The sequence below is a fragment of the Melopsittacus undulatus genome, chromosome 3 (genome assembly GCF_012275295.1).
Source record: "Melopsittacus undulatus isolate bMelUnd1 chromosome 3, bMelUnd1.mat.Z, whole genome shotgun sequence".
Taxonomy (NCBI): Eukaryota; Metazoa; Chordata; class Aves; order Psittaciformes; family Psittaculidae; genus Melopsittacus; species Melopsittacus undulatus.
In genome coordinates this window covers 88,612,768-88,683,929 of record NC_047529.1, presented here as the reverse complement: position 1 = coordinate 88,683,929, position 71,162 = coordinate 88,612,768, and the positions used below count along the sequence as shown (strand labels likewise).

Genomic DNA, 71,162 nt, shown 5'->3' with positions numbered 1-71,162 from the left:
TGATACGCAACTTCATTCCACAGTAGATATATTTTGGGGACAAGGAACTGGTCGCCAGCTGGTAAACCAGGATGTTTACAAGTAGTAACTAGGCAGAGCTATCAGAAACCTTCTAGCAGAACATGGACTAAGTGACTCCAACGAGTCATAAACCAATTTTCTACATGCAAGCACACTGCCAAGGGAGTGAAAGTTTCTAATTTTGCTGGTTCTTACCAGAGCATCCTCCTCACCCAGTGCAGTATGTGGAAGCACACAAAGCCAAAAAATACTTGCAAGCCTGTAGGAGAAAGGGCTTTTTAAACACAAATGCATAAGTATTTAATCTCAGTTATTATTTCCTGGAAGGAAGAGGCACTAATACATTTTACATTTATTGGTTAAGTAAACTCCATTTCCATTTGGTGAACCCTGTCCCACAAGGAATTTGTTTTGGATTAATATAAGGATGTTGAAGGACTGGTATCAACCCTGTAAAGTCAGTTCTGCAAATAGTTATTTCAAGACAGAATATTCTTTCAGAGTACTTTGTAAGCACTTAAGGGTGTTCTGTACAGTTCTAGGTTAGGTATGAGTGGTGTGGTTTCCTTTCTGTGTTAAAGTAAATCTTTACATGGTATTTGGACTGCACCTATTATTATGCAAGAAGAACCTTCGGGAATCCTCCTTACATTATTAAGAACTGTAACACTGTGCTCAGAGAAAAATATGGTTCGTGTCCAATAGCATGGCTGTATACCACACTCCTGGTGCATCTTGGAAAGCTGCTAGCTTGCTTTTAATGGGTGGAGTTGTCTTAACTTGCAGGTATTGTCAATATACTGAATCTTGCAAGTTACTATTTCCAGTGATGACCACAGTTTTAAGGAAATGTTTATAGGAATATTCTATAGACAGATTGATGTGGCTATTGAATTTGTAATGGGTTTTATTTTGTTTCATTGGATTTTTTTTAAGCACAAAAAGAGCAGTTCAGGTTTTCACATGGTAAAGACTGTTTTCTTTGGTACAACAACAATACAGTTACACACCTTACAGAAAATATCTTCAAGACAACTCATGGCATACTATGGGGTTATCTGACTGACCAGGATTAAACAACAGTTTGGAGAAATTAACAGTTGCAGAAACCTGCTTCAAGACAATAACCAAGACAGACAATACCTTTGAGATAATATCTCAAGAACAAGACCAGTGTCCAGGGGTTGGAGGGCACAGTGAGATACCACCACAGGAATGATCCCCAGAAAAACAGTTGGTGGCATCCCTTATGCTCAGAACCTTTATATGATGCAACTTATGGAAGAAGTCTATCACCTTGAAGAAAGGCTAGTCTTTGAGTTATAAGGTGTTCATGATTGACAGAAGTCACTCTTGGTAGCTCCTCAGTAAGGCTTCTATGATCAAACAGGACAGACCTGCCAGGATTCCTTCTGCTATGGAGCAACCAAAGTATCAAGGAGCCTTCCCAGAGTAGGCTATAGAAGGATTCTCAAAACAGGTTTCAGAAAGATATTAAACAACAGACACATCCTTCCAGGCAGAGCAGCACACAGTGACTAGAAGAAGTCCCCAAAAACACAAGAGCAAATAAGACTGCTGCTTTGCACAGGAGAGCTGGAGGAAGAAGCTGTTGGCACACAGCCTGATGGAAGCCCTACGCAGAGCTGTGCAAAACCTCTGCTTGAAAGCAGAGATGGAGGCTTGACTCTGACTGCCAGCAAGTATCTTTACCTTCTCTTCAGAAAGAATGTTTTCAACAGTTTCCCTGGACTACTGTTTCAGGACAATGCACCAGTCTGTAGTTCAGACACAGTAGAAGCATAGAACTCAGGAAAAGTAGGAAAACACTACTAATTCCTGTATTTTATCACACCATGTTAAAACAGCATAAATCATTAATTACACACTCACAGAGTTCAGCTGAAGACATTTAAAAACTAATCTGTTTCAAATACAATGTATTTAAAAAATTCAACTGCATTTTCTCATGGCATTGATTTTCCTCAGCCATAAAAAGCCATAAAACTAAGTTTCTAATCACCAAACTCTGGAAAGAACTAAAATAACCCTTGTTTTGCAGGAGTGAGTACAGCTTCTTTTTTATGTTTTTACCATGCCTTTACAATTAAAGCCTTTAACTTGTTTGTGTTCATCTGCGCAGAAGACAGTCTCTATGTCAGACAAATCTAGCTACAATTCCTCCTATCTTCGCAATTTACACAAATAGTGTAGCAAAAACATTCCGCAGACGAATTAAGTTGTAAGCACCTAGCTGATCACAGTGGTCAGCAGCTGCTGCTCCTGCAATGTCTTTTACATAACTAGCTCCATTAACACCACCAAATCCAAGTAAGGAACCACCACCAACTAGCCACAGAAAAGCTATGTTTTTGTGACAGAGCAACAAGGTTGCTTGGACCTTTTGTGAGTTTCATATCAAATATTGACAAAATCAAAAGGAAAACTATGGGGAGAGACAACAAAATAACCCAATGTAGCCTATCAGACTTCTAGAAAAGACATGCTGCACATGAGAAAACGGTTAGTAAAAAACCACACAGATTTTAAAACCACAAGAATTGCCTGCAGAAAATTCAAGTCCAGTGTGGTTGTTGAGTTGCTTTCAGATGACCAGAACCACTTTACAGTAACTACATACAGTAACATATCCCAGCAAACCATGTATATGTACTTGAGAGGTCAACCTAAATTTTGGCCAAGGATTTCCCAGCTCCTGGGTCACTGCACAGAAACAGCAAGATTTACAATAATGGGGTTCAAGCCAGGTTCCAAAGAGCTGGGTACTCCAGTGACAATATGGCCCACCTCTGCTCCCATTAACCTCCTTCCCATTGCACACACTATAGAACTAATCTTATTCACTGTCATGGCTGGAATGGTACAAATGGGTATGTGAAAACTGATTTGTCAGAGATTCAGTCATCTGCCTTTAAGTAATTTTTAAATGGAGGGGGTAAAACATATCCTTAACAGTGCATGGATTGCCTGCTGATGGTCAGACTTATGCTACAAAGCTTGGAAGAACAAGTTTCAAAATGAAACTGTGTGTTACTACAAACAAAATACATATTACCTGCCCAATTTAATTTCCTAAAATAACTGAAGTTACTACTCATGTGTTTCACCTAAGAAATGTCAGCTTGTACAAGTATAAATAATTGAAAGTATGACTTTCTAGTAGAAATACAGCTGATGTGTTCTACATCAGCAGATACAAAAAAAATCAAGTTGCTCACTACCCCAATCATCCCTAATTATCAAAATAGTTTCTGAACTACATTGCAAAGAACACACCTAAAAATCAGGTAGTCTGAGGAACAACTTATTGCCTTTAAGAGTTATTTTATAGGCATTTATTGCTTATTAGAAACTAAAAGATACACCTACAGCAATCCAGTGTTTCTCATTTGGGGATGAGAAAATGCATGATGTGTGCAACTTTAAAATACAGCAAAAGTGGATTATGAATAAGGCAGTGCTCTTCTAATTTCATGGCAAATTTCAACCTATAGGAAAACAACTACTACTAATTGTGCCCCAAATGATAAAACTTCTGAAATAACATTTCTTGCACATCTGTAGCGACGACCTGTGTACAAAACAGCCCTACCCAGTGTACAGGGAGTGCTGCACAGGGAAAGGGCATACTTTGCTACTGGATTAAAAATCTCAGAATTCTTTTTGCTTACTTTACAATTCAATAGAACTATTGTTTCCTTTGAGTGTGGTTTGGATAAAGTGCAAAAGACAGATTCTCACAAGGGAAAAAAGGAGGAGGCAGGAGGAAATAAAAGGGATCATTTTGAAAAGGCACTCTTTGTGGCCCCCCACACACAGCAGGATTTAATAACTTCAACAATAGTCCTGTCCTCTTCCCTGGGAATTGAATTTAATTGAAGACACAGGTTTACCTGACCTGACTATACAGGATCAGAGAACTCCTAAAATTACTTCTCTCCTTTGTTAAGCAGAATTCACAAACTCCTAATTTCACTATACAAAACTGTGGGTACTGAGAGAGCGAATTCCCGTCCTAGTACTTAGCCATCTTTTTACCACTTTAAATTGGAAAAACAAAATTTAACACACATGTCCCCTTAAATATGTATTTGCGGCTCTACGCAGCTCTAGGAGTAACTGAGCATGAAACATGGAAACATGGAACACATTACATGGATCCTCGGGTTTGGGAGGGTTTTGTTTTTTGGACAGTATGGTACCTGGTACATTTATTTTCATTCCCAAGAGCCTCCAGAGGGTGAGAACCTTCTTATACAAGAAGAGCACAGCAAGAGGTGCTGCATGCCAGCACACAAACTTGCAGCCAGAGCACACCACTTCATCCCGAGCCAGCAGATGGTGAAGAGACCCTGCCTAAAACAAGATATGACCCTCTCTTGGTGCCAGTCACAACTGGAGCAGGTCACCTTCACCTCTGTACCTGTACCTCCCCAGCTGACACCATTTCCCCACCAGACCAAGTGGGTGAACCTCATCTTATTCAACCTCCTTATAAAACACCCTCTGCTCCCCAGGCCACCATTGCAACTCACCTTATGTGACCGTGGATTTTAATGCACAATTTCAATGAGCAGGATATCATGACCTACAGCACGTGGGATCACAGAAAATGTTTCTATCACCTCACAGTGGTAATGCTATACACCTACGTTACCAACTACTGGGTATATAAAATGCGGAAGACCTGGAAAAGCTCAACATTCTTGCAGAACAAAACAGCACCTGTAAGACTCATAAGAGATCCCACAGCATTTGCTTACTGGTTATGTGGACTTGAAGAGGAAATTAAGTGTTTTACCCTTAGTTCATTGTTTCATACAGTGAAACCATTAACACTCCTCTTTCTCTGAATGAAGGGAAAACAGAGATACTTAGTTTTTAAAAGCTAGTTTCTCAGTATAAAGATGCAATAGGTATAAAATGGAACATATTTTAACATATTTTAGCTACAATGGCCAGATGTGATTTCCATACAACCACCCAGAAAGTATTTCACGCACACTTGTTATTCCTAGTATTCCATAATGACCCAAAGGATTTTTCTTCCTAGCTTTTCCAATCTGCCTCCTAACTAAACAACACAAGTTTTCCCTTAAGTAGGTTGTCAATAGTGAAGAAGAAATTTACATAAATTCACTCACTTCTCTCCTAGAACCAAGACCAGCAAAATGCTGAAAAGCAGTTACTACATTTGTGTATTTTTTTCTGCCCTCATAATTTGGTATCATCAAGCTGTTGTGTTGAGATTTTATTTTTTAACTTTATGTCAGGCCATTTTGTTATCTCAAAAGACAAAACTGCATGTAGCTGATTTTCAATAACTGTGATGGTCCATTTACTTAGATAAAACTATCAGCAGGCTGCACAGATTAAGGATATTTAGCCTTATTTTAAAACAAATATACAGTACCCTGCCTTTGATAAGCAAATCGACAGCAAGTGATTAAAGGGAACTAAATTAAGTTCTCGGTTACATAGGAGCCTTTGGTACCTAAAAATCAGGCTTAAAAGAACCAATTTGTTTCAATTTCAGTGGGGAAAAAAATAAAGAACACCATAGTAAAATCAGCAAGTAACCTACTTGATCAGATACTCACTTCTTCACCAAAATATGAACAGACTGAACATCAGTTACTAGCAAAGGGCTTCTGACTTTTTAGTCCATAAGCCAATGAAGAAAAATAATCCTGAGCAAGACTGATGCCTTACCTTAAGACTAACCTTTTCCCCTGTCCATCTAGCCCCATCCACTGTCCTATTGGTTTTCCCCTGCTTTTATTCTGCACACCCAGGACAGTGGCATTAGCTGCATAAAACAGGTAGTCATGACATAGAAATAATAATTCTTATAAAAAATAATTAGGATCCAAAATATTTCTGCTACATCATGCCAACGTGTCACAAAGCTCTGCAACCATCCACTGTGAAGAAAACCTTGTACAAGGTGTTTAGTATTTCTCAAACCACCTCTTTATGTAAGTCTACCTACCTCACCTCATTTCTTTCAAACACTATTTATCCACTGAATGGGAACTACCCAGGGTTCTGCAAAGGTCTCACACTGCTGGGACAGCATACGTGCTGCTCATCAATAAAGGTGGTTTTAAGAAAAACAAAACCATATTAATAATGGTTTCTTAGTAACAACTATTATTCTGTTATCCCCATGAGAACCAATATTCAGAAAATTTCGTTTCTACTCTTTGTAGATAATACCACTCTTAAGGGCACAATTTATACAACCACGGTGTTGCCTTCGCCATACAGACGCTAAAATTAAATAAACAGTATTTAAAGCATCCTACAAAAGTCTTAGGTTAAGAAATTTTTGGGAGACAGAACTCCAAATTCTTTTTTTTTTTTCTTTTTTTTTTATAAGCTCAGGATTCCCATATTTACTTCATTCCGTATAGTCTCAGCCCGAAGTTTATTGCATGCTGCCTGTGAAGCCAGAACTGAACACGCAGAGAGGCATTAACCAACAGTACTGCCAGAAGGGAGAACTTCCCAAACTTTTGCCTTCCTTTCAAAACAACCACAAATTACTATATGGTAAGGGGGCCAGGGAATGCATGTTTTTAGCTTTCTACACGTATCGAACGTTCGCTCAAAGATTCCACGCTGTGTTCAGATGCTGTCCTATGTGTCGGTCCGGGAGGGAAACACGACCTTCACTGCGACCACGGCCGCTCCGGGCAGTACCCCGTGCAGGCGGGTGGCGGGGAATGACCCCCACCCCCAGCAGCGCTCGGGCCCGCCGCCCGCGTCGGCTCCTGGAACATCCTGCAGGGACCAGGGCAGCTCTGCGATTCCCCCCCGCCCCATTCGCGCTCGGATAAAGCCCCAGGCCGGCTCTCGGCGCGGCAGCCCCGGGCCGAGGCCGGTACCTGTCAGTCTCCAGCGCTCGGGGTGCGCCAGGGCCAGCAGCCTCCGAGCCTCAAAGCGCGTCGAGGTGCCCGCGGCTCCCCGTGGCGGCGGCGCCGGAGGCTCCGCTCCCGCGGCGGCGCTAAGGGAGCGCGGGCCGCTGCCGGCCGTCCCGGGAGGGAGAAGGAGGTGGCGACATGACGGCGCCACCGGCACCAGAAGCGGCGGCGGCAACGGGGAGGCCGTCCCGCACCTGCTGGCCGGGCGCGGCGGGGCGCGAAGGCCGGCGGCACCACCGGCGGCCCGGGCCCAGGGGGGCGGCGCCGCCCGCCGCAGCAGCGGCAGCAGCCAGGGCAGGCGCGGCGCGTAGCCCGCCATGCGGCCGGCGCGGCGGAGCCGAGGCGGCGCTGCTGCTGCTACTGCAGCCGGTCCCCGCCGCGCGGGTCTGCGGCAGGAGGAGGCGCCTCCGAGTCGTCGTCGCCACCGCCCATGGGCCAACGGCCCAGGCCTTTGCCGGCCTGCGGCGAGCTGATAAGGCCGCGGTTGTCGGCCTCCTCCCGACCACCGGGCCGCGTCTCAGCATCCAGCCAGCGCCCTCTTGCCACCGCCCGGCCTCCGGAGAGGTCGGCGACAGGGCCCGGCCCTGCTGAAGTGGCGCCAGCGTTTGCTCTGCTCTACCCGGTAGCAGCAGAACTCCACTTGATTCGGGGCCCGGAGTTGAGGCACCCAACCCCGAGAGAAGGAATCAGGGACCGTGCCCCCTTCCCCTGCGCCTTCCTCCCTGGCCTCCGCGGGTCACACCAGGGGAGGCCAGATTAGGCTGGCCCTCAGGCCTTGCTGGCCTCTGTCCTTGGGTTTGCTTTGGTCTGGACAAGAGAAAGCCCCCAGCCAGAGGAGAGCTGCCTGTAGAGACACCATGCACCTACCCCATAGGCTAGTGGCTACAGGATCCATAGGAACAAGGCTTACATGCCCACACTCAGACCAGAGCCTACCAGGTCTATATGAACAGCCTTTCACTGTTCCTGCCCTCTTCACATATTACTGCTCAGGGCACAAGCCGTCTTCCAAAGAATCTGCTGCCCCTAACCATGATTTAAGGAAACTGGGTCACTGGAATACAGCTGTCCTGAGGCTGTGCAGTGCTGGAAGCCACAGCAGGGACCTGATGCCACTGGGAGTCCTGTTCACTCCCCTGTGGAGTCTGCTGTAATGATACCTACAACTGTACTAAGAAACCTTCAGACAAGCTTCTTCGTTTGCATCAGCTTGTGAGATGCGTTTTGCAAGAATACTGCTTGAACCACACTTCAAAGTCTGTGAATGAATAAAATCATATTAAAAGAAGAAAACACGAACACAAACGGCATAGCCAAATTCCCAGCGTTTAGGGAACTGGAGGGGTTAGCACACCCAGCGAACGTGCTGAGGGATGGAGCCTCGCCCTGGGAAAACCACCACCTTGCTGGAGCAGTTTCCCTTGATACCTGAGCATAAATCAGCATAAACCTTCTTCACAGCCCTCGGGGGATGGTTGAAACGTTTTGCGACCCACGCTGCGAGGGCAGGAGCCCCACCCGAGACGTTCGGGTTTCCGCCCCTCTCACACCCAGCCTCCCCGCCAGCGGGCGCTGAGGCCGCCGCTCACCGCGGGGCCCCTGGGAGCAGTGGCTGTGCGGGCGCTCCCGGTCCACGGGTGCCGGGAATGAGGCTTCCCTGGCTTTCCATTAACGCTTCCTTCACTCAACGTTCCCGTTAGGGCCGGGCAGCGGCACCTTCCCCTCAGCAGCCCGAGCCAGGCAGAGCATGTGGCAGTTTTTCGCGCCCCCTCCCCGCGCAGAACATCCCGGGGACCTTTCTGGCGCTCCCGGCTTCCCCGAGCTGCCATCGGAGCAGAGGCGCGACCAATCGATCCCTGGGGCGAGCGGCGAGGCTGGGGGGACGGGGCGGCCCAGCCCGGCCTTAGTGGAAGAGACCCCGGCATCTGCCCTGCGAGGGGTAGAAATCTTGACCCGAGCAAACTCCCCTTCTTTTTTCCTCTCAGGTTTAGGGCGGTTTCGGTGTTTCTGGTTAATTCGTTCCTCGCTGTGGGGTGCCTTGTCAGGACCCTTTGGTGGCCTCGGGCCGACCAAACCTGCATTTCTTTAACAAAGGGACTTTTTGTGGCAGAACTCTGGGAGATAACTCTATAAAGTGGGGAAAGCCCAAATACAATGATTTTTTTTTGAAGAAGAGGGACGGGTAGTTGAGCCTTTTGTGGCCTGTGGGGAGCTGCCCGCCATTGCAGGTTGTGTGCCATGGTGCCCCCCGGGAGCCAGTGCTGTTCTCTCTGCCCGCAGGTGCACACGGCATCCACCACACCAGCCCCGGCCATGTCCAGGGGATGGGGATCTACTGCGGCCTGGGGCACACTACAGAGACAAACCTCTGGCTGGAGTGCAATACGGAGGGATGAGGCTCTTGCCAAGCCTGTGACAGTGCTGGAAGGTAAAGAGAGGAAACCCAGTGAATGCAGGGGAGGACACAGGTGGAAGAGTGGCAAGGCAGTTCCCACTGACAGGGACACAGTGCAAGCCAGTCAGAGGAGCACACACCACCCGACCAGTGAGGGGTGCAAGCTATGGCTGTGACATCCTTGCATGTAAGTGTCACCGAGACGGAAAAGGTGATCTCTTGATAAAATCTTGCAGGTAAGAAACACCACATTCTTGCAATAAAACAATCCATACAGACACAAACAGGGCTGATCTGACCAGCAAAGGTGACAGGAAGTTCAGATACAGCAGAGCTTTGTGTTCCAGTTTGGTTTAGGCTTTGCTTCTGGGGAAAGTAGTGTAAAACACCACAACCACCCCCAAACTCACAGATGGCTATACAGTCATCCTAAGTGGTCAGGAAATATTTGCACTGATGGAGTGGAGTTGCCAGGAGGGGGAGAGAGCACCTAAAATTCTGGCTGTTCTCTTCCAGTTTGTTTACCACATTGTTTTGCTACTGCCCTAAGCAAAAATGGCAAAACAGCAGCAGTCAGTCTAGCACATAAAGTCTCCAGCTAAACTGCTCACCAATATAAAAAAATTAGCAAAACTGTGCAAACATGTTTCAGCTCCAGCAATGGGTTGAAGTTGTGATGTGTTATGCTAAAATACTACAAAGTCGCATCTGTGCTCACAACTCCAGACCTCAGGATCCCTAAAGCTAATGGTTTGGGCTTGGCTGATTCCTGGTGTTGACTACATGCAGCTTTGGAAGGTTCTGTGCTAGATCTAAAGGGCAAGTTGTCATTACACAAGTTCTGCTATGCTTTTCTGGATGCCAGACAAATGGCCTTTCTCCAGATGCAGCTGGCACTTGTTTATCTGGAGTTGTCTTACAGCATGACCCCAGTTTACCACTGCAGTAAGCATGTGGCAGCTTCTGCCCTTATTTGCACTGTCCTTTCACTCTCCATGAACTACATATGAAGCATTATTAGCTATTGCAAAGCCAGGTCCAGGGCTGGCCTAAGACAGACATCAGAGTGGACAGGTACTATCACTACTGTCCAGAGACCAAGAAACTCCTTCTAGCAAGAGTGGTTCTTATCTAACAGCCTGATCTTTCTAGTGTTCACCTACCTCTACTTTATCCATTGCTTTTAGGAACTTTCCTGACACTCGTGCAGCCTTTGGCCTTTGGATGCTTCAGCGGGAGCATTGCTGTGCCACTGCATAGAGCTATGGCGTTCACTGCTGTCTAGGTAGCCTGCATATCTAAATGTAAAAGAGAAAGTAGAGTCTGATCTGGCACCTTCCAAATTAGGGAGGGGGGCAGGCTATCCCCCAGATATCCCAAAGAGTATCACAAGATCAAAGGCTTCTCTCAGATGGAAACAGGTAGTTCAGTATGCTACAGCCTACCTCACAATCTTAAGCACAGGAAAAAAAACCTTAAACAAATAAACCAAAACCACCACCCCTAAACAAAGGAACAACCAAAACCCAGGCTTGATTAAGGAAATATTTACAGGCAATATACAAGCAAGGAAGGCAGCTTGATTATTTCAGAAAGCCACCCAACCAGCCCCACTACCCTACCAAAGCTGCTGGAGTTGGTGGTGTCATATGATGTGTAGCGGTGTGAACAGAAAGTCACTCACTACTGGGTAAGGGGAAGAAGTGAGAGCAAAGAAATAGAAATGTAAACCATCATGATCCTAGTCGTATGCCCTTACACTCATAGGTCCTGCTCTGCCTCCCACTCAGTTCTCCAGAGCTGGGATAGCAATGCAGGTAGGCTTCCCACCTTTGACAGCAGAGTGACTCAAGTGGAGTTTCTTCCTCCTGTTTTCAGGCAAAGTGTCAGAGGATATGCTTGTACAGCACCAAATACCTTGTAGTCCTGGTTCTTAGCTGATCCCCTGGCTGTGTATATTAAAATGGTTTTTTTATCAGGCTTGTCACAAACAGAGGAACATGACTTCACTGAAGAACACAAACTTATGCAAAAAGACCTGTTTATATCCTAAGTGGAGCTGCAAAGATCTGGACTAGGTAGGAAAGCAGGGCTAGTGATAAAGCAGGCTTCTGAAGAAGTCTTCCTCATCTAACCCTCAGCTTAATGCAGCTAATCCTTCTTCCTGTTTGCAAACATGGTTCAGTTATAGAGTAACACCTATGATACCAAGTTACAGACACAGCTTCCACAGCTGCCTTGTTCAGTAATTTCACCATCCCAAGAGAATATTTCTGCAGAATAACAGATGCAGTAGATAATACCTTGTCTTAAACCGGGCACCTGGAATATATCACCTTCTCTGTACAGCCGCTGCTTGGTGCTGTTGTACAGCAGTCTCCCGCAGACAGAAAGTCAGATGCATGTTTAAAATTGCTAAAAAAGATTCCCAGTCCAAACTTTACCAGTATTTTGTACTTGAAATACACTGAGTGTGATGAGCATTGTTCTTTCAGTCAGCTTGGGCTCCTAGCCAGTGCTTTTATAAAACCCATGCAGCATGATGGGATAGTCTTTGGCGAGGGATGTCCAGGCAGTTAATTTAACCGTCACATTGGTGTCTTGTAATGATACAGTTTTAGAGCTTGGCTCACTGCAAGCAACTAGACACCACTCAGAAGGAAGGCCATTTCAGGACTTTGTTGAAGAACCCACTAAGCCTGGAGGACTAACAAAGTCAACAACAGTTGAAACAAGGTTAGCAAAGTAGCCTGAAGCACTTTTTATTTTTCTTGTCGAACCTGAAGGATCTCTAATGGAAGTACCGCATCTGTAAAATGTTTTTAGATTTAAAAGACACTTGCAAGAGACAGCTTTTCACAAAGGAGCCAGCATCCAAAGGAACAGGATGAATTTCACTGTTTGGGACATTAAGATGTTTAGATTGAAGTGTGGCAGCAGCTGCTCAGGAAATGCCAGTGTTAAAAGTGGGAAGTGCAACTTTAACATAGACCTGTGAATGGGAGTAGCAGTCTGTTGGAATATACTTTTCCTTTCTTCAACATTCAGTGACTAAGCAAGGACTTGTACCTCAGTTTTATCTATATTTACTGTGGCCTAGACTACCTGACACCTTTTGAAAGTGTATTTTGTATTCACTTATCAATTCACAAGGTTAGGGAATAGAACAAAATTATCAGATAAGGGATGTCAAAACCAAGCCCTCATAAAATCAAGATGTAGAATATCCTGCTGCAACCAACTGTGGTAGCAACAGGTATATGGGATGAAACAAAATTAACAGGTACTAAATCCATCAGTGGCTATTGCAGAGGTTTACTAGAAAAAAAAATAAAGAAACCAACACCTCTCCAAATGAACAAAACACTAATTGTGAGAAGACAAGTATATAAACCATGTAAGGATCACTACCTATATGCCCTCTTTCCCAGAGTACCTCCTGTTAGCCACTGGCTGATACCATGCAGAGCTCGCTGCACTGTGCATCAGCCAGGAGGCATAAGAAGCAAGCAGACGTTTGCAGGGGAAGGAACATCCAGTTACGTGACTGAGAACTGTAATGCACAGATTCATAAGCAGCAAGTCCCTGCTATGACACTTACTAAGTGCTTAACTATGTCAATTTAAATGCTCTTGTGTTTTTTATGATATATGTTTAAAATAGAGTAAGGAAGGGATCTGTGCAAATGCAGACTTATTTCTGAACTACACAGTTGTTGAGAGATTATGGTCCAAATTTTACTAGACTTAATAGTATTCCTTCCTCCCACTCATATTCCACACCCCTCCTTCCCCTCCCCCCCCCATTTTGCCTTGAAATTCAGGCTGTCAATAAATTGCAGACATTTCTTATAGTCTAGATTATTTCCTGGCTTCCTGCCTTCCAACATTCACATTCCATGTGCACCAAAAACTGTCCACACAGTACAAAAAAGTTCATAGGTTTGAAGTGCATCGTTAGTGATATTTTCCCAAGACTTCAGAAATCACTTTTACATCTTTTAGCCTACATACACACAATAGGATTTGCTTCCAAAGTCTCTTGTCACTTTGGTATGCAAAACACTTCAGAATAACGAAACTGACAACAACCCCAATTCCACTACAGAAGTAAGATGTCAAAGGGAAACTTTGTTCCCTGCTCATCTCAGCTTTATTTCCTCCCTTTTGGTTACTGTTTGCTCTACTTCAGCACTAAAATTCTGGCTGCTCTAAATCTAAACAGTGCACAGGACACATGGCCACAAATATATAAATGAGTTCCAGTGAACATTGATGAGCCATATCCTTCGTAGGTATTCACACAGGCATTCAGCCAAGCACTTTGATACTCTGCTATGATATGAGCAGTCATTTCACAATGAAATCTTTGGGCTAGAATGTACAGAATCAAGCAAAAGCCTCAAAACCACCACAGAAATTACTGTAGGCTGAAGAATATAATGTGCTTAGTCTGGTGAGCAGTATCAGCTCACTAGATCTGAAGGAAAATGTCTCTCTAGAGACCTGTACAGCACAAAGCATTAGCAAGACAACCATCTGCCAGAGTGGGTTTTACTTCAAAATACCTGATCCTAATCTGGGATTGTTGAACTGCTTCACACTTTTGATATACAGCCATCAAAAGTTTAGCAGTGCCATTCAACTCCAAGCATACAGAGGGGTTTCTGGCTCTCCCAGAGCTCAGCTGCAGCACATGCTATTGCTAATCTCAGAAAGGTCAGACACGATTCTGATAAAAGGTTTTGGTCATTTATCAACATCTAAATAGACAAAAGACAATTGTGAGCTGTCACCTAAACTCTTAGATTGTTTGGATGTTCTCAAGAGAATTCTATCATGAAGATCCAGAGGTCCTGAGGGAAGCTGAAGGGAAATATTATTTAATACCAACAGCCTGCCTAGAAAACATGAGGGTTGTGCCTTTGCTCAAAAGAGGCATTTCAGAACATCAAACCACAAAATAAAGGTCACACAACGCTACAGAATGAGGCCTTCTGGTGCACAGTCAGTCTCGGGGGATACCTAGATCTTCCACATGCATTTCAGCTGACCTACAAAACTGTGTCAATACCCTAACTCCATAATTCCATGACCTGCCAAGTCAGCTCTGCAGAAAGCAAGCAGAGGGATATCAAACCAGCAGGCACCAAGTCAACAAGACCACTAGACCCAGCCTCTAAGTGCCAAGCAAGCTCCTGCCCTCTCCTTCCCATGCAAGTCAGAGCAAGTTTCCCAGAAAGGGGCCAAACTTTTATTTTTATTATTTTTTAAACTAAATGCTTTTAATAGAAAACAAAATACAAAATAACTTTTTCCAGAAAGCAGAAATATTTAATCTCTCAAAATGACAAACTAGAACGTGCTTTTTTCCTCAGATCCTTGTTGTAAATGCTGATGATTTATCTCACAAAGTGTTCATGAAACTGATATTGCCACATTTTGAGAAAAATCCAACACTGGCAGAGCTGCCTCTGTGTATACACAATAATTTAGTAATACTATTTTTTCCCATGTCACTTTGTGTGTGTGTCTCTCTCCCTGTTCCCCTCTCCCTGTACTGCCAACTTCCATTTACGGAAATATTTCTGTGAGGTGCAGTGGTGGATTGACATGCCCTGTTTCCATTAGGAGTCCAAGCTCAGTCGCTTCTGTTGTGCCCTTCCTCCAGACAAGGCAACTCTTAAAGCCACCAGTGTACCTCCACTGTCCTCTAATCCTCAAAACATAGTGCAACCAGATTTAGAAAGATTCCTAATTAATAGAACATAAACACAAACATCACAGCTAGTACCAGGAACCAGACCCAAATTACAATGCAGAGATGGGCCCCAACTGAGGTCAGATTTCCATCCACTTACTAAAAAGAAAGATGATATTTTCTACTTTGCTAGTCCAAAATATTCCAGAAGTGCTATAGGGAGCTGTAATATTTAGGACCACTACCACTGTAGAAAATACATAACATTCTTTTAATAGAAGGGTCTTAAAATGCTGGTCCTCTGCAATACCAGGAAAAGAAAAGCAAAAGAAAAAATACTGGGCCAGTAGTTCTCCACACACTCAAGCCTCAGTTAACAGTAGGTAAAATGTGCCCATCAATCAATGCAGGATGTTTAAGTGCAGGTCAGCAGCTTATCCGGTTGGCAGTTTTGCTTGTCTGGACTAGGCTTTTTGTTTCCCCAAGCTACTGGATTTACTGCCCTTTTCCCCATCCCTACCAGTATAAGATTAGAATGTATACATTGTTTTCATCCCTCCTCCTTTTGCCTTGTATCATTCACCAGCACATGCCTTTTTGTAGGCAAGGCATTTTAAAGCATTTGCATGAACGTGCCTTTCAAGGGGGCAGAGGAAGAAAAGTGTTTCACAGTCAGTAATCTTAGCTTCCAATGGACTCTGGCATTCAATACACCCACCCGCTTCCCTAAGAAAGAAAAGAAAAATTAATGTTCCTGATTTTCTTGTGCAATTCCAGTCACTAGAAGAAGATTACAGGCCATAAACTGTACGCTCAGTACATTATTCATCTGTCCGGTATATACACCAACCAGTTCACTGGAAGACCCATCTGCAGGGGCATTGCAGTAAGTGTTCCGAATGTCCCAGACCCGGACTGAATTGTCCATCGATGCTGAAGCAATTAAACTACTGTCGGGGCTAAAAGTAAGGCTGGTTATGTTGTCCGTGTGCCCCCTCAGTTCTTTGTAAAGAGTTCCTGATGCCAGGTCCCACAGCTTGAGCCGCTGGTCTTCACCTGCTGATGCCAGGTACTTACCATTAGGAGAAAAGGCAAGTGCTAGCACAGGACCGCGGTGCCCAGTGAAAAGACGCACTGAGTTACCTTGCTGAGTGCTCCACAAGCGCACAGTTTTATCCGTGGAGCCTGTTGCTAAGTAGTTGGAATTGGGGTGGAACTTGACGCAGTCTACATCTGCCAAGTGGCCTGCGTATATCCGCAGCGGGTACGTCCGATCAAACGACCAGAGCCTTGCAGTGCGATCGTGGGAACCACTGGCAAAATACAGACTGCAGGGGCTGATATCCAAGTCCCAGACAGGATAGGCATGTCCTTGGTACAGCACAGTGTTTGTAAAGCTTCCCAGGTCCCAGTATCTGATGGACATGTCCTCAGAGCAAGATAAGAGTCCTGAACTGTCGGAAAGAAACCTCGTGCTATACACAGGTCCACAGTGTCCTCTCAGGATCTTCATTTCTGTGCCCGCACTGTCGTCTTCTTCCTCCTGGTCGAGTAGGAGAAAAAGAAACAAGAAAGGAAAGCATGTTTATCTGCTCAACAAATACAGGAACCACCATGAGGAAAACAGGGGGGTTTTAAAACAGAAGTTATTTTAGACAGGGCACATTCTGAGACACACGCATTTGTTACATCTAAGCTAATGCTGAAGAGATAGCAAGATAAAATTTAGATAAAGCTTTTACCCTTATTTTGGGTAGCCTTATGCTCACTGCAGAAGGCACCTTAACCTGGGATTGTACGCAAATAGGGAAAAAAGTATTTTATGTTATTTCACCATTTGCTCAAAGCATATGCTTATTCCCTGTCCGCTCTCTACTAATTTGGCTAAGATGTTGAAACAGATCTTGCACATGCTCTTTTGGTGTGGTCGTTATTGGAAGTGAATCTCACAGCAGAGAAAAAGAAACACAGATGTCTTAAACAAAAGGTAGGAGATGGAAAGACCGAGCATGCTTGACAAGCTGTCTGCTGGATGTTTTTCTTGGCTCCACATGTGAACAGAAACCCAGTAAGGCTTAGTATCTATTTCTGTGTGCACGCTCTGCCAGGATGCTTTCACATCCTCACCCTTCCACAACCTTCAAGAACAGCAAATATAAGCAGCTTATTTAGGTCAAAGGATCTATTTTGGGTTAGGAGAATATGAATAACCACAAAAAGGATGGCACTGGAAACCTTTTTATCCTGTAATTCTCCAATCCAAGTACCAGAGCAGATAGTCAGCAAGTAAAAGCTTTCACATTTAATGACTGTTCAGTGAGCTGTGCTAAAGAAATCTCCTGATGGAGCATAAGAGCCTCTGAAATTCTACTCAAGTAGCACCTCTTGATTCTCAAAGGATACAAACTGCACAAATTTCAACAAACGTCAGAGTGCCCTTGCCTGACAAGCTGGGGTCTCACTGACAGAGTGCAAGATAACCATGGCTTGGAATGCATCTGTGCTTGAGATCACCCTTTCTCAGGGCTGTCAGGCAGACACTTTTCCTCAGCACTGAATCAGTAACACTCCTCCACGGACAACCTCTGCCCATCAAACTCAATGCAACACCCTTTTGTTTGTGAGCAGCCCCTTTAACTTTTATCATCACAAACTGGCCTGTTTCCTGCAGAAGGAGCACTTCCTGCTCCGAGAGGAAACCCAGTTCCCTAGGGCTGCTGGACTGCTGGCGACCAGCAGAAGCCCATGTGTCCTGAGCAGCTGTCTTGGCTGACATGACATCTCTCATTCCTCTGACATCAGGACCCACAGACAGTTTTGCTTCAGACTTAGCAACAATGCTGGAAGTCCTTCTCCTCCAGTGGTTTCAAATCTCTTCAGAGGTGAGCTTAGCTAGCTCACTGCCTTTTTCCATCTCAACTGCATGTTCAGTAGTATGCAGTAAGCCATGTTTAGCAATGTTAATTCTCTTCAGAGCAGTCAGTGCCCATGGGAGTTTTATGGTATGGCTGGGAGCCAACTTCATCTGTGCTATGGAGGTGAGGCAGAGAAATTGCAGGCCTTAGCATGCAAAGCCCCATTCTCATTCAAATAGCTTTTTCTACCTCAGATAGAGCATTGCTTGCTGGAATCCACAGCATCTCTAGGCTATGATACCACATTAAAGGGAGAGGCTGATACCTGAAGCATTTTATACTATTTAATTATGGCTATAAGACTCCACACAGGTTACCAGTGGAAGCCCATTCAAGTTACCTATAACGTACTATAGCTTCTGTAATTCTGCAAGTCCAGGTACTTATTTTTTTGCCTTCAAATTCATACAGGGCTACTTGGGCTGTGTGCAAGCACATATTCTTTCTCTTTTACAAGTACCTGCTCTTATTTTCTTGCATTACAGCAGCAGCTTATTTCGCAATGCCTCTGCAGCATTCAAAACCACACTCTTATACGGTCATAGGTAATAAATCTTGTCTTTGACTTCTGTTTGACACACACTTAACATATCAACTGCACACTGCTGTTACAGCTCACTGAAAACAGTATACCGACAATGCTTCTGAGTCACTGCATTTTTCCATTTCCTCCCTACAGCAGTGGGCTGACCAGATTAACAAAGCAGCTGGAAGTGCAGGCACTGAATTACTGCCGAACAGAACCAAGCCTCATTTCTTTGTCAGATCAAGCACACTATTCCTTTCATCCCACAGCTACAACTGTGTAGATTTGTATCTGCAGCAGCTACAGAAAAGTTAAAACCTGTGTTATAAATCAGGGAGGCAGAGGATCCCTCTTCCTAATATTATTTCATGATTTCCATTTTACACACTGTGTATGCTTCCAGGCTATAACATACCACTGGGCACTACCCAGATATCCCTTAGCTCCTTTAGAAGTCACTGCAGCTGCAGGTTAGCATAAATGATTTGTATTTCCTTGGAATGGACAAGAAATTTAAGTTATATAAGCCTCTTTTAATCAATAACCTACACACACACTAAAAGCTACCTTTTATTATTTGAACTATCCATTTTGAAAATAAGAACTATTAAAACAGATTTTAAGTAATAGAACTGGAAAACCTACCGACACTACTGAAATGAGCTAAAAAAGAATTTAACAGTGAACAAGAAGTCTTCCTGAGCAAGCACAAGACTTGCAAAAATGACATTATTAAGAAACTGAAAAGAATAAAAATGCTGGCATGTTTAGTTACACAGGATACCTCCCAAATTATACACCTATGGAGAAACTGCCTCAGCTATTACTTAAATCAGTAATTGATTTTGCATGACAGTCATTTGGACCCAGAAAAATCTACTGCCGGTACATTTAACCTTGTGAGCAGCAAACGCTATCTTGCTGACAAAAGTTACCTTGCTCTTTCACCCAGAGCATGCCTCAAGGGAATGTGTAAGCCTCAAAAAGCAACAATAACCTAAAAAAAAACCCCTGAAACACACCAAGAAATCTCACCCTGTCCCCTCCCTTTTTCTAACTAGTAACAGGTTTCACGCTTGTCATTATCTCATCCTGCAGTGCCAAGAGGAAGACTCCTTAACTGCCTATAGCAGGGAGCTTTCTAGCAGGGAAAGATGAGGGAGTAGACAGGGCTCTCTTTACAGGACATTTCTTACTGCTCCTTCCAGAATTCCATCTGACCTCCACCAATGTGGCAGCATAATCCCTGCCCATTACCACCTGAAGGACCACTGTCACTTAAAAGCAGAATCTTAGAAGCAGAGCTGAATGCAGTCAAGTCTTTCATCTTCACAAAACTTAGACTGCCACTCTTGCAGCTTGAAATAAGCAGTATTATTTTCTGATGTTGATCTACATAGTACCAGCAATGAGCATGGCAAAACTGCAGGGACAAACAATACATTCACTTGCATAGCTGTAAAACTGCAGTTTTATACTGGACCTTACGTAAGAGAGACTATGAAGTGGCATTTATGAGATGTTACTATAAAGAAAATTGATTTACTTTATCCCTAAATAGTAAGCCTCTCCTACCCCCAGAAAGCAAGACAACACTGGTGAAGTACACTGGAGCATCACACCGAGCAAAATTCATCTATCTAGACTGAGTAAATGACTTTAACCTTAGGGACACTGACGCTACATGGACTAGCAAAAAAAAGTAATTTTCTAACACTTTTGCCAAGTCTCAAGCTCATTTTTATGTATATATACACATATATATGTACACACAAAGAGATATTAAACCCAATAGTGCAGCTTTACTGCCACTCTGAACAAGATCTACAAACTAGCAGTTTTAGGCTTCTGTATCTTCATAGAAAGGACCTATTTGCTTGCAGCAAATCAGAAATCAAGCTGAAGATTATTTCAGACACTACTGTTTAAACACAGTATCCAAAGCTATTTACACAATACAGAAATCAACCAAAAGAAACCTTACAAAACCCAGCCAAGTTTAATCTCCTCACAAGTTATTTGATAGAATACACTGAAGTAGTATCAAAGCACATTCAGAATTTCTGTTCTTTGTCAGAGTTTCCATCAGGTTTATTGCTGTGAATTGTTGCTGATCAGACTGCAGTGACACTCTGAAACACAGGCCCTGTTTGACTGAGCTGCATGAATGATGACTGCAGCCCAGTAAGGATGGTCTTGTTTGGTCTGTCTTGGTACCTGCAGCTTCCACTTCATGGGGAACCCAAGCAGGTGCTAGTCTGTTCCCACCTGTGAGTCCCTGTGTATTTTCACTTAGGACTCCCAGATACTGGAATTTATTTCCTTTGTGGTTAACATGCTTTCATTTGCATTTGGGAGATGTAATCAGCATTGTGTTCAGACTGGTATCCTCCCTTAACTCTGAACTCTCGATCAGGTCACTATTTGTTTGGTCAGTAGTGGAAGTTATTCAGGGCAATGATGACTTTGATCTGTGCTGGTCTTTGACCAGTTTTTGGGTTTAGATCTGTGACAAATACTGCAGGATACACAAAATATTGAAACAGCCAACAAAGGAGCCATTTGTGCTCAAGCTTCCATGGCTGTTTCATAATACACATGTAATACGCAAGTATCTGTCTATGAACCAAAAAAAGCTAATAGGCACTCCTGATAACCTGGCAGTATCTTGCTTTTCTGTAGTCTGGAGCCAGAAGAGGTGACCTGCTGATTTACCAGAGAAGTTCTCCTCTGTTTCAGTTATTGACATTTGGTTTCCATGGGAGGCAATATACAGTCACGTGTCCTGTGCACTCTTGCAGCTTATAATGAAAACAAGTCCATAGTTCTGTCTTGGGCTAGTCTGACTCATCTACCTGCTCACTCTGCAGAAAGGGTTAACCTGGGGAGAAGTCACCTATCTCACCTGGATGCCTGCCTTTCCTTCTCAAGCTGACTAACAAAGGAATCCCTAACCATGTAAGTCTCCATCCTGCAAGCTCTCCACATTCTTCCAAAATAAACAGAACCCTGCCACCAGGTATTTTTTGTGAGAAGAAAAACAGTGGAAAAAAAGGATGTTACACCCCCCCCCACCCCTTCAAAAGGGTGTGATTAAACAAAGGAAGAGTCACAAATTCTGATCTCTAACCAGATATAAGATGCTATGTGGGCAGCTATGGCAAGAGGGGAGGAAGGGTGTGACTAGAAGGGGAAGAAAACATCACAGTAAACTAGAAGATGCCATCTAGCCTGGCATGTGAAGGCACACAAAGCCCTGCCTTTGTCTCCAGCACTCCAGAGTGGGAAGCCTCTGCAGTTTCTCTGACAAAGACATTTTGCATAATTTTTCCATGCTAACTTTTCACCTCTTGATAAGGTCATAACTGAAATTCAGTTTTGCACTTAAGCACCCCTTCTTCCTTAGGCCTCAGACCAGCCCCCTTTGGCTCTTTCCTTACTTTGTCTTTATTTTCCACTTCCTGCATCTCTCCCCTTCTCTCCATCCTTCTGACCGGTTGTTCTGAGCTGCTTGCTTTCTAGTTTTCATTCACCATGGTATGTTTTTACTGCCCTCATGTCCTTGTTTCATCTTCCCACCCACAAGAAAGCTCTTTGCTTCTCAGGGAAGGAAGCCTTCTTACAGTGCTGCCTGTGTACTGCCATCTGTTTAAGGACAGATGGGTGATTGGCACCTACGACTAGCAAACTATGACCTGAGCACAAACTCACTGCATCATTTACAAACACCACAGGAAAGAACAAGGACAAGAGTAGGCTATAAAATTTCTCTGTCAAGGCAGAAAGGTTGTGGAACAGCCTCAGAGTCTCTGGAGACAATAAGAGATATTCTGCAATGCATGCCTAAAGCAGAAAGGGGTGGGGGGAGGGGAAACAGGGAAAGGTATCTAGACCTCCTCATCCAGGATGTCACAAGCCAGACGGATGCGGGATACATCAACGAGGTGGGGCTCAGATTTTAGCTTCCTGGAACGCAGGCTCCACAGCTTCACACACGAATTATCAAACCCAGCAGCCAGCAGCTTGCTATTTGGTGAAATCTCTGCAGTGTTCAGCAACTGCTCTGTGTTATAGAAGGCATAGAAACAGATGGTCGTTAGGGAAGGGGGCCCATCCTTGACACGTTTGATGCTGTCCTGCAGTAAATCCAGCGCTGCCTCATTCTGCAGAATGGAAGCTGGCACATCGCTGGGTTCCAGGCCGTTGCTCTCATTGCGTGAGGAGCTCCCGCCTGCATAGAGCTGGTAGTCAGTCCTCTTGGCAGGCTGCACATCCAGGTGAATGTGCAAGGTCAGGACTTTGCACAGGGCATTGTTGTTGTCACTTTGGAGGTAGCGAAGAAGGTAGTTGTAGCTGTCCTCTTGAAGGCGGATGACGTACTTGTTGTCCAGAAAAGCTCGGAGCTTCAAGTTGGACAGGATATCTTGAATAGTCATGGTAGTCTGCAACTGCTCAATGATATCCTTCTGGCTGGCATTCTGCAAGAACATGCCATGGAAGCGGCTGTAAAAACTGTCCACTGTGCTTTTTAGGCCATTCTGGACCATGTTCAGATGGAGGTAGACGAAGAGGGGATACAGAAGAGGCATCACTTCATGGCTGTGCTGAGAGTCTGAATCTACATAAAAAACAGCAACAAATTGTGAATGACTTCTCAATCATTTTCTACTGGGAATAAAACAGACCAAGGACAACTACTGCAAGAAACCTTGACAGTGACATCAGAGAGCAAATGAGGAGACATTTGTTGGTGCATCTAAGTGAAGCTCTTTTGCAACCTGAATGTGATATACAATACCTACTACAGATCTGATCAGAGATTCGCAAGTCAGTGAGGGACCTTTTCAGAACAAAATGCAGAGATTTCAAAACCCTTTTTAGGCATGGGGCAGCTATTAAAATACCACCTTATAAAATACATGAGAACTGAAATTTCCCCGTTTATTTAAGAAGGAAAACTGTGCTCTGTTTATTGCAATAAGTGGACTTTAAAATTTACTCATTATATTTAAAATAGTATTTAACAAAATTATTTACATAGCTTGTGTAGGCCTGAGCTTTGGTGGCTTTTTTCCCCCCTCTCAACTTTGGTAAAACTTCCATGTGGTGCTTTGGATGGAACTGATTTGTCCCAAGGATTAAGGAAGCTAGTTTGCAAAATGCACTGCAGTAAGCTGTGTGCTCTTGTTTTATAAAAATAATGTGCTTGCTCATGTGCAAACCCCAGCAGTAATTCCTAGTACACAGTGTAACAAACTCCCAGTGAGGCTGTGCTGTACCTTCCAGAGACTAATCTGTCATCAGCTTCTTGGGGCTGTTTCCCTCCCACTTTCAGCTGGCTGCTGCTATAAGGAGTAGAGCACTGGCACAGAACACCATGGCAACATACAGGGCCACAACAACGAATTACCAGAGGACCACATGGTTCAGATTACTGGAACAAAACAGGCACTGCTGATCCTCAAACAGCACTGCTGTTCTTCAAATAGTATTGCTGCTTTTCAACTTGTACTTCCCTCCTGCCACTACCAAGGCATATTCTTTTCTTCCCCCTTCCATTAGGTTATTTTTCCTCTCCTGTTGAGCACTCCTCCAGACTTTCTCTGGTCGATACTGCGCTTCTCTCCCATTTCTAGATGAGTAACTACAGAGTGTGTGTGGTGTATTTACGTATCTGCATACTTAGGCATCATTTTCCTTTCTGTCCCACTGAAACTGAGCCAAAGCCACCGAAAACAGTGGTCTGTGTGTAGTAAAAGCTGTGAGCAGCCAGCAGGTGCTTTTTCCTAGAAATATAAGATGGGGAAGGACCTTCCTCTGCAGTGCGGAGAAAAAAGAGTACAGATGGATAGTGAGCAGAAACAGGAATGAAGAAAACATTCACCCAGGAAAACAGAAGTGAGTTTACAGGCACTGGGTCTGTCTAGCCTGGAGAAGAATAAGTGGGTATCCAGCTGCTGCCTACAGTACCCAGTGGGACATTATGGAGGAAAGGGAGCCAGCCTCTTTTCAGAGGTGCTCAGTGAAAGGATGACAGGCAAGCTGCTGCAAGGGAAATCCTTACCAAATCACTCAGCCCTGCAGCTGGGGCCCAGAGGTGCAGAACAAACTTTGCACTTTCTGATTTTCAAAATGTGGCTGGACGAGGCCTTGAGCAATCTGATCAAACTGTGATTTTGCCCTGCTTTGAGTTAGACTAGAGACTTCTAGAAGAATTCCTAGTTTATTCAGTGGTCCTAATCCCCTTCTCACTCCTCAGGCATCACAGAGATGGGAAGTGTCTCACTGTGCCTTGCAGCTGGCTGGGAAGTTACTCCCTTGCAGAAACAGAAGCAGTTCATGTGTGTAAGAAATCTGAGCAACACAGGCAAAAACCACGAAAACACTTGATGTGAACACCAAAACCATGCCTAGCACCTCCTCATAAGGATTTACCTCCAGTACTAAAGTGCAATGGTGTTGAACTGCTCTAGGAGGCAAGGCTAAGACTTCAGTATTTTCTGCCTCTGTCTTCTCTCCTTTCCTTTCGCTTCAACAACTATCAGGAACATCAATCACAGCATTATGCACACTGGGATCAAATCCCTACACTGGACAAATGTATAAGTGCCCAAAGGCAGGTAAAGTGGCACCCTCACTTTCCTTGGAGCTATTATCTAAAAACTTTATGTACTTTCTTCTTCACACATTTGTGACTATTAGAAGAAATAAGGACATTCCCAAGAGTACCTTTGGTTTTATTATTATTAAAAATTGTATATATAAAAAGAAAAATAACGATTGTCTTCTGCATCACACTACAGAATGAGAATTTTTTTACTTTCTATCATATACCTCCAGATTTAAGGGAACATTCTCCCTTTAAAATCTAGACCATCATAAAAATAGGTCAATTATGAATAAAATTAAAAGCCTACACTATGAGACAGCAGAGAACTACACTCATTTCTAAGTTACCTGCCTTTCACATAAAGCACTCTAATCTTCCTACTTGTCTTGTATGTGTAGAAGATCTACGATGACAAATATTTGAATAAGAAAGGGCAAAGTCAGCTACCTACAAAAGCCAAAGGTACTCAAGCACTCAGACAACAACAAAAATAAACATTTCTAATTGTATTAATTGAAATCTCTAACCTAGAACTCAAGATTGTTACAGACACGATTTTAAATTTTATTATATAGTCCTTTACTCATTTAAATGACAAAAAACCCCCCAAACATCTATTTTCCTTTGCTTCCTGGTATTTACCTGTGAGAAAGTTGCGTAATCGTCCAAATTGTACTTCATATTGCTGTGGCTCCGCCAGGCAGGGAGCTGCAGACACCACATTGGCACAACCAGATTCAGATTGGACTGTGAAATAAAATGAGTAACAATTAAGTAGGGATTTAAGGAGTTTTGCATGTGTGTCTGGAAACAAAGCTGCTCATGAAATCCAAGGTAACGCAGCCATGGGATGACATTTCACCTCTCAAACCGTCCAGGGATGGTATGGTCTGAAGCATCTAAACATGGCATTAAGCACCTAGACAGATTGTGAATGAGAAAGTGTATCAAAAACTTAAAAAAAGTCAAAGAAACCTAAAACTCTCAGCTACTCATCTGCTTCCCCGAGAATATACTTTTAAGTTTTCAAATACAACCTTAACTTCCGAAGAAATTCAGAGTAACATCATCACAGATCACTTAACAGTTCCACAATGTACTCGGTGGCTTTACTGCTCTCGACTCAGAAAAGATGAGGAAAGCAATCTCCAACTTCCTCCAAAACAAAGTTTCTTTTACAGCAGGACCCACCAGTAAGCATGGACAGGAGGTCTGCAGTGTCACTGCCTCAGAGTCTCAAATTCCTTGTATCAGTCATTGTTAATTACAACAAATGACAATCATTATCATTTACTAGTCTCCAGAGGTGGTGGTGAAAACACACAGAATCTCTAAGCAAACACTCTGCAATTTTTAACCAGACTATTTCCTCCTCCTTGAGGATTTTTGGTTAAAAGGCAACTGGTTAAGGTCACCAGTTGCTAAGGTCCCCTGCAATGGTGTTAAAATGATTTTCAAAATCAGTATCAGTGGTGGTAAAAGCAGTTTTGAACTATTTAGAAAGGGAACTGGCTTCTCCTTCTCTGGCACCAAACCTTTGCTCTCCTGCTAACCTCTCAGAATTCAAGAGGACTTTGTGCAAGTTTACAGACACCCACCAACATAACCTCAGCATATACAAATACTAGTGATTAGAAACACAAGTTACAAAATGATAACCCATACATTTATTTGTCTGCTGTTCTAAGAGCATGAAAAGGCAAAGAGTTTCACTGGTTTCCTTTCCTACATTTTTAAAAATCTGTAACTATTCTCCCCTCCACAAAACCTGTTTTCATTACTCTCACTTTAACCTCTTTCAGTCTCCCCTGCCTCCCCCCCGCTTTACATCCTCTCTCTTTGCCTTCCTACTCCCGATTGATCCCTTTTTGTTCCAGCACTTGGCTCATGCACAGAGGTACAACTCTGACAGCCCTGGAAGTCTATAAACACCATCATCAAATGTTTGCATGCTAAAGAGAGATAGGCCAGCCTCCAGCTCTTCTCAATGCTGCTAATTAGAAAGAGATCAGCACATGGTGTACAGGCAGCCTGTTGCTATTCTCCCCTTTCTCTTTCACTCTCTTTGGTAAGACACTTTGTCTTCCTGGAGCTTATGGAAATACAGGAGGAACGTTTACCCAACTCTCCAGGGCAAACTGAATTCACCTTTGGAAGCACAGGACTGTGCTCATCATCCACTCATGAGAAAGAACAAATACAGATTCCAGCACCTATCTTCTCTCTAATCAGTTTAGAAATAAACAAATACAACCTGCTAAAACATAGAGATACAGTGCACTTTCTTTCTACAGCCTGGCTGCTTCAGAAACTCAAAGCTGGTAAGAACTTGAGGCTTACATACTGGTATTACTTAATGGCTAAAGTTAAAACCTCTGCTATTTGGAATCAAAATTTAGTGTAATCAATATTCAGCATGAGAAAAGTAGATTGCATGCATACACATATAATAACAATGTTTAGTGACAGTTTTCAATGTCATCTACTGTAAAAGCAAAAAGAAACAAAAATATGATGGCCTGTCTTTTATTTCAAAAGGAGAGCTGGTCCATGTATGCAGACAAATTCACAGTTACCAATGTACATACTCACACTTGTCACAGCTCTGCAAAGAAGCATGTGTGGAAAATATGACAGTCTTACCTGTGAGATTAGCTGCCATCTCTTCAGCAGTCTGACACAGCCTCAGCCCTTGTTTTAGGGGACCTTCTGAGTCCACATACTGACGGCGCTTGAGGTAGCAGGACACTGCCATCTGAATCTGTTCTGTGCGTACGCGTTTCATGACCTCAAGAGAGAAGAAAGAGATGATGAGGCTCTTGCTGGTTAGGTGTATGCTAAGATAAACATGCTCCATATGCTAGGATAAACTGGTAGAAAACAAACAGCTCAGCTTCATTACTGAAATAATAGAAAAACCTTTTACACATTTGCCTCTCAGTACTGAGGTGTAACTGAACACTTCGAATCAGATCCCTGAAGATATTTTGCTGCCTAATTCCACTACTGTCACCATGGAATCAAAAACATTTTTGAGGATTCTGGACTAAAAGTGCAGTGGTGAGCTGCAGCATTTGTTTTTGTTAAAAACAGCTCATGAAAAAGGAGTGTTTCTCCTCCTTGCGTTTTTACAGTGGCTGTTTTGGTGTACTTCAGTCATTTTCTGACTCCTCTGCTTGAGCAACCGAAAAACCAATTGCACTTCAGTCAGGTAAATCCCCAGGAAAAAAAAAAAAAGTAAATGGAAATTAAAACAAAAGCAGAGCCTTTTGCCTTTTTCACCTGCCCCCATCTATCTAGAATTCCCTCCTATAAAAGTCCTCACAGACACCACTTAGTAGTAGTATCTCAAAACTGAAAGCCCAATGCTTTTAGCCTGTGGCTTGTAATAAAGAACCTCACCAAGATGAAGGCAATCACTCCCTCACAATTTGAGTACTCCCTGACCGCCACCAATACTTTGCAATAGCCATTGATTTTACACATAGGTTTAGACAACCTAAAAGGCTTTACATAAAGCATAACTAAGGAATGTTTTTATTCTACTAGAGAAACATGTAAAGCCTGAATCTACACATTACGGCTCCACTACCACTGACTTGCATGTGTTTCACAAGTGCACACGCTTTCTGGTTTGAGTAGCTAAATCTGATGAAACACAGCTTCTCAGAGACACAGAGAAGGATGCCCTTTCCCCATTACACGAACTGTATTTTCCACAAAATCACAGCATTAAAAATGATCGTAAATGAAGCCTTTTCGAATACCCATGCACACTTTAGTGCTTATCCCAGTTGATAGAACAATAAGACCTCTGTGAAGTTCCAAGCAGACAGGGATGCAGAGTTTCAGCAAAAGTTAATTTAAACAGATACATGACATTGCAAACCCTCATGCTTTGGCAAAAACCTTAAGATTTCAATTTTTTCTCACAGGTGAAACAACTCTGGTGAAGGGGCATCAGCAAAGTGGAGTTTTCAAAGCATTTCCAAAGAGACCTATTAAAATGAGTTTCAACCACAACTTTTTCCACTCCAAAACCAAACCTCTTTTTCATTTTCCTTGCAATTAAACAAATTGCATCCGACTCTTACACTGTGTCAAATACAACACTTCTGCTGCACAAAACTGTAGGGAAGATAGAATTCTAATGAAGATCACGAAGAAAGGTGAACACAGGGATGGACCAGCATCTTAGTACCCACCTAGAAAACACCCTTAACTAAGCCTCGCAATGTATTACGTTCCATTCTGCATTGCAGCCAGCAGCATGGACTCACGTGCAAGTGACTTTCCCAGGTCCACCTTTGCATGCACTCTGCTGTACAGTTTAGGTTTGGGTAGCATCATAATTATATTTGAGATGCTTTCATAGATGCACAGGTAGTATCTCATAAATTTCAAGTCCAGAAACTATTTTGGAGAATTTGCATCTAGACTGTTTCATATGGTTTATAATCCAAAAGAACTTCACTCCCCAAATGGCACAGAACAGATTCATCTAAATGTTTCTGAAGTGGTTTACTCAGTCAGAACCGTGCACATCCATCTCAAGTCTGCGGTTTAATTGCGAAGAGAGAGCATCAAGAAACATCCTTGCCCATTCTTTTGTTCTGCTTCAGTTATGGGATCAGTTTGCACCAGGTTAGATTTGGTGAGTACAGATAATTCTTCATAAACTCATAATGGATCAGAGAAACTGAAAACTGGCATGTGAAAGATGCAGAACTCCAGAGGGCCCTTTGAAATGACAGTGACAAACAAGAGCAGAATTGAGATCAGCCTTTTTAAGCTGCTGAATGAACAGATGATGAACAGAGAAAATGGTAAATTTTAAATGGTAGGCAAAAAAAGCAGTAACCCCAAATTTTAACAGCAGGATCTGACATTTTAGCAGCAAGAGAGAATGGCCTGTGAAAGGAGCAGTTGCTGGCAGCTGATTCAAACCTGAGCTTTTTCAGAGCTTTAGGGATAACAGGGAAGCTCCAGTTTCTTCAGCCAAGTCCAGCAAGGTGGTGTCTGCAGCTGCTTTATGCAATCTGTAGTTTCTTGCTCCCTTCACATACCTTGTGCACTTCTGGCAGTCACAGCAGTGGGTGTTACAAGCAGTATCTCCTTCCCTACTCCCAGGTGACAGAACAGGAACTACCTTACAGGAAATTCATCTTCACCAAGAAACGCCCGTTAGCATCAAACAAACCATCACCCCTACTTTCATTTCAGGTACTTGTTTCTTCATTCACTTTGCCTATGTATTTCACTGTCAGCTTCACAAAAAGCCATGTCACAGAGCCAGGGAAAACATTCATGAAAGGTGCAAGAGGAGCAAAAGTAGCATTCCTACAAATATTCTTTATCAAACCCTCAAAATTAGAATACATCATAAAAAAGCATAAGGACAGCCTGTCAAAATACCTTTAGCTGGGTTCAAGCTGAGCCAGTTCACAACAGGTCAAAGATGGAGAATTTAAATGCTAAAAAGGACAAGCCTCCAATCAATATAAAACTCTAGCTCTCATCACTGAAGATGATCTCTAAAATATGAAACAAACTGAAGCCAGCATTCCGTGTCCATGCCTGCAGAAAGCTTGAAACAACTGGTCAGAAGTCCTAGCTCCCTCATTCTTCTCAAACAGCCAGAGAGGACAATAAATACTACTGCCATTAACTATTTTTACTGATAAGCAAAATACTTAAGAGAGAAGAAAGATCATATCAGGGGTCTGCACAGCTACAATGCAGCATCTTCTGCAGTGTCACAAACTGAAGCACAATGAAAAAGGATATTAGGTTTTTTTTTTTTTTTTGAGGAACCAAAACCACTGAAGAAACCCTGAGCAGCGCCTGATCATACACAACACATCACAAGTTCCTCTTTCCTGAAGACACGGGAAATTAGCTGTGGAAATTAACTTCCTGCCTATGCTACACCTTGGGTATAGGTTTAGGCAGATTCCACAGACTTGAAACACTACGACTAAAGACATACAGAAAAGAACTTGAAAACTAGTCTTGGAAATGCTGTTTTTAAGGACTCTGCATTCCTGCCCTGACACTGGGACACCAGTGCCTTCCTTCCAATAGAGTGAGGAAAGACCAGACAGCATCAAAGAATCAAGGACAAGCAATCTTGAAACAATGAACCAATAGAACACCACACAGAAGCACATTTTGAGTATTCTCTACTGAGAACTGTATCTCAGGCCTCAGCTGCAGGCAGATGGTACTTCATCCTCACCACTACAGGTGAAACTTGGGGTATACTGACAACACTAAATCACACTGTGACATTAGATTAATCTAAAATATACAAGACTTCAAAATAAATAAAATAAGGGTCAACTGACAGGAAGACAGCCACAAACCTAGAGCCAAGGGACATCATGCAGTGGCCGCAGTTCAGAACCACAGGCCACCAAACACGAGAAGCCGACATGGAGACACGCTATGGTGGTGGAAAATAGGAAAAGTGCTACAGATAGCAGGGACCAGAGAGAAGGCTTCTTCCAAAGCAGTGGCATTCACACGCAGAGGCAGAGAAGAAACAGCTGTGATTTTACAAGAGCCTGCATCCATTTGTGTTTGGCCCAGGTCGGGGTTAAGCTTTTCCAATGCCACAACGTATTTTCTAACTCCCCCCTGCAGACAGAGCCAAGCAGCGCGCTTCACCCACGGGTAAAGCCTTCATCCCCTGCGCTACCCTGTCGGGACGCGCTCCTCCTGCCCTCAGCAGCCTGACCCTGCCTCCTCGGATGCAGCTGCCGGACCAGAAGCTCGGGCCCGGGGACCACCGGTGGGCAGGGGCCAAAGCCATGGGCCCTGCGGAGCCTCTCGCCGATTGCAGGGGCGGCCGCTGCTGCCGCCCCCCGGTCAGCGCTGCGGATGGGGAGCGGCGGAGGGCTCGCTGAGGGGCCGCGACAGCGAAAACTCTTCCCCTATCGGGATGAAAACATGAATACGGAGGAACAGGGAAAAGGAGGCGCGATGCGATAAGCAGCTGCCAAACAACCCCGTGCACTGCCCAAGGAAAGACGAGGGTATGAAGAGAAAAGCGCACCTAGCGACCCCCGGGGCGCACGGCAGCCGTCTAACCTTGTCCCCACCCGGGGCTGCCCCCAGAGCCGCGCCCCTGCCCAAGGCCTCCCTCCAGGGCCCGCCGGCCTCCCGGGAGCCGCCGGCCGAGCCGGGCCGGGCCTGCGGGCCTCCGCCACGAGGCGGTCCGGCGAGACGCCCGGGGCTCGCTCCCGCCGCCAGCCGGCCGGCATTTCCCCCCGCCCCGGTCTCCCTCACCCTGATCCCGCACTGTCCGCTTCCCCGAGCCGGTCCCCGCTGCCCGCCCGCTGCCACTCACTGAGCATCGCAGGCGGCTGCGGCGGCGGGAGGCAGGGTCCGGCGAGACCTGGGGGGCGCTGTCACTGCGCCCAGCGGCGCCAGGCGCTGCCGGCGGGCGCGCCGCCGCCTCCCCTGTGTGCCGGTGGTGGTGGTGGCGCTGGCGCGGCCGGCGGTACCTGGGGGCCGGCAGCGGCTGGCGGCGGCCGCTCCATGGCTGGCTGACACACGCCGCCGCTGGCGGGCGCGGGGAGGGGGGAGCGGGACTGAGGCTGCCCCGCGCGCAGGCGCCCTCCGGCCGCCAATGGGTGCGGGCGCCCCACACACCGCCTTCCGCGATCGGCGATCGGCTGTGGCTGTCTGGCGGGGACAGAGGTCAGCGGGGTGGAGGGGAGGCGGGGAGAGTATGTGGCGTGCGCCTGGCAGCACGGTGAGGGCCGCGCCGTGCCGGGATCCCGGCGAGGGGGCCGGGGTCTGGGGTGAGGGTGGGAAATGTGCTCCGGGGAGCGGGGTGTGCGGAGCCTGCTCTGCCCCGCCGAGGGGGAGGCGGTCGGGGTGGTCAGGCCATGAGCAAGGAGCTGCGGTTGCAGGGCGGCCTTTCCGATGTGCTGCCTTCTTCTCATGTGAAGTTTGTTTCAGCCGTGACTTGTAGCCTTTGCCGTGCCGGTCCCCATGGCAGCCATCTACTCCGGGATTTACCAGAAGCTGAAAAGTGCCAAGACTTCTTGGGAGGATAAACTCAAGCTAGCGCGGTTTGCGTGGGTTTCCCACCAGTGTGTTCTACCTAATAAAGAACAGGTTAGTGCTCTTAGTGGTAAGCGGCGGAAGGGAAAACCCAAAAAATCCCAGTAGTTAATTGCTGTTGAGCATGAATTAATTCATAGAATCCAGGTCTAGCTCTGGACTCTCCCTCGGTAGTTGTGCCAATATAGCTGTGATGTGGTGTCTCTTCATTTGTGTGGTGGTACAAAATGTTTACATAACATCATCTTTCAAGTAGTTTCAGCAGGAAGGTCTGCGTTAGGGCAGGAAGAAAATCTTTCTTATAGAGAGTAGTGCACGAATTGTGTCTCTGAGCTGAAAAACCACTGTCTTCACAGCTGTCATTAACACTGGTTATTATATCCCATACAGGATGCTTCTGTTCATGGTTAAGAGCAAAACCTTCGGGGAGGGAGAACTGACTGCCACTAGACATGTGTTTTCTGGTGTTCTGAACCTGTTGTGTGTGTGCAAGGAGTGTGCTGTGGATTCATGGGCTGCATATTGGAAGGTGGTTTGGTGTCCTCTGCTTGGAACCCACCCTGTTCCCTCAAATTGTTTGTTTTGAGCCTGTATCCTGAGGATCTGTTAAGTGTTTCCCCTAGGGAGGGGTGTCTTGCACTGCAAGTTTTGTGGGGTCTTGTTCACCATCAGAGACCCGTGTTTCATTATTTCAGTTACTTGGAATATTAAACCTACACCATAATTGTATTTTTAAATCAGTAATTTAATTTAGCATGTTTCAGCCTTTTCCAGTTTGCACACAGCTGAATTCCTAGGCCTGAATTTCTAGGTAGTGAATTTAAACATACGAAGAGGGGGAATGTGAAAATAATAATAATTGTCAGAAAGTGAAAATCATCTCATTTTTTATGTTTTTATTTAAAAGACTGTATTGGCAAATCAGTATTGGTTATCAGAATTATGCCCTGATGAAAGGGCCTTAGGATGTTGTCTCTTGAGAGCTATTTTGAGTTGGTACAAGGCCAACACTGGATTTAGAATGAAGGCTTTTAAGAATTGCAGTCTACAAGGGTGAACTTCTCTGCTTGTTCAGAACCTGTCCTGCTTGGATGCTGAGCAGTTCTCAAGACACAGGTGTCTAATTGTGAAGAGGTGTTACTTTTGCCTTGTTTTCACATGGGGGTTATTAAAAGTTATTTCTTTTCCCTTTTATTAACAGGTATTACTCGATTGGGTAAGCCATGTGTTGGTTTCATACTACAATAAGAAACTTGAACTGGAGGATGAAGTTGTTGAGAAACTCTGGGCATATCTAGACAACGTTATCCACAGTAAAAGGCTACAGAATCTCTTAAAGAGTGGCAAGACAATTGGTCTCAGTTTTTCAGTAGCACAGGTAACTAAAACTGGGGATGTTTGTTACGTGCTAGATAGACGTTTGTATTTTCTACAGTGTAGGACTCTTCCTCACAGTGTCAGGCATTACATGAATCATATAATAATTAATCTGATGGTTTTTAGGATCTCTACTAAAAACTTCTCTTTTTCTGTTCTGCAATACAGTTTGTATTTGTGCAGGACTAAGGCAAAAAATGTCAAAGTCGTATAAGAATAATTTTCCTCTCTGTCTTTTACTTCTTCAAACTCTGAGAGTGAAGTGGTCTAAGTATTGCAATAGGCTTAGTTCCATATGTTGCTCTTCTATATTATTTACTGCTTATATTGCTGTTTTGGCTGTAAATCTTATGGAGAGAGACTGTTTTCCCTCACAGTAGGGCTCATCAGTGTGTTTGGCTTGAATACTTGTGTACTGTGACGTGCTATCCAGCAGACCCTGCAGCTTCTTATGATAACTTATGATAAGTGATGACACTGAATCATTATTGATCTTAATCATAGCATTATTTTAGCCTCAGGTGAAAGTGCGTAGGGGAGACTTCAGTTACAGTTTAGAACTGAACCAGAAAGTGTAGCTTCTTATTCAGCTTCCTGGTTACAGAAATAGCCTGTAAAGACAGTGAAAATGACTGGGAAAATGAGGCTTTTAGTTGTGATGATATGGAAGAAAGAGAGAGAAGACTGCCTTTATCTGCAGAAATTGAGTTGTGAGGTACAGGGAATTGGTTGGATGAAATCTGTGCTTCAGAGATGTTACACAGAAAGTGTGCCAAATTTAAACCTGGTCTGAGGGTGAACACCTGTCTGGCTGAAGTTTAGGTGACAGACCAGAGTACATTAAAGACCAAGGACAGAGATAGTAAAGCATCCAGTGCAAAGAATTTAAGGATGTTTTTTAATCCAGGGGGGCTTGCATTGTGGAGATAAAACATCCACTGCAAGGTGTAAGGAGACAAGTGAGGTTTTTAACTCTGGAATAGAGGTAGATTTGTAAATTGCTACTGAATTTGTTTGCTGACAAGATTACCTGGAGGTGAGAAAAGGGAGCAAATGCAAAGGGGATCAAAGATAAATCAACACAAAGATTGAGAAAAGGAAGGGAAATGTAAGCTTAAGTAAACATTAATTCTTTATATCTGTTTTTTACCCTCAAAGAGGAGAAAGAACAGTCATTCACATTCCACACATCAGCATAGGAAGCTCTCTCTTTTTAAAATACAGAAATGATTATTTAGTCATGGGCATTCTTATTGAATAAGCTTCCTGGATCAAAGGTGGGATGTGTGTTGTGTGGAGGTTTGTTGTTCAGAGCAGAAGTTTGGGGGCCTTGCAAAAATGGAGGAAATTTCTAGTTTTTCTTCCTACTCCCTTTCCATAGGATCAATTATTAGGATCTAGTACAGATAATCTTAGGCTGCTGCCAGTAGTACTGATACTGAATGAGGGCTTTCTCATTCATCCTGTGGTACAAACAAATGCAGGGACACAGTTCTGACCAGAGGAGCTTCTAGTCTGAGACCTCTGATGTGAGAAACCCAGCACCAGTTATTGGCAGCTCACAGAAGGTGGTGTTGGTTCATTATTATGAACTTTATCTTTGTGTGCAAAAGTGACTGTTTTTTTTTTCCTTCCTACCCCACAGGTCATAAATAAGAGGTTATCAGAGGCCTGTTCTCAAAAAACACAGGAAAACATTGGCACGGTGCTGAGTTGCTCCAGTGGCATCCTTTCTACTCCTTCGCTCTCCATCATTTACACAGCAAAGTGCGAGCTCTTGGTTGATCTCCTCAGCAACCTGTCCAAGCTGACATGTCAGCAGCTGGCTTCTGACAATGCTGTGGACTCCCAGTTGTTCAGCATACTCCATCTTACCTTTGCTCAGTACCTCCTGATCCAGAGGCAGCAAACTAACCCAAATCGTGTGTTTGGGCATGTGACAAGTCACATGCTGCAGCCATGTCTGCTTCTGAGGCACTTGATGACTGCAAGGAGCTGGACACAAGCAGATGACAACCATGTGCGTCAACACCTGAACAGAGAAATCCGAAATCAGGTAGAAACTTTGCTGCAGGCTGGGTTATTCCAGCCTGAGCTTTTCTCATCCTACAAAGAGGAGCTGCTGCCAGAACAGGAACTCCAGGAGAAGAAGAAAGGAGCTTTGAAAAATCTTTTGCTACCAGTCGACACAGTGCAGACCAAGCTGGGCAGTGACTTTTGTGAACCTGCCCTCCATGGAGCTGTTGTGGCTGGGTCAGTGTCGTTGCTATATAAGCTCTTTCTGGACTCATACTGTAAGGCAGAAAACCACCTTGTATGTTTCCACATGTTCAGCAGGCTTTTTGGCTGTCTCAGGCTCTCTGGCTTGCAACAGGGCATGAGGGAGGATATGCTCTCACCTGTGGACTGGAGCACGGAGCTGCTTGCTTTGGAACAGCTTCTGAGCTTGGTGCTTAGCAATGATATCTATAATATTGCCAGTGACCGTATCCGGCACAAGGAGGTACAATTTGGGTTTTACCGTAAGCTAGCACAGATGTTGATGAGGCACTCCCAAGCTTCCATCCCTGCTTGGTTCAGGTGTCTCAAACTCTTGATATCATTAAACCACCTTATATTAGAGCCAGACCTGGATGACTTAGTGGCCTCGGCTTGGATTGATGCAAAGGTCTCCGAGCTACGTACAAAGAAGCCCCAGGAGACTCTCATCAGCGCTGTGTTTCAGACTTATTCCAAGCTGCGACAGTTCCCACGGCTCTTTGAGGAGGTGCTGACAGTCATCTGCCAGCCAGCAGTTGATGAGCTGAGGCTGCCTGTCTTCTCTGCTGGCCTGACAATAAAGCTTCGTGAGTGCCTCCTTGAACTGCCACCCAACCAGATTCTGGACATTTTGTGTCTCTTCGTGGAGAAATGCCAGACCCTTATCATTCCTGCTGTTGAAGGATCAGTTGACATGTCATTGAAGCTGCTGTCAGTGTGCTCAGTGCTGCATGCTTTTCTGTTCAACATGAGAAGCCTAGATGATATCACTCCTTCCCCTGTGGTCCTTCGCACTCAGAGTCTGTTGGCGAAGATGCAGAAGGGAATCATTCAGCCACTGATGAAGCTGCTGCAGGCTCCTAGGAGAGAGGAAGAGAAGTCAGACCTTTGGCTAAGAAAGGCTAGTGATTCTGCTCTCCTCCTTGTTTACACTTGGGTTGAAGTAGACACTTTGTTTGGTATCAGCTGCAGTAAGTATGTGTCTCCAGGAGCTGAAAGTGCTGGTGCTGTTACTGAATCTGCTGCAAGGCACTGGGGCATTTCTGCGCTCCTCCCTGGTGTGGAGGAGCAGTACTGGGACAGAGTAATGGAACTTGCAAATAGTTTTACCTCCACTAGTAAATACTGTTTAGAACTGCTGACACTTCAGAAAATGAAGATGATCTTAGTGCAGAACAAAGCTGACCTACAGGCCTTGCAGCATGCTGCAGCTTTCATCTTGGAGTCTGGAAGATCCAGCATGAGCAGGGGAGAATCTGAACCATGGGATGGAGATATAATTGCAATAAGTGATCTCACCTACCCCACAGCACACTGGCACCTTATCATATCCAACCTGACTATCCTGTTGCCATATATATCCTTGAAAGATGTAGAGTACATGGCAGATCTGCTTCTAGAGACATTAGTATTGGTCAAGGCTCAGGAAGCTGCCACAGATGAGGAGCTTTCCATCAGCATTGGAAAGGTATCTCTTGGTTTGATGCATAGCTCCTTTCTCCCAGAAATGAAGGTCCTGCATTGTGCTTTTATGACTAGGCTTATTCATCAGTTCACTAGGGTGTTGTCCACTGCTGCCAGGGATTCAGTAGATCTGCCACTTCAACAGCTGTCTGCAGGTAACATCCCTTGGCATGAAGAAATCCTGGCTGGCTGCAGACCTGCTGACCTATTGGAAGCACCATTAGAAAACAAACTGCTGAAGGATGAGTTCAGCTTGTCTTGGAAGACACTAGAGAATGTTGCCCAGTGTATAGTATTGTTAGCAAAAAATGGCCACCCTGTCATCCTGAAAGAAAGCCATCTAGAGAGCTTCTTGGGTTTGCTAGAAGTTGCTTCTCTTCTGAAACTAGACAATCTTCTTCCCTCTGACTGTACCCGGTGTTTTCTGGTGCTGCTGTCCCTGCTGGCCAATACCAGGGTTAGAGTCTCTTGCAGCAAACTGTTACTGCTGAAGTTTTTAACCACCTGCTTCCACCTCCTGAGATGCCTGCAAGATGGCAGGAACATCAACTCTGTTCTTAAGGTGTTTCACGCCAGCGATGTTCTTGAGGTGGTCATGACCTCCCAGCTTACAGCTAGCAAATTCTTCACTGATGTCTTGACTGCTCCTATTTGGGCACAGTATCTCCAGGAAGTCCAGGCCTTTTTGGAAAACTTCCTTCAGATGATTATTGAAAGAAGGCAAAGCGTGAGGCTCAACTTGGAAAAGTTCATGTATTTCCTGGAGAGCTGCAAGCTGGACATTGGTGCAGCCCAAAGCAAGGGCTGCAGAAATGGGAATCCTGCGGCTGGGCAGTTACTGCTCATGGCATTCACCACACTCTGTCATGTTGTCACGCGCTACCTTCAGCAGCTGCCAGAAAAAAAGCCACACTCTCTGGATGTGCTGTCTGCTCTGTTGGAGCCAGTAGTTCTGCAGATGGTCAGAACTGTTGAACAAGGGGTTCAGAGGAGCACCCCAAACCAGCCTTTGCCTGTAGCATTCATACCATCTGTCACTACCCTTCTTAAAGCAGATCTGAGCCATGCTGTCCAGGGCTGGCAGAAGGAGCCCAGTGGGTTTTTGGAGCAACCACGTATTAAACTGTACCAAGAGTTTTACTCGCAGATTCTGAAAGAGCTGCCGTGTGCAGGGGATAATCTGCAGTTCCTTCGGTTTTCGTTGCAGTTCCTGACAGTCTTCTGCTCAGTTCCAGAGCTGTATCCCGGGAAAGAAACTGCTGTCACTGTTGTTTTTGCTATGAAAAAGCTTCTCACTGGTATGAAAATTCCTTTTCTCCACCTCCTTTGATAATGTTGCAGCACAGAGGCGAGTTAATAGCCATTTAGGAAACCATAGAGCTTTCTGAAAAGTCTGTATTGGTTTACTTGTGTTAAAACAGTAGGCTATCCTTTTATAAAGGCAAAACAGGAAAATTTTCAAGGAGGCAATGTTGTGGTACCTGGACCACAGCCACCATCTAATTCAGTAATGATCCTTTGGAAGATGTGAACCTCTTAATAAATTGAGATCCTGCGTTGCTCATCGTTGTAGAGCATTTTGACAGTAATGGGAACATGGTAATGCTTCTGCATGTAGGGCTGAAGGTGCAGTGTCCTACTCATATAGTCACTATAGTTGGCACCACTGAAGCAGCCAATGTGGACCAGGGCAAATCTGGTATGGCTTATCTGGGGATCTTGGAGGACCTCATTAAAATAACTCATCTATTTTTGTATCCAATAAGGCAAGGTTGTAGGACAATGGAAGTCACCTAACTTAAGGATGCTGAACACCCATAATTCTGATAAAGGCTGTAGGAGATTGGTTGATCAATTGCTTTATCCCCCTCAGATAAAGAGCCAGGGATAGAAATTACATGTAAAACCTCTCTTGCCAGCTGTGTGACTTAATGGCTCCTTTACATTTGTTGTTCAGAACAAGAGGTGAACTGAGCACAGCACAGGCATAATTGTTCTCTTTGACTTCTTCAGACAGTTGGAATTTCTCAGGCTTCCTGCTAACATGCTCTAGTGCAATGCTCTCCAAAAATAACATGGGCATACAGCCTCAATGTATGTTTATTTGTAAATTATATGCATGGGCAACACTACTAGTATGCTAGATACATTACAAAGCATACACATGAGATAAAAATGAAATAAATACAATTTTTACATTTTATTTATGAAGGATATTTCATTTATAATTCATGCATTTCAATGGATTCTCTTGTGCACACCTTGGGGTGTACACACCCCACTTTGAAGGCTGCTGCTCAGGTAACTACAGTCATAATGTCAGTGTTTTATTGGTATTAGGTAGTTAGGAACAGAACACAGCTCTCCATGGAAAATCTGACCTTGAATTTGCACAGCTGAGTTTGAGCTAAAACTCATAGATAGAGGCTTAGTCTGTCTCTTCCCTGGCCTGCATTTTGATCCTTCAGCATTTTGCAGACTCCAGTGGGGGTACTAGGAGCCAGGATTTCACATCAGAACCACAGACAAGGAGGATGTGTCGATTGCTGTTATTTTTCTTCTCGCTTTTCTCCTGTTTCATCCTGTGCTTCACATTATTAGCGAAGATTGGTAAAGTGCTTTAGCCTGGAGACGTAATTATTCACTGTAAAAAGCTGTAAGAATTTCTGATGAATAAGTGAAGTGTTTAATAAGGTGAAATACAGATTCCTGTTGAAGAGCACTTTTGGCATTACCTGTGGATACTTGTGGATCTAAAAACCAAGCCTTTAGAATCATTTAAGATACAAGTTAGTCTAGAACTGTCTACATAGTAATAATTGAGTAGGTGGGGAGTGAGACTTACGATCAGCAGAGAGCTAAACTTGTCAGCTTAATGCTTTTGTGACATGTCATGGTTCTCTGGCAGGATCTGTAGTAAAAGCCTGTGGCTTGTTTAGCCTAGTCCCTTGGCTTGTGGACATGCTTTGTTGCAGTGTTTCCATACTACTGAAGGCTTGCTATTGTGACTGCTCTGTGAACCCTAGGGTAGGAAATACTTGAGAATTGCAGGTAATTGCATTTGTGGGGACAGAAGTAAAGGGAAAGCATGGGTCCTTGTGTGCAGTTGAGTATTAAAAAGGTACCCACAGAGCTATTCTGAGGTTCAGTTCACTCTGTTTTTACCTGTGGAAGTCCTTGTCTTGGGAATTGATTAAGACATGTTTATGCCTCTTGAATATGCAGGTCCTGCAATCACAACCCAGGTGATCCAAAGTATGGAGATGGAGCTGACAGAGGTGCTTGCCCAGCTGCTGGGAAACTGCTCTGATGAAGAGTTTTATACCATAATGAGGTTGGTGCTGCAGGGACTTGAAATGAGGAACGTTTGGCAACAGAAGGCTAAAGTAAGTGTCGTGGTTTAAAACCAAGTCCACACAGCTCGTTCACTCACTCTCCCCCTCACTCCCCCAGCTCCCGGAGAGTTGGGAAGGAGAATCCAAAGAATGTAGCCCCCACGGGTTGAGATAAGCACAGTTTAATAACTAAGGTATAACACAAATCACTCCTGCTGCTACTACTACAAATAATAATGATAAAGCAAGCAACAAGTGAAGAGAATACAACACCTCACCAGCCACCGACCCATAACTCACCCCACCCTGCCTGACCGAGCACCAACTGATACCTCCTCCATCCCCCCAGAGCTCCAGCCCTTCCGGGTAACTCCTGGTTACCTCCTGGGTATGACGTGCTATGGTATGGAATACCTCTTTGGCTAGCCTGGGTCAGGTGTCCTGTCTCTCCTTCCTCTCGGCCTCCCACCTTCCTGGCAGAGCATGAGGCTCAGAAAAGGCCTTGGACAAACCAAACATTTGAGCAGTAACTCAGTACATGCTTGCTATCAGCTACCGTTCCCAGCCCGAAAGTCAAAACACAGCACTGCACCAGCTACCAAGAAGGATTAAAAATGACTGCTACTGCTCAAACCAGGACAGTAAGGCATGAGCTTAGTTTATTGTCAACTTCTTTCTTCAGTTTTCTGTATCTTGAAAAAAATTTCCTTGGCTGAATGACGTCTGATAAATATGTTTCCCTCTTCCTGCTTCATGTTCAGTGGTCAGGTCAAATTAATTTTCATGGCTATGGTTTGATGACTGTGGCAAGGTATGTTTTGGACAATAGAATCATAGAATGGTTTGGGTTGGAAAAGACCTTAGAGATCATGTAGTTCCAACCCTCCTTCCACTAGACCAGGTTGTTCAAGGCTCTGTCCAACCTGGCCTTCAACACGTCAGGGATGGGGCATTTACCACTTCTTTGGGCAACCTGTGCCAGTGTCTCAGTACCCCAAAACATTATATATTTTTTTTCTCTGTATACTGAGAGAGGTGGAAAGATCATGGAAACTGGCTGGAAAGTTTTCTGTCCAGCTTAAGGACAGTGTTAATTCTGTGTATTGTTAACAGAAGTCACATAGCTGTGATGCTAAATGCCATGTTGGATTCTTATACAATCATAGAATAGTTAGGGTTGGAAAGGACCTTAAGATCATCAAGTTCCAACCCCCTGCCATGTGCAGGGACACCTCACACTAAACCATGTCACCCAAGGCTCTGTCCAGCCTTGAACACTGCCAGGGATGGAACATTCTTTTTTAATATTTGCTGATGAGCATTCTTGCTCAACAGATTCTAGCAACCAGTGAGTTTAACCAGTGTTTGCTTGTGGCTCTTTTTAACAGGGTTAAAGGCATTTGCAGAAATATTGGCATTTTTAAGTAAAACCAAAACTGCACTGGTGCTTTTGGTATTTGTATCTATAAGGACTTTTAGTCTGTAATAACTAGATACCACTCAGTAGCTTTTTACATACTATGCCTTTTTCCAGAGCAGCTTAAGCAGCTGTGGTGACATATGGAACACTTTTGGCAAAAAAGCCAGTTGTATCCTCCATAGAAAGTTTAGTGACTTGAGAATGAAACTTGGATTAAACTTGGTGCTTTATCTGGCTCTTAATTGTTAGAACTAGACATAAGTATGTCTGAAATAGACATGGGTATATCCAAGTCTGTCTGGAATTCTTATACTGTGAATATAATTCCTGCCACCTGAGTGTAGTTTGTAATACATTTCTTTTATCAATCAACAAGTAAATAAAAACCCTTGCTGCCAAATGCAGCGTTCTTAGTGTACGGTGTACTGGTGTCCCTGTATTTCTTCTGCTTCCCTCTGTTACCTAGTGGCAGCTGAAGGTTTTCCTGTCTTCGAAATCACCTAAGCCTATTTGTGCAGTAAGTTTATTCTAAAATAAAGGTAGCATGCAGTACATTTGCGCCAGTGCTGCTCAGCATATTGAATTTTGTTGAGCTGCTGCTTGCTTCACAGTTTCCAAAGTGATGTGTTGGTGGGAGGACTTGCATGTGTCAAGGCTCTGATAATGCTCAAAATTGCCACTGCCCTTGGAAGAACTCTTGTATACTTGAAAGGAGCCAGTGCTTCTTGTACTTGTGACTGATCATCAATCTGCTTTCTGCAGGAAGTACTGTCAGCTGTTACAATAACCAAATTGTTGCTCAGCTGCCCATTAAGTGGAGACAAAGAGAAAGCTTTCTGGTTTGCCAGCCCACAGATAATCACAGCTTTAGCTGTAAGTATCTTGTTATTATAACCTCATTACCTATTGCTTTTATTTGTTGAAGTCTGTAGTGGTTACATCTAACATGCACGGAGGCATACAGGAGCAAAAATGTCATGATACTAGCCAAATCCACACCAGATTCACCTGCACTTTGGTTTTTGGTCTAGACCCTTCCTCTCATCCTTCCTTAATTAAATCTGCTCCCATAGTGCAGTGTGTAGGTCATCCATTTCTATTATCATTAATTCTCTGGGACTGCACCATGTAATCTGGAGCTTGGGAGAAATGTTTTAGGCTGCAGAGAATAGTCTGAGTCTCCTGTCCTTCTTCTTGGCCAAAGGAGAAGGTAACTCTCAGCCACATGTCACAGTAGGAGCCAGCAGCTCATAGAGTACTCATATTAAAAAAATAATAGTATAAATTCACTGAATTATGAAGGGGAAACAAAACTGAAAGTAACCAAACCCGTTTCCCCTGCATCATGTGTACAACATACAAACTTAGTGACAGGGCTAGTCTTCTTTTGTGGTGGTGTCTATAGACCAGAATTTGTCTAAGGTTGACCTTGTAATGCCTGGGACTCATGAGCATGCACTTTCTGCCTGTGTGTAGAAGAGAGAACAGCATCAGTGCATTCATGTAAGGAGGTGCAAAGAGGTGCTGGTTGTCAGGGGACTGGGGAGTTCCAGTTCCACACTCTTATCAATGCTCACTTGAAATGCATCACAGTCACCCTCACCCAGGGCGCAGTTGCACAGAAATGGTTGAAGTGCAAAGCGTCCCTGCCACTCCAGCTTGCATGTCTAGTTCCATGGACTCAAGTCAGAGCACAGTGGCTTTCTGGTATGTGAATACTAGTCACAGGTGGCTAATACACTCCTTCTTACCTTTTTCTTGTCTTCTTGTAGATGCAAACCAAAGAGGCCTGCCAGGACCAGTCACTGATTTCCACCATAGTCATACCTATTCTAGAGACTGTAGCAGCTCTGCTGAGGCAAGGAGAAGGGGTTCTCATAAATCCACACCACGTGGCATTGGCATTCAGCATTCTCTTAACAGTCCCTCTCAGTCATCTGAAGACAGAAGACTATCGTGGTGTCTTCCTGGGAGTCCATGAAGTGCTCTTCTCTATTGTGCAATGTCATCCAAAGGTATATCTGTGAGGGAGTGGGAGGAGGGGGGAAAGGTTGAAAGAACCAGCACAGGAGCCTGTGATAACAAATTCCTTTTAACAGTGGTTTTGAAATTTGTCCTGATAGTTTGAAAGTGCCTTGTGTCTGTTGTTGTTTAAAAGGCTGAGAATCTGAATGTCACATAACTTCAGTTGCTCTCCTGCTTTGATTTATGCCTGTATTATTGGTCTTTGGCAGCAGATTGCTTAACAACATCTGATGCTAGATTAGAAGAAAACTTTCCCCTTTTTAATGATGGATTTCTGGAAGCACATATGGCTCAGGCTTTAGAAACTCATTCTCACTGGAGATCAAGATTCTGTAGTTCTTTGAAAACAGGGCTTAGACATGTTAGAAGTTGGTGACCATAAAACATTGTACCATCCTGGTGTTCTTGTCAGCCTTCTGGCATAGGAAAATTAAGTCATGCCAGGAATATATGGAATATGTAGGCAGAGGTGGAAGAAAAAAGGAAAAGGGCCTCATGCAGTTATACTAGGACTGAGAGTGAAGAAAGTGAAAGATGGGAAAATGTCAAATTCTAAAAAGCAAAGCAGTACATATTGCTAAAATGCCCTTACAAAAACCCTGTGGTAGAAAGCTGCCTAGCCAGGCTGTTTTCACACAGTGATCTGTAGAGTTACTGGCCCCTGTGTTCTGTGAATCCGTCTGGCTACATAGGATCTCTACCAGCAAGAGCAAATTCCTTAGACATTAGGGTACTGACTCAAATGCTACTTTGGAGAGATGAAGTAACTCTAACATTTACTTGTTATTTATATTAGCATATGGCCAGGACTGCAGTTCTGTCCCAGGATTCTCATGCGAGATGCTGTGTGGATGCGAAGGAAAAGATCGTCCCTGCTCCTGACAACTCTATAAGCTATATAGTTTCCTTCACAGGAGTTCACCTCCCTCAGACTATGGAGTGGTATACCTCTACCCTCTCCACCCTGTTTACTACGTAATCTCAGATGTTTTTATTTTGTGTCTTTGCAGGTGCTGTTGAAAGCAGCACCATCTTTTCTGAACAGTTTCCATCGTCTGGTTGTTTCTGTCATGCATGAAGGACGTCAGAAAGGAGACAGAGGTACCATATCTTTTCCACTTTTGCCTTATATATACACACTGTAATTTATATATGTTCTAGAAGAGGAGTCAGGGCAGTCTGACACCAGAAGCAAAGTCCTCAGAACTTAGCTGTGGCACTGAAACAGTTAGCCGTCTCTGTCCTTTATGTAAAATTGAGGATGAGGTTTGTAGTACTGTGGGCTTATGAAGGTAACTCCTGTGGAGCTGCATTCAGACAGCATTGCTTTTGATGATTAAGTTATTCTCCACTGCCTGGCTGGTAAGTAGACAGGAGCTGGTAAGGTTTGCTGTGCTCTTCCTATCAACCCATGTGCCTGACAGCACGGTGGCTGTGAACTCTAGTGATACATGCTAATATGCCTGAATTATAACCCCAGGTCAATCCTACTAAATGGAGTCTCCTGAGACTGGAGCTATGTTTACTCCAGACCTGAACTGTCACCATTATGCTAAGCGTAAAGCCAGAACATTACACATATCTGAAGCATCAGTTGGGATTAAATGGTACATCTGTATGTTCGAAATGAACGAAAGATTGGTGCCAGACTTCAAGAATTTGCTTGTTTCTGCAATATGTTTATGTAAGGCAAGGGTCATGGGAAACTTATGGTATGTGGCATCCTCAGGTTGAAAAAAGTGCTGTTTATCCTTGCAAGATTGTTCTGTTTTCATAACAGATCACATGAAAGTGGCTTCTGCTGCTATATTCCACATAATAGAGCTCTATTATTATAGATCTTTCTTACTATGCTGTTTCTAAGAGTGTCTTAGCAGACATTCTAAGATATGTCTTCTGATTTTCCTGTAGATAAAGAATGCAATTTTCCTGTCTCCTTGTTCTCTCCTCCACAGTGCTAGCTAGGACTGAATCATGGAAGGGACCATAGCTGCTGTTTTTAGTACTTCAGCATTTACAACATACTTTTTGCCTTGCGCTGCATGTGGAGTTGGACTCAGTGTGCTCTTACAAAATAACCATTGTAAGATCCATATGGTGTGTTGTGGAGGTGTGGCGACCTCTCAGCTGTAGCTTGATAAGAAAGAAGATAAAGTGGGCATATTGGTGTTGGCTTCACATAGTTCAAGAACCATGTAAGACTGGGTGATTCTTTGGGTTATTTTCCTAGGTTTTTTTAAACCTCAAATACCAGGCTGCAATTTTCTTTCTGTTTTAGGCAACACAGATGAGTTTGAAGTTATACTGAGGTGTGCACACTTGGTGGAACGGATGTATACTCATATTGCTGCAGAAATGGAGGACTTCACTGTGTTTTCTGCTTTCATTGTGGCTCAGTATGTGACTGAATTGCAGAAGGTAAAATGTTCTCATTCATCTTGAAAGTGCCATGGTGTTGTGCTAGCTTTGGAGTTCCTGTTCCAGAGGCAACTGTGTGAAGTTTTATAAATCTGTGAAGTGAAAGAGGTTGCTATCTCATGGGGATACAAGTTTGACTGAGACTGTTATTTTGAGCAAGAGTTCCTGAGAATCTTTTATACACAGGTCCGGAAAAATTTTTAAAGGTGTGAGCTGTGTTTCTTCTAAGGCAAAACAATGCAATGCCTATTTACAGAACTGCTTTGCTTTTCTGTCATGTTGGGTGTTGGTTTTTCTTTGTCTAGTGGTTAGGTTCTGCCAGCTAGTCTCAGTTGCTCAGGACTGATAGCAGTTAGGGCTTCATCTGGCAAAGTAATGAAGAAAACTTCTCTTTTGGAAAATGCCTTTTAATCCAGTCTAAGTGAGTAAATGAATGGGAAAAAAAATTCCCAATCTGAACAATTGTAATCTCAGTAATTCTCGTTTGGAACCAAAGTTATCATTTTAGTCCTTACTAAAAACAGCTATCCCTGCTATTACAGATGCCAGAGCCAAGTCAGTAGCTTCTCACATTCAGACCTAAGTTCAGATTGTTGTTCTGTTCAGCCTAATGGATTTGGATTTCACCAGAGTTTGAATGCTGCTTTGTGTTGCAAGTACCTGCAAATTGATTATTTGGGCCTCTGGCCTGGGTGTGGGCTGAGATACTGAAAGGAATTTAGTTTTTGTTTTTAGGCTCTTTTACCACAAAAATATCGTAACTGGTGATGTGTTTCTGAAAGCTTATGGTATAACCTGTGTAACTAACCATGAAGGTTGTTCCTGAGCTTAAACTTGACGGTCTTCTCTATTGCCTTAGCCTATTGCCTGACATAACCTGGGATATATCAAGTTTTAGCCATGTTATTTAACATTCCAAATAAGTTGGTTAGTGTTTACATAGTAAACATAGTAATTCAGGAAATACTAGGGACAAATTACTGGTAAGGCTACTTCTGCTCTATTTAACTGTCTCTGAACTCTGTAATCTGTTCATTACTGAATGTAAGTCAGAAAGCCTGACTCAGGTTGTCAGATAACCTTTTCAGGTTGAAAGGACACTTACCTCAGTATTAGCAGGAGTGCAGAGTCTCATGAGACTTCTAGGAAAGTTTTGTGCAATACTTTCAGTGGGAAACAGAAGGTGATGGATGATAGCTGGAACCACAGATCAGCAACGTACACATGGAACCTTTGGGCTTAGGGGAATTGGTGCAGTGAGCCACCAGACACTGTGATAGTTTTCTGTCTGACAGAACAGATAGATCACAAGTAAGTGATGATTTATTTGCTCATTAGACTGGTGAGAATTGGTGGATATCAGAGGAAGGAGAGGCCTCAGCATGCCTATCTTAAGAGGGGCACTGCACATCTTTCATGTTGTGCTGCAGAGGGAGAGAAAAACTTTCAACCATTCATCTTGTCTGAGTCTAGATTGGTGGCTTTAAGACTGTGGTCTGAAAACCCTCAGGGTCCAGCAAAGGTTAACTATAAAAAACATGTTGGTAGATTTAGGTCTGTGTATGGGGATCTGCACACTGACTGGAACCCTTTTAAGGGTGTGCAAGCTAAAACTGGTGAAAGCTGCTGGCCTAAACAGTCTCTTACTCCTGAAGTAGTTGAGTAACAGTTCCCTCAGTACTTTTTCTCTACATCAGGAAATAAAATATCCTTGTGATTTATTTTGTGTTAATCTAGAAAGACTCCCTGCTGGCTTGGGTGGCATCTATAGCCCCTTTCATACTGTTGACAGTGCTTTTCCCTTGTTGTCTATGAACTGTTGCTTAATTCAACAATAGTGAAATACCTCTTCACATTTTTAATGTCTCACATCAAGAGCTCTGTAATGCTTGACAAATTGGTTGTGCTAACTATATAGACCATAAAACACTTACTAGCATAATTAACCACCAGCCAGTAGTGGCAGCTGTTTAGCTCTGCGGTTCTGCTTCCCATAGTGGTATTAGAAGGTGTTTATAGAAACTGCACTGCAAAGCAAGAATGGCACAAATAAGGCATGGGTCCAGATTAATTTGTGATGTGAGGGATGCAGTTCCATTAACTGCAGCTCTGAGGTATCTGCTTATCCCAAGTGGGACATCTGGTCCATCTTGTCAATAGCTGTGGCTTTTCCTGTCCTTGTTCTCTTCAGTCATTTCTCTGCCTTAGGAGGGGAGCTCACAGCCCAGTGCATTCACTGAGAGTTGTGAAGCTCAACTTTTCAGTTAAATTAGTGCATGATGTAGGGAGAAATAACATCTGTTATAACCAGCCAATAGACCAAATGGCACAGAGGGGAAAAATGACAGCCTTTTGGATGTGCAAACTCTTCAGGGTCACAGATGCAAAGAAACACTTATGTGCCTTAATGCCTGCTATATGTTTTTCTCAGCTATGTTAGCAGGTCTAATAAAACATATACTAGCTGTTTTACATTTAGGGCAGGAAGAGAGCATGAGTCTGTCACAGTGATTAGGAGTGCACTTCATTAGCACAAAGTTTATTAGTTGCCTCAGGAAGAAAGAAGTCTGAATTTTAATGACAGCTTTTTATGTAGTTTTCATAAGGCCTGGAGTGCAGAGGCTTAGGTCTGGAGGCATAAAGTGAATTTTGGGATGCAGAGAAGATAAGACATGGTTCTGTGGCAAAAATAATGTGATGATGCCAGAGGCCAGTACTGTTTCAGGCACTGAAGAATTTAGCAAGTGATTTGTGAGCACAAGACAGATTTCAGTTAGCCTGGAGCACCAGAGGTCTCCACAGTCAGCATTGATGATCCTGGTTGTCATGGTGGTTCTGCTGTTTTTTGGGTTGGGCAGGGGTAATGGCAGGAGCAGGGCACCAAGTCCTGAGTCATTCATGGTATTCCTTCAACTCTCTGTATGACTTCAGGGAAAGTACCTTTTTCCTGATGTTAAAACAGATCAAGGAAGTGCACATCTCCTGAGCTTCTTGAATGCTCCTTTTATTAAGGCTTGTACATTGAAGTCCTCAGATACAAATTGTTAGATAAATAACGAGTTGTTAAGTGATAAGTTAAAATTGATTGACTACTTAATGTAGCCTAAAGGAACAGCTCATCTGAAACTGAGACTTAGGAGCATACAGCTAATAGGAGACATACAGAAACTACTGAACTGTGTAATCCAGCACAGGTATTTTGTGTTTTTGTAATTACAGTTCTTCTGCTGAAGGGATTTCATATGGTTCCAAGATTATCAGTAGTGATGTGTGTAGTAGCAGCACTTCTGTAGGTTTTATTGCAAGGGGCATATTTGTTCTGCAAAACATGTTTGCAAAGATCAGGAAAATACTGTATCAAAATCTTGGATATTATCTAATGGGCTGTTTCAGATGGTGTGATGCACTGGGTGACATGTTGTCAGCATTCCACCTCTACTGACTGTGGAGAGGGTGTTGTCTTGCCTTTTTGTCTTCAAGTGTAATGCAGTTTTGTTCTTCTCGTAGGTGACTTTGCACCCAGCTGTGAAGAAACATCTCACAGAAGGGATATATCACATCCTTGACCTTTGCATTGAACGGGACATCAAGTTCTTAAATACATCACTACCAGCAGGTGTAAGGGAGGTCTTTAAGGATCTGTATAACGATTACAACCACTACCACAAAGCAAGAAAACATGGGGAGGAAAAGTACACTGCATGATGATTCCTGCCTGGTGCTATGTCATCAGTTGTGAATTCGTATTGCAGTGCTCAGAAAATCCTCAGTTGCTGTTTGGTTTTGAATGACTAGTGAGATAAGTTCTGAAGAGGGTCCTCTAAACATGGATTGCACCTATCGCTGTACAGCCAGCCTTCGAATGGGAAAGGGGAGTGATGAAGGAGGATGTACTTTAGATGTGCAGGATCTGCTGTACCTGTGCTGGCCCCAGTGAACTTGCTGGGAGCCCTGGGGAGCTTGCTGCAGCCTGGTACCAGATGTCAGGCTTTAGGCTTTAGCACATCCATGGTGCTTTTTCCTCTGGAAGCAATAGTCTGGTGTAAAAGCCACCGAGGGTTAAAACTCCTGCTCTCCCTTACATAGTAAGCAAGATTAAAGCACTCAAAGTGCTTATTTTTGTACCTGTTGTTTTACATTTTTTTATTGAAGACAATTGTGCAGTAGGTTACTCTGCAGAACTGTGCAAATACAGTAAAACATTTGAAAGCTTGTATCTCTTCACTTGTTTGGTTTTGCTCTTCAGTGTAGCCCTGGGCAACCTGGTCTGATCTATTGAATTTTCTCCCCAGCTGTATTATCCTGTGATCTCATGATAATCAAAAAGACTGACTACTTAGAACTCTGTTCGATTTACTGTCATTAAGCAATTACGCTTAAGTCATCTGAGCTGTGGTCACTTTCAGGGTACATTTTTAGCCTGTTAATTACCAAGACCTATCTGAGACCTTTTTGATCTAAGTTGAGGCTTGTTGTTTTGCATTCACTTAAAGAGCAAGCCCTGGGACTTACTGTAGCTCAGCTGACAGTAATTTAATAAACTGTGGTAAATTAATCACATTTGAGCCTGTAGAAGCTTTATCAAACAGCTTCCTTTCATTAGCTAAACTACAGAAGTTGCTTGAAAATGATAGAGACTAAAGATGTAAACTCTTATGTAAGTGGTAAAACAATATTCACATTTGCACACAGCTAGTAAGAACTCGATACTCTCACGTGATGTCTGCTTTAATCTATAGGTAGTGCATGGGCAAGGGAGACTGGAATGTGGCTTATCACATTTTGTGGTTCCATCTGCCTCGTAGTAAGATTCAAAGGATGAGGTTTGGCTCAGGCAGAAGACTCCATCCACATGGCACAGGGGAGGGAAGTGAGCCAGGCTGTGGTGCACAGAGGCAAGTGGAGCTGGACTTTGGGGCAGCTGGGGCGGGAGCATGGCATGGCTTAGCTTGGCAGCTGCTGTCTAACGTAAAGCCCTTCATGGTCCTCTTGCACTGTCCTGCTTGCTGTGGCCTTGGCAGGACACTTCTGGCACATCACAGACCTTCACTGGGACCGTGACTAGGCTTATGGTCCTGGGTGGCTCTTAGGCCTGGGCCGTGGAGCAGCTACCTCTGCAGCTTGTCCTGGTGCCTGCTCACCTCCTCCAGCTCTGCCATGTGGAACCTCATGTGCTGGCTAAACTTCATCCTTTGGACTGGAGATGATCCTCCTTATGTTCTGAACGGTAAGCTTGAAGAGGAAGCTTTGACACTGCAAGCGCTCTTCAGAAGTAGCCACAAGAGTGGTATGTTATCAATACTGTTGTAGCTGCAAATGCAAAGCACAGCACGAGGTGGGCTGTTGCAAAGAAGTTAACTCCATCCAAGCTGGACCCTGTACAGCACTGTGCCATTTCTGTATTTTATTTCAAAGTTGAAAAGCTGATGTGGGCTAGTGTTGGGAAGGGCAATTACTGTTGCCCCCCCCTGCGCAGTGGGACAGAGAAGGAGGCCCCAGAAAAGAAACGTGTAAGCTGGGTGCAGCCCAATGGGCAACAAAAGGAGGGAGTCTCCAGGGTGAAGGCAGTTAGTAGTGTAGTAAAAGGAAGGAAGGAAGGTTATGAGCACTGGGAGATGATCTGGAAAGAACAGGATAAAAAAGAGCGCTAGGTTTGGAGCGGGGGAGGAAGGAAGTGAGGTAGCATTTCTGGCGTGTAAGTGTCAAGGCTCCCCTGATGTAGCCATATGGTTGCAAGCCACACACATAGCTCAAAAACTTCTGAGTGTAGACCACAGAATAAATAACAGCTTACTCATTGCTGTAAAGGAGGTAGACTCTTGGAGTTGGCGTGAGATTTATTTCATTAATACAAACTTTTAAAGTTTTATCAGTATTAACTTCTTGGCTTGGAAATGAAAATGAGTAACTGACAGGGGTAATGGAAATAACAAGCTCCTACTATAAAAGAGACACAGTGCTTGAATGAATGAAAACTTGAAACCCTGCCACAATTAAACCTTTATTTCAAATGTGCTGTGCAACTGCCACTTGCCCCCAGGCCTCCCTCCTCCTTCTCCAGGCTAAGCAGCAGAGTTCTGAAACACAAAGCAGTGTTTCTATGTGGAAGTTACAAAGGGGTTAAAAAGAAGGCTGTGTTTCGCTTGCTAATCCTCGGGCTTTGTCCAAGAACTGCTCTGGGTTTTTTTTTTTAGCTAGAATAAATTAAGTCACTGGCGGAGGACCACCTGCTGAGAAAGCAGGCTTTGTTTTATTGAGTCCATAGCAATGTGGGTGCAGTGCTCCTTTTTGGTCACACGATGGCGCCATCCTGCAAGGGTACAAAACCACCCTCTGAAGTCGCAGTTTTGGAGTCTCTTCTCTTAGGCTATGTTCGTCTAAGAGCTCTGAGCACCAGGAAGGTAAAAAGTTTGGAGGAAGCACCGTCTCAAGGCTAAAGGACAGCATCGAGACGTCTGTTTCACTCGAGTCGTGCAAGTGAACCTAAAAGCACAGTCCTGCACACAAGCTTGGCCAGACTTCCAGCCGTTGATCTGGAATAAAAGTGATCTGGAATAAAAGTAAAAGATACAGTGCATCTTTTCCAAGGGCTTCTCTGGCTGCTGCTGTGCTAACAGACATACCTCCTGTAGGAAGAACTCACAGGCTGGGATATCAGGGTCTTGTGCTGATCCTGTGCTGGCTGTGCTGCACAGGCTCAGCCTGTGTTACTTGTATAGGGGCAGTACCTAAGTCTGCTGTGCCAAAACTGGCTCAAATATAAAATGAGAGACAGGATGGGCAAGAAGAACAGTCACAGCCAGCAAAGATCACATTGGGTTTATTTGTCCCTCGGATTTGTGTTGCTCCTGTGAAAACTAGCTGATTTTTCTGCTTATCTGGGGTTGGGGCTTGATGTTTGACTTATCTGCTGCTCTGGATAAAAACGCAAGAAACAATGATGATGTAAGATGTCAGAAATTATTTGCTAGGTTAGAAAGAAGTTATTTTTCCTGTTCATATCTGCTGGCCAGAGACAATGTACTGAGTACTTTCCTTTGAGTTTGAAATGGATCAGTAACTTCCTATTTGTATACTTCTTGATGTGGGTCCAGGGCTGCTGGATAACAGAAGGCTCCTTCCATAGCTTCTTTTATGGGTTAAAGCAAAATAGCATAAATAAAGGAGTAATTTGAGAGCTCCCTATATCATTGCTACCGAACCATTAAATATCTATAGGGGTAATAGTTTGCTGATGATACCAAATTGAGTGGGGAAGTGGGCACTTTGGAAGTGAGAGCCACCTCACAGGAATACCTGGATAGGCTGGAAGTGTGGGCTAACAATAACATTATGAAGTTCAACAAGGACAAGTGTAAGGTCTTGCATCTGGGAAAACATAATTCCTGCACAGGTTGCAGGGCTTTACTCTGCTAGGGAGAAGCTCTGTGGAAAGGAACCTGGGATCCTAGTAGACGACAAGCTCAGCATGAGTGAACAGTGTGCTGTTGCACAAAGAAAGCCAAGAGGATGCTGGGTGCAACAAGGGCATCACCAGCAGAGATAAAAGAAATCATCCTGCTCTGCTCAGCGTTTGTCAGGCCACACTTGAAATAACTGTATTCAGTTTTGGTTCCTGCTGTGCAAAAAGATGTGGACAGGCTGAGGAGGGTCTAGAGAAGGGCCACAAAGATGATCAGAGGACTGGGAAGCCTGCCATATGAGGAAAGGCTGAGAGAGCTGGATTTGTTCAGCCTTGAGAAAAGGCTAAGGGGAGACTTTATCACCATGTTGTAGTATTTAAAGGGTGGCCAGAAATAAGATAGAGATTCCCTCTTCACAGGGAGTCACATGCAAAAGATGAGGGATAAAGGGTACAAATTAGTGCTGGGGACATTCCAGCTGGGCACAAGAAAATTATTCACAGTGAGAACAATTAGCCATTGGAATAATCTCCCCAGGGAAGCAGTGGATTCCGCAACATCCCCAACAGCACTTTTAAGATTTGATGGGACATCTTGCCTAGATCATGCTTTTGCCAAGGAAAGTTGGACCAGATGAGCATTGAGGTCCTTTCCAACCTAGTAAATCTATGTTTCTATGACTCTTAAATTATAGTATAAGCTATAGTGGGGTTCTATAATCTTTGTGTGTTACACACTTGTAAGGACACTTGCCTTAAACTACAACAATTGTTTTTCTACTTGAAGCAGATTCTCGCCATGCAGGTGGAGAACTGCATTTGTGTCCTGAACAGTGTTTGCAAGCATAGAGAAATGATTCCTCTTTTTTGTCAGTGCAACTACTGCTTGAAATTTTCCATCAGAAACATACAGAAGTGCCACTGTGTTATTGCCGGCAGTGCTGGCATCTGCTGCTCTGTCATCAGTGAAGTACTCTGCATATGGTTAAAGTTTCCAAAAAGGAAGATGCTCCTGTTGTTATACCAACCCTGTAAGATTGAAGTCACAGCCAAGTGGAAATGAAACCCAACTTGCTATGGAGCAGTGCTGATTTGTATTCACCTACTTTTTTTTTAAGTATGAAAGGTTTTGTGGGGGTTTTATTTGTGACTTTAAAGCCTGGAAAGTTTGTGAAAGAAAGTATGTCCCTGTAACCTTCCCAGAGCTTTTAGTCTAGGATAGCCCTTTAGCAAACCCCTTGACACATCTGCAAGACCATTTGGGAAGAATAAATGAAGGTACTCCAGATGCCTAAGCTGTACGGCCGTCCCTTTCCTCATGAAGAAGCATGCTGACTTGTGTACCTATTTCTAAGGATGGCAATGACTGGCAAAGTCCATTTTGTCTTTTGTAGGCATCTTTTAATGCAAGTGTAAAGTGGCAAGAGGTACAGGCCCACAGTGACTTTCTAGCACTGTCTGCTTGGTCCTTTCTAGGTATAGAGTTGTTTGTGTCAGAAAAGTCTTACTCTGCCATGTAGTTCTGGGCTGCTCTTTTAAGACTGGTGGAGACCAACTTCTGCCCCGAAGCAGTTGTCTTTGATTACTTTTTGTGGCTGTTGGACTCAGAATTGCTTCTTGGAGGGAGAAGTTCCACAGCTGATTGGCTCTTCCAGCAGGGAAGTCACTGTAATGCCATGTCAGCTTTAATTTCTGCAGCCTCCACTTGAGGGTTTGGTTCTGCAGGCTTTCACAGGGCTGTGCTGGGACTTCTCAGGAGCATGCACAAAGCTGAACATTGTTTTCCTAAGGATTAAGACCATGAGCTGCTTCTGCTGCAGGAGAGAAAAAAAAAAGAGTAGGAATGGAGGTCTGGGATGTAATCAGACTGTTATCAAGGCTCTTTGCTGATGAGATGACTTTGTTGATGATCTGATTTTGTGTAGGAATAGGAAGCTTACAAGAGATAAAGAAGCTCCTGGTAGCTGACAGCAGGGCAGGTTTGAAAACCAGGCTGTTCCTGATTTCCAGTGCATCTGAAACAGCCCTTGCTTTATTTGGTGTACTACAAACCCCTAGAAACCTCTTTCAGTGGTGGGCCTCCATGTGTACAGCAGTGTGAACTGTGAGCAGGCACTCACTGTCCTAACACGCTGCCAGGTGCGACAGACAGTGGGTGGGAGAAGCAACAACACTGCAGGAAGAAGTGATTGATCTGTGTTTAGTTTTCCATGCCGGTTTTAGAGCAGCATGTGGGAGTTCCCTTCAGTAACCTCAGCGAGTGGGATGGTTGGGTCTGGGTTTTGTTGCTATCCCAGGAAAAGATAAGAAGAGTAAATGACCATGTTACCAAAAAATTCAGTTTTCATGTGGAGGCACAAACATACAAATCCATAAATGACAATTTGATCAGCTACTGCTGCCAGTAAATTACATGGCCTGAGCAAAAAGCCTCAGCTTTATGGGGGCAGTGTATTAACTTATGGAGGGAAGGCTGATTTATTACTCCTCATCCAGTGAGTAGTCAGGGAAAGTAGCCATCCGTGCTTACCACGTGAAAAGAGATGCTAGAACAAACAGATGCTGATTTTAGCCTGGCAAAAAACGTTGTCACTTGAGCACAGCACAGTGTGCCCAAACACAAGTGTGTTTCTGTTTGTTCCTGTTCACAAGGCCTGGGGGTGAAGGTGATCCTGAGCACCAGAGGCTGGGAATAAAGCTCTGGTCTTTGGTGTGGCTTTGTGCTTGCATCTCCTGCAGGCTGCCTTTGTGCTTTGCTTGCTGAGACCTTACCTGCTTTGGGCTCTGACACAGACATGAGTCTTCCCTGTAAGGGATTTGTGAGCTTTATAAAATGTTTAATGCTCTGTCAGTACTGAGGTGAACTGAGATTTTAATTAGCTATTTGTTTTAAATGCCACAGAGATGAGTGATGCAGCATGGTTTGAATTATTCCAAACATTACAAGTGATAACCAGAGAACATGTAGACTAACAGCATAATTTCATCCCCTTTTATCTTCCCACCAGACGCATGTGAAACTTGCTATTGTTTTAGTGTGTGCTTTACTTGCTTTTCTAGGATATGTTGGGACTGCTCAGTGTTTTCAGGAGACAGCTATGCAAGTGTGAGCTGCTAGTACCTGATTTCTGCAGAGTGACATTTAAAAATATGTCCATGAAAGTTTTCATAACCTAAGCCCATAATGAGAGCCTAGAGTATGTGCCTCCTGCTACCACATGCAGAGGAAATGTGTCTAAGAAACCTGTTATTAGCAGCTCATATTTTGTTTGTGCAGCGACATCTAAGAGACTTCCTAAGCAACTTCTTTTCCCTTGCTGCAAAGGCAGATTTCTTATGGCAGGAAAGAGGCAAATCTGTTCTTCAGATCTGGGACTGAGTGTGCCCTCAGCAAGTTTGCCAATGACACCAAGCTGTGTGTTTCTCTTGATACACTGGAGGGAAAGAATGCCATTCAGAGGGACCTTGACACGCTTGTGAGGTGGGCTGATGCCAACCTCATGGAGTTTAACCATGCCAAGTGCAAGGTCCTACACCTGGGTCGGAGCAATCCCAGGCACAGCTACAGGTTGGGTAAAAAGGAAATTCAGAGCAGCCCTGCAGAGAAGGACTTGGGGGTATTGGTCGATGAGAAAATGAACATGAGCCGGCTTCAGTGTGAGCTTACAGCCCAGAAAGCCAACCGTATCCTGGGCTGCATCAAAAGGAGCATGACCAGCAGGTCAAAGGAGGTGATCCTGCCCCTCTACTCTGCTCTCGTGAGATCTCACTTGGAGTATTGTGTGCAGTTCTGGTGTCCTCAACATAAAAAGGACATGGAACTGTTAGAACAAGTCCAGAGGAGGGCCACAAGGATGATCAGGGGACTGGAGCACCTCCCATATGAAGACAGGCTGAGAAAGTTGGGGCTGTTCAGCCTGGAGAGGAGAAGGCTGCGTGGAGACCTCATAGCAGCCTTCCAGTATCTGAAGGGGGCCTACAGGGATGCTGGGGAGGGACTATTCATTAGGGACTGTAGTGACAGGACAAGGGGTAATGGGTTAAAACTTAAACAGGGGAAGTTTAGACTGGATATAAGGAAGAAATTCTTTACTGTTAGGGTGGTGAGGCACTGGAATGGGTTGCCCAGGGAGATTGTGAATGCTCCATCCCTGGCGGTGTTCAAGGTCAGGCTGGACAAAACCTTGGGTGATATGGTTTAGTGTGAGGTGTCCCTGGCCATGGCATGGGGGTTGGAACTAGATGATCTTAAGGTCCTTTCCAACCCTAACTATTCTATGATTCTATGAGTCTAGGATCTCAGCCTATGCTGTATTGTCTGGATTAGGAGAAATACTTTTGCTCCTGAGCCATGGAAACTTCAGCAGCTGGAAATCTCCTTTGACCCACATGGCCTTTTCCTGCAATAGCTAGGGATTATTGTCTGTCAAAGTATTTTTGCCCACACTTCTGCCCTGAACTATGTCTCTAAAAGCATCACCAGAGCTGTTGTATCTCATTTATTAGCAAGGGGACTGTTCCAGCAGCTCATGTTTAAGGGGAGATTATTAGCATAGCAAGAGGTGGGGAAAACCCATTAATGTGAGTGGTAAGAAATGGTAGTGTTTGACTTCCAAGGTGTGAAGTTTCAATCTGTTCTTTCTAGGTAAGTGTAGTTCTATTACAGTTGGGCAGTATATCCACAGAGCATTGGTGAATGTCGATAAATTGCTCCTCCTGGCACTCCTCCATTCCTGTTATTAGGGGAGAACAGGGAGCTGTGTTATCTTAACACAGGCAGTATCTGGAAAATGTGTTAATCTCTCTATGCAGATCCATGGTGCTGGGGAGTTGTGGTACATGCATATTTTCCCTTGCCACACTGTAGTAGCAGTAATGTTTAGAATTAGCTTCTGAACATGATTCTTAGGGACTTCAGAGGGCAGAAATGTGCCCCTAGAGCTCATGGCACTTTTCATCTTGAAAGTGATTTATAATCATTAATACATTAATTAGGCATTCTCCCTTCCCTTCCCGCTAACAAGGTTTATTAAGCTGAATGTATTTATCTTTGGGCAGGTTCTACAAGCAATTGAATGAATAATTTTCCTAATAACTTTAATAGCAAAGACATGAAAGGGAATAGGGATGACGAGAAGAACGAGAGACTGAGGTAAACAAGGCTGCACTGTGAAAGGAGAGGAGCAATTTCATTCCTCCACCTACCCCTGCTACTCCAGATGGCAGCTGTGCAGCCATTGTTGCTTCTGTCGATTCTATCCTTTGTGTAATTGTGCAGCTATGCAAAATTTATGCTAGAACACACACATGCAAAACAGGAGCTCATGGGTGAATTGGATCTGCAGGAGATGAGAACATGAAAATAGTCTGGAATTGTAAGGTGCAGAAAGCCTATATGAAACTTTGACTTTTACATATGTTTTCAGTACCTTAGGTGTTTTTATGAGAACCGGGATAATCTAGCAGAGTATTTCACAGTGGGTAAATTGCAGGAGCCAGGAGTCGGAAGAAGGTCATGAATGACTTTGTTGGGGGTTTAAGGCATTGAAAACTGTAATCCAAAGTGAATGAAATTTTGCTTTCCTTCCCCATCTTTACCCTTCAAGCATTGTCTGTTGTTCCCTCAAAGCACACACAAACACACATACGGTGTATCTGTTAACATATGTATCCTGTTTTGCTCATACTCTCACAGTAAATGTTGGTGGAAGGATACAAAATGTTTTCTTTCAATGAGAACATGGCCCAGAAAAGCTCTGAGGCTTGGTTAGTGGCTTAGTGGCTGGGATGGGGATGCTGCACTGTGAATTTGGTGATTTGCATCTTAGGCTCTGCTGTTTGCTAAGTGATTTCACCTCTGACTTCTTCCTGTCTTGTTTATTTAGATTCACAGGCTTAAGACCAGGAGGGACTACTAGATTATATAGCCATACCTCTTGTGTATTCCATCACAGTCCATTGAGCTTGATATAGTTACTGCTGTAGCAAATCCAATAACCTGTGGGTAATTCCAACATATCTTCCACAAGGCCAAATTTTTGACATTAAGCTCTTTAGGGGCCAGAGTTGTATTCTATCCATGCTTTAAGTAGAGCATCTCAGCAGTGTTATTAAACCAACATCAGGAAAAGAACAACAAGGCTAATACCACTAATGTTAACTATAATAAAATCTATTAATATTTTATTGTTAAGCTTGCAAATACATGTAATTTATTTAAACTGGGAAGCTAGCTACCATATATGAACTGTAGCCTTCGGAAAGGAGATTGAGAGGTGGCTTTCGATTCTGGTATGCAAATACTTCTGCAGGGCAACAGATGAGGTGTTGGGGGGGCTCTTTAATGCGGTGGAGGAAGTTGTAACAAAAAAAAAAGCCCAGCATAGGTAGGAGCTGTTCTCCAGCAACACAGATTTGCAGTGAGTTGTATATAGCTACGTTACTGAGCTCCATACAGCACTAAGGGAGTAAAATGTTACAGCTGATGGCATACAGGATAAATGCTCTGAATCTGAAATGTAGATTTTATTCAAACACAGAGAATCAGCCCTTTTCTTATACCTCCTAGTTCCTAACTGAAAGTTCAAGTAGCCTGCCTGTGCCACTGTGATGGAAAGTGGCTTGCCAAACGGACCAAACATTATATATATTTTTTAAAGAACTCTTTCAGTTTATGTGGATTTGACACCCCCACAGCTTCCCTCAGAGTTTGTCAGACCAGGAAGGTGTTTGTCAGCATCCTCTTTTAGTGGAAAAGCTAACCCAGCCTGAGATCTTGAAGGGAGAAAACCTTTACTTAAAATAGAAACGTTTGGACAGGAGGGGGTCATAGGAATAGAAGGATCCTTCCTAATCACCTGCCTGCTTGTCACAAAAGCTCAACTCTTCCTCTTGACACCTTTGGCTCTGTGGAGTTTGCCACAGACTGCCTGCAGGCTATGAAGGGAATGGAGGAGATGAACATGTGCATGACAAGTGACCAGAGTTTATTTGCTGTGATAAGAGCAGTGCCTACCACCACCACTGGCAGTCACTTCTCACAGCAGTCAGGTGGAAGAGCTTCAGATGGTTTAACCAAAGCACATAGGCTTTATCAATCCCACTGCACCACTTTCCCTACAGCAGCACCAAGGGAGCAGAGATGTAGTCTCATCTCAGACCCTGCAGCTCTGAGCCTGATCCAATACCTCAAACCACTGGAGAGGATGGTTCAAAAATCAAATACCAAGTTGCAGAGAAGCTAACACACTTCTGCACTCCCTGGTCTTTACTGTGGGGCAGCAGCCTTTGGCACACAGGCTGAGCAAACACGGCTTGTGAAACTCAAACTAGTACCTGAAGGGGATGCACAGAGTTGCCCTTGAAGTTCCAGAGCACTGTTGGTCCTACACACTCTGAGTAGAGCTCAGCCCCATCCCAAATCTCCCACCCTGCCTAGAGGTAGGACTGTCCTGTAGATGCAGGCACTCACAGCACCAGCAGCAGGAAAACTGGTTGTTGGCAAATGGTGCCAAAACTCAAAAGTCAGAATCAGTCCTGCCTGCGAATTGCCTTGGCTGGAGTGCTGACTTCCCTTTAGCCCTTATTGTCCTGGCACTGCAGGTACTGCCATCCCAGCTACTTTGATTAAAGCTGGCCGAAGTATTGCAGAAACACTGCAGTCAAACCTCTGACGGCAATAACGTGCCTCGGATTTCAGCACAAATATGGGACTTGTTCAGGCTCTGTAGCAAGGAGGAAGGGAAACTGGATTGGAGCAAAATGAAGTTTATGGTTGCAGGGCTTGTGATGCATTTTCCTCTCTGTAGCTAGAACTGAGCTTTCAGCCTGTTTAAAAGGTTGAAATGAGGTGATCCACTAAGCTTCATTACTTTAAGGTGCAGTGATAACAAGCTGTTGTTTGGGAACCAGACAGTTTAGGAGTCCACCCGTTTGGGACAATCTTAAAAAGAAATATTCACAGGTTCAGATGTAAGTCTGCTTTGGGCTGTTGTTTCAAAGCTAGTAGGAAAAGTTCAAGTGAAAGCATGCAGGAAGACAGCAGAGTAGAGATCCCCAGTGAAACCCAGTTCAAAGCAAGGTCTGTCCTGCTTTCTATTTATAGTACTTCAAGAAAGTATTTATTTTATTACAAGAGACAGCTAGGGTGGGAATTGCAGTGCAGAATGAGATAGGTTAAGACAAAAAAGCAGAGCTGTGATAGCCCCTTCTTTTCTTTTGAGGCCTATGTAGGCTGCAGGTGAGGAAGACCACAATGAGACTAATTTCTTGCAGCTGACAGATATTAGCTGGAATTGTGGATTTCTAGAGCTTTGAAAAGCAGGTCTTAAAGACTGTGTGGTGTATATTACATTGTGCCTGGTTCCATTTTCCTGGTTTTGGGTTCCCACAGGATATGCTACTCTTCCCTGTCAAGGTGTTTACCGCTGGAAATGAGCCTTATCCAGCTGCAGCTGGTTAACAATAGAACCATAAGCTGGGACATAGTAAGTGTAGGCTCCTTGTGTTCTAGCCTTTATTAAAGGTAATGTCCTCCATTGTTCTTTGACTGAGCAAAGATTGTGTACTCAGCTTTTGTGGATACCTAGGTTCATGGTTCTTCATCTTGCCTAGGTTCTAATTCTTGGTGCTGCCAGGGTCATCTTTGTCAGGCTGCTTATCCTCCTTGCTAACTAAGTGCTATATCCCAGTATCTGCAGTATTTCACCCCTTCATGCACTTCCTCTGTGTAGTGATTACAGAAATAATTCTTGACTGTTGTACAGCATTCTTTAGGTTCCAAAAATACAAGCTATTATTGTGATTATTAGAAGAAAAGCAAAGCTGCAGCTCGGTACGGAGTGTGAAATATTCTCTCAGATATGGTGACTATCCATAATTCTCAGGCTTCTGAGATGTTAAACTGGTCTGAGACATGAATGTGGTACATAAGACTGCTTGAGGGGAAGTCAGCTTCTATAGCAGACCACTTAGCAGCTTTGCTGCTCTAAATGTTTCAACTTTTTCCAACGCTTGTTTTCAATATGCATTTTCTGAAATGCCTTCACTTTCTCTAACTTCTGTAGCAGTATGAAAATCATAAGCCCTGCCACTTGTCAGTCTGATGACACTTCATGTGTCATTTGTGTGAAGCCGTGCTACTGTGTTGATCCTTTTGCTCCTCTTGTCTTGGATCAGGTATTTCTGCAGCTGAGAGTTGATCAAATGCACTAATCTGCTTTTTTTGTGGGCCAAGGAAAGACTCTCGACATCTGCAAGAACTCTGCCCTGCCCTTATAGGGAGCAGGGGAAACAGCAATGTTTTGTTGCCATATGGTTTTAGCTGATTTGTGGTTTTAATCGTTTCCACTTGGCAGAGGACTATCCAGCTCTCTGTGCTCTCTACCAGGAATTGACTCATGGAAATGGAGTTTTCCCGTGGTGTGTTGGGAGAGCAAATATCTATGTGTGTTTGAGGAAGCTAGTGAGATAATGTGCAGATGATGAAGATTTCTAAATGTGGGGGGAAACTCATATTTGGCTATTTTAAATAAAGCTTCTAATTTTATGCATCAGCCTATTGGAGCTTCATCTCTTCTAAATTGGAGATTTTTCTGCCTCATTGCTCACAAATTGCAAAGCTGGTACCCTGAATGCTGTTACTTTAGAGAGGTAAGTGATGCCTGGTAGTGGATAGAGCTGATCAGATGGTGATAAGCCTGATACAAAATACAAACCTTAGTCTTACTGTCAGCTCAGTGCAGATATGTGTCCTGTGTTGATCTAACATCATGGCCTTAGGCATCATCATCATCTGGGCTTGAACCCGGGATTTGTTGACCTAAAAACACAACCTGCTATGAGCTGGAGGCTCAGGCAGGCAGTGCTTGCTGTGACCAAACATGAAGTTTATTTACGTAAGCTGCAATGAAAAAGATTTAGGCAAACACATTTTTATCTCACTTTTGTGATAGGCTAAGTGTGTATGCAGTCTGCCACTGCAGCTTGGCAGATAAGCAGTGTCTTCTTGAGCTGTAGTGGCTAATCTAGTGTCAGAACTGTGAGCTGGGGGACCCATCTCCTTATCAAGAGACTGAACTGTCTCGGCAGTATTTGTGATTCAGCCACAAGAAGGAGACAGAGCTGCAGTAGGCAGGGTTCAGACTCCGTCTGAGGAAATTCGGTTGATCATAGTGGAGCTCTGGGGGCGTCCAGGGATGTGTATATTCAGAGGACTCACAAGATGGATGTCTCTGGTACATCAGAAGTGTCTTGGCAAACCAAGCTCATTAAATTATATGGTGTGTCACTTGTACTGTCAAAAAGTTGCTTGTTTTGGGGTTTGGCTATTTTTTTTCATGCTATTTGTTTTCTTCTGTTATAGGATTGAGCAGCACAAACACTGGAGCTTTTTCAGTATCCTCAGGAAGTTATTTCCTACCTTTAAAGGTTAATGTCATGGAAATTTTTCTTTGACTTTCTTTGTCTCAGTTTTATCCTCTTATTTCTGGATACAAGGGACAATGGCTGGAGGAATAGGATTTCTTGCACTGAGATCTGGAGGCAAGGTATTGCTGTTGCCCCAGCTATGGATGAATTGTGGATGGCCAGGCTTTGCAACAGTGATGTCTTTCCCTTATGAGTGGGAAACCTGCTGTGCTTTAACTGTGGTGCCTGCTGACCAACTGTCTGATCTTTGATGTTTTCATTTTTAAACACATCCCACTGCACAAGATATATGCTTAGCTACAGCCATAAAAGATTATCTGTATGCTGTTGCACACGAGAGGGCTGTGACCAAGACTAAATCCTGCAGCCTTGCTGGGTATTATCTGACAAGCAGGTGATACATGGAGAACAAATGGGGAGCACAGAGGGTGCTTGTTAGGCTCCTAGGGCTGGAGAAATGGGGGTCTATGCTTGGAAACAAAGGCAATTTGCATTTAATTTCTCTGGGCTGCAGTGCTGGCAACAATGTCAGATGTTTATCTGTAGCTTTAAACCACTGCACAGTCTGGGCTGAATGGGAATCTTTGTTCAGGGCTGGGGCAGCAGGACCGCTGCAAGCCAGGACCGAAGCACTGTGTCGTATGCCTTGGAGTGAGCAGGGGATGTGGGGGTGCAGACAGACAGAGGAGCTGAATGCTGTTAAAGCCTATCCCATCTCTCCCGCTGTCCCAGGGTGGGTGTTCAGTGACCTTGGGAAGCCCCAAAGAGAAAATGGTCCCATCCTCAACTGATTTTCCTGCGGTGTTACAGTCAGTGCCTGTCCACGCTGGTGTTCTTCTCTGCCCTCCACTGAGAATAGGAGGAGGTTGGCTGCTGCTCTTCCCAGAGGATTATTGCAAAGGATCAGGCAGGAGCAAGCAAGGCCATGTACAAGGTGCATCCTGCTGCAGCAGCTAGCTTGGGCTCCACACGAGATTGAACAGCCCTAAATCTTACCTGGCTGGGACATGGTCTTCTCCCTAAATTCAGAAGGTGGTGAAGAAGGGTAGGGATGGAGACAGTGTGTCAAGTGTGGTGCGGGGCCCCATTCATCCAGCAGAAAGCTGGGTTCAGCCAGGTGCTATGTGGTGGATGCCTTTCTGAATTTTGTTGTGGCAGGCTGGGCACTGAACTTGTTAGGCAGTTTAATAGCCTTTGTAGAGAGCTGAGGCTTGGAAGGCCCCTCCTTGTGGGTCTCCAGGTGCTCACTGGGCTATGGAAAGCATATCCCCTCAGACTGGGGGCTAGCAGCCACAAAACACATTACTGCATCCACCAGCAGCGTTAACTTCCCCACAGTTCCAGACCTCCTTGCTCATTGCACTAGCTATGTTTGTGATAGAAGTGCCAAAGCATTTGGAGTTTGTCTGAGACCACCATGAGGCAGCAGGTGACTGATGGGGTCTTCTACTGGTCTCTTACCAGCAGTGATTTATTTCTGCAATAGGTGGGAGGAAAGTGTGTGAAGTAGGATCCCATTCTCTAGCCCCACAGAGAAATGGTGTTCATCTCGGGGATTGATAGTACCAAACACTGCCTCGGAAACCTGAGCTTCTCCTGCTTCACCTGCTCCATGGTACAGATCTTGCTGTGCCAGATAAATAAGAAGTAGTGTTAATTGCACTGTGTGCTCCTAAGCTTCTTTCCACAGCTTTCTGGAGGATGATTAAGAGAGAAAGTAAAGTGGGGATTATTGGGATCCTGGTGGAGGCTAGGGAAAAAAAGGGGAAATTCCTTGGAGGGGAAAAAAGAGGCATTTGAACAGCTGACAGCAAGCCTCTGCAAACAAACCGGGAGTTAGGCAGCAGATGGACTAACACTTCCTGGGCTTGTGCCAATGCATCAGATTGATTTTAAAGATGAAGCACCCACTGCCTGGGAAAGCAAGCCAGTATCCTTGCAAGTAGGAGCACTTCCTGGCAGCTGTTCAAACACTAGCTGCTTTATGGTTCACTTTCAGTGCACCAGGAGTCAGTGAGAAGCACTGGAGACTTGGGTTATGAAATATGATGAGTGGGGACTACAGACCAATAAAGAGATTATTTTTGTAGAGAGGATTGCATGGAAAATAATGTCCAGTTGCTCAGAAACTCACAGTGTGCAATTAAAGGACCGGAAGAGATCAAAGGGCCATCGAATCACACTCTGTGCCTCCCAGCATGGTGAGTGCTGTATCTTTCAAGCCAAGATGTAGACTTCTCTGGAGTTCAATTCCAGAGGGATTATTTTTTTTTTTTTTTGCTGGACCTTAGATGTAGACCTAGCCTGTGTCCCGAGGTATGGCTGCTGTCCGGAATGACTTTACGGTAGATGGCTGTAACACAGCTAATGTGTTTGAACTGAACTCACAGGATACCTTGGTGATGGATTTGGATACGAACCCTGACAAATACCTCCTTCTCCCACACCATCCCTTTCCTTCTACAGAAATTATATGAGCTGGAATGGTTTATTTTTCCCTCCTGCACTTTTCTCAAAATGAACAGAACCCACCCCCTAGTCCCCCCCGCTGATGAAATAAAACTGGTGAGTAATAAAACACCCAAAGACTCTTCAGTGAAATAAGCATTTTCACAGCAGTTCATTCCATTGGATTATGTACACATGTATATATAATACAGCCTGACTGTCCACCTAATTTATGAAGGCTGTTCCATGGTTCTTCTTAATTTCCCATTATATATAATTTTGTTCTCTTTTAAGCATGCCACACACTGTTTTTATGGCATGCATGGCAAAGAGACACAGGCTCAGACCCTGAGCTGGTGCCAGCTCCCACATCTTGAATTGCCCCTTGAACATAAGCTTAGATAAAAGCTAATTGGTTTTTAGGGTGATTTTACAACATGTGCAGTTGTGATTAGAGTCTTAAATATAGACTTGGCTGCCAAAAAGACTTCAGCAATGACGAGCTTGCAAGTATTTCAGCAAAAGGCTGACTGACACCAATGTAGGGTGGGCTGGGAGTGCCACACAATTTATGCTCTGCCCCGAGGAAATGCCATCTCCCACCCTGGCACAGCACCTTCCTCTGCCTCTGTTGATGCAGCAGTGAAGGGTGCTTATGTTTGTCACCCTGCCTCTTCATCTGTCCCTGGGTTTCTGATGCAATAGGACTGGAGTTAGAAAACAAGCATGATACAGCAAAGCATGGCTGTGGCAAATGGGAAAAGGGCTGAGAGGCTGGGAGCAGGTCTTGGTTTCAGGAGCAGAGGTGTGGAAAGGTAAAGAAGGAGCAGCATGAACTGCTCCTTAATGTTGATGAAGAGTTTCCTGTTCTGCAGCCAGAGTAGTGTGGAGAAAACCAACATCTAGCTGTCAGAGCTCAGAGGGGTTGTTCCCTGAGGTTTGCAATAGTGTGTCTTGACTTTTGAGCAGCTGGGGTCTTGCTGAAGTTGGAGAACCTGATCAGAGAGGATTTTCAGTCAGATTTTCAGCTTTGAGATAGGCACTTATCTGCCTGCTTAGCTGACAACTGTGGGTCTGGGGCAGGTGACTTGGCCTTTCGCTGCTGGGCTGTTTGTTCTGATGTACTCCACGTGATTGGAGTGACAGACTGAGAGGCTTTCCCAGCTGCTTGGCTATTTAAAGCCTCGTGTAAAATAGATGTAGCGGTCCCTAGAAAACCAGCAGGAATTCAGCACAAGGACCACTAGGCTCAGACGAACACCGCTTAAGTGTTCACAAAATGGGCATGTATCCAGATTTATCTAGCTCAATGAGCATGTATCCAGATTTATCTAGCTCAATGAGAGATCTTTCTTCTGCTTCCCCAAAATAGCACCCTGTCAACAGAAGCCCTCTCTTGGTCTGCTTTACTACAAGATTGTCATTAAAATATAAAAACAAAAAGCTACTTCCCCCTGCTACAGTCCTCTGTTGTATCCCACCGGTTTTATGATGCTGACTTAGGTGGAGCAAAGCTGGCGTGGAGCTGAGACAGCCTAATGGTGAGCTTGGTCCTGCGTCTGCTTTAGCAAGTGGATTTTTTTGAAGTGGGAATGTCATGGTAACTGATGGGAAATGCACAGGTAAAAATGACAGGTTTCTGACTGATAGCCAGGCATGTTAAAGATACAGATGTTCACTGTCAGGGAGAGTTACTGGAACAAAACATTCTATGATTCGTGGAAAAATATGTAAGCATAAAAAGATTTTCTACTTTCTCCTCTCCCAGTCACCGAGGACATCTAATTTTAAATGTTACCTACCTGCTTGGAGAACAGAAATATTTTTCTGGGCACATTCTGAGGCTGGTAACACCTAAGTCAACCTGGAGTCATGTCCCAGCACAGCCTGTGGAGTTCCTCCACATCTACACCAGCATCATAGATGAGCTTCTAGCTCTTGAGAGCAATCAAAGCTAACCGACATGGCTAGAATTTGGAATTTGGAATGCTTCTGCTGAATGGCTCATGAGCAATCTACAGGCTAGGAGTTATTTGCGGAAAGTATCCAGCAGTTAATTTCAAATCCCATATACGTTTGAGATGTTCATAAGCTACTTGCAGACAATTTGCAAACAGAAAAAGAGGCTAAAATTCATCAAAATAAATGATCTGCCATGAATTATTCATTTGGCTCCCATCAATCATGCCAAATGTTTCCCTTGTTGTTAGTCTCTGCAAAGAGATCAGGGATTGAATTTCGCTTAGAGACAGAAGTATGCTTTCACCCCTAGAGGTGCTTCTTCAAAGCAGACTAGCAGTATGTAGGTGATGAGAATAAGAAAGCTTCAGCGGCACAAAACGTTCCCTCTCTGTGGATAAACAGCAGATTTCAGCCAGCAGGGCTGTCAGGCTGCTTCCACAAGGACCACTTTTACAACACCATCCCCCCCCCAACCACCAAAACAAGCCCTGAACTTGAAGGGAGAAGAAAAGAGAGAATTTGGAGTGTTTGTTGTAAACAGGAAATATGTCTTTCAGCCCATCCTAGCAGTAGGCTGAGGATAGCTTTGCCTTTTAAAGTGGGAGGGAAGAGTATGGATGAAGTGAAGTCTGGATCACTGAGAAATAAAAGCAGGTTATCACAACCTGAGAGTTTTTCAGGCACCAGCCTGCCTTCCCTTCCTTGCACATGTAATTAATTTCTGGTCATGGACACTCTTCCATACCTATCAGAAAGGGGACAGCCAGAATTAAACAGCTAGGTGATGTCCATGCAACATTCTTGGAGAAAGGGCCTGCCATGGGAAAGCTCTGTAGCACTTGGTTAATACAGTGGAAACCACACCCAGATACAGCTTTTTTTGGGGGAACAAAGGTGGCTAATTGTAGGGAAAGGGTCTCATTCACTAGTGTTTTAATCAGGTTGACAGTAGAGAAATGGAGCTGACACCAACTGTGTGTTGGTAAATGGCAGTGGCATAGCACATGGAAAAGTGCTAAGAGTAAATAAGCTTCTGTTAAAAAAATAAGCCAAGTTTAATTCAGAGGCAATGCATGTAGCAGTGTAAGCACTCAGCGGGCCCTCACATGAGGCTCTTATTACCTGTATTTAGTTGCAGCACAGACTTACCATCCTTGTTTTTTCAATAAAGGTATTGCCATAGATGTACGTTCAGTGCCAAGCCAGACCCAACTCTACAAAGCCTCAGCCCAGTGCCTGAGGTGCTAGGTTACTGCTTTTACTGTTCAGAAAATGGAAATAAATAAGACATAATAAAGTTTGAAATGCCACATGGCCTGAAAGAGGGGCATCTAGCAGCAAAACTGATAAGAATGTATGTTGAAGCAATCTCTTTACACTTCAGTTTACATCTTACACTGTGAGTCCTTCACTAAAGAACCACTCAGCATCGTTTA

At 44.1% G+C, this 71,162-nt stretch overlaps 3 protein-coding genes across 4 annotated transcripts in view; 1 reads left to right on the top strand and 2 right to left on the bottom strand.

The window, feature by feature from the left end:
* ABCB10 (ATP binding cassette subfamily B member 10) overlaps positions 1–7,400 on the bottom strand; it is a 24,822-nt gene extending 17,422 nt beyond the window's left edge. Inside the window, 2 exon segments of the mRNA XM_013128943.3 lie at positions 6,933–7,305; positions 7,308–7,400. Of these exon segments, the coding sequence (XP_012984397.2) occupies positions 6,933–7,305; positions 7,308–7,400 (466 nt within the window).
* A 7,203-nt stretch (positions 7,401–14,603) lies between these two features.
* Positions 14,604–32,679, bottom strand: TAF5L (TATA-box binding protein associated factor 5 like). The gene is made up of 5 exons (XM_034060299.1): positions 32,467–32,679; positions 27,759–27,903; positions 25,758–25,862; positions 22,399–23,123; positions 14,604–16,607 (listed from the first exon to the last, which is right to left on the bottom strand). Exons 2-5 carry the CDS (start codon positions 27,898–27,900, stop codon positions 15,810–15,812), a joined length of 1,770 nt encoding a protein of 589 aa, XP_033916190.1. The 5' UTR covers positions 27,901–27,903; positions 32,467–32,679; the 3' UTR covers positions 14,604–15,809.
* A 57-nt stretch (positions 32,680–32,736) lies between these two features.
* Positions 32,737–53,661, top strand: URB2 (URB2 ribosome biogenesis homolog). Of its 2 annotated transcripts, none has more exons than XM_034060298.1 (10): positions 32,737–32,819; positions 33,084–33,242; positions 34,390–34,566; positions 36,211–39,586; positions 41,514–41,674; positions 43,806–43,916; positions 44,816–45,058; positions 46,079–46,169; positions 47,347–47,486; positions 50,994–53,661. In XM_034060298.1, the coding sequence occupies exons 2-10, from the start codon at positions 33,117–33,119 to the stop codon at positions 51,189–51,191; spliced, it is 4,623 nt and encodes a 1,540-aa protein (XP_033916189.1). In that variant the 5' UTR covers positions 32,737–32,819; positions 33,084–33,116; the 3' UTR covers positions 51,192–53,661. The 2 variants fall into 2 exon arrangements, with proteins under 2 accessions (XP_033916189.1, XP_005148644.2); XM_005148587.3 differs by lacking the exon at positions 32,737–32,819 and adding an exon at positions 32,824–32,874.
* Positions 53,662–71,162: the final 17,501 nt, after the last annotated feature.

Coding starts and splice junctions, on each gene's coding strand:
- URB2 (XM_034060298.1), top strand. CDS start 33,117: ATGGCAGCCATCTACTCCGGGATTTACCAGAAGCTGAAAAGTGCCAAG. Junction 39,587..41,513: donor TATGAAAAAGCTTCTCACTG/GTATGAAAATTC, acceptor TTGAATATGCAG/GTCCTGCAATCACAACCCAG. Junction 46,170..47,346: donor ACGTCAGAAAGGAGACAGAG/GTACCATATCTT, acceptor TTTCTGTTTTAG/GCAACACAGATGAGTTTGAA.
- TAF5L (XM_034060299.1), bottom strand. CDS start 27,900: ATGAAACGCGTACGCACAGAACAGATTCAGATGGCAGTGTCCTGCTAC. Junction 23,124..25,757: donor ATTACGCAACTTTCTCACAG/GTAAATACCAGG, acceptor TTTTTTATGTAG/ATTCAGACTCTCAGCACAGC. Junction 16,608..22,398: donor GTGACATCCTGGATGAGGAG/GTCTAGATACCT, acceptor CTACTCGACCAG/GAGGAAGAAGACGACAGTGC.